This window comes from Manis pentadactyla, chromosome 13 (genome assembly GCF_030020395.1).
Source record: "Manis pentadactyla isolate mManPen7 chromosome 13, mManPen7.hap1, whole genome shotgun sequence".
NCBI lineage: Eukaryota > Metazoa > Chordata > Mammalia > Pholidota > Manidae > Manis > Manis pentadactyla.
In genome coordinates, this window is record NC_080031.1 from 77,881,804 (window position 1) to 77,953,892 (window position 72,089).

A 72,089-nucleotide genomic window follows, 5' to 3' on the forward strand; every position below is an offset into this window, starting at 1 on the left:
TTGCACACCTCTGTCCAAATCAGAGGGAAATCCTTGCCAGAAGCCCTTTAACACCTTGCTTTCAAATTGTCAGGCCATATCTTCTATCACCTGGAAATTATTAAAATGCAATGTCTCAGACACCATCCTGATGACTGATTCATCCTGCATTTTAAAAAGATCCACAGGGGATATGTATACACAGTTAAGTTTGAGAAGCAATGCTCTAATAAAACTTTTCTTATGATTTTTTAGCCAGAACTTGATGACATGGCTATCCCCAGGTAGAAAGGAGGATGGGAAAGTAATCTTCCTATTTTAGCCTTGTTAGTGGGAAATGGGAAAGGGCAAATAAGGCAAGGAATGGCTGTTGGTGGGACAAATCCCAAAATCTGCCATGGTATTTCTCCAGGGACAGAATGGTGCAGAACGCCCTGCTCTCTGCAGTCCAGTGTTACCCACTGTTGCTGTCTGAGTTCATGTAGCCTATGAAACCTGCCCAGAGAATGAAGCACTGGCTTCATCAGTAAATATTTTTAACAGCAGGTTGAGACTTTAACCATGTGATTTTGGAAAGGTTTCTTGTTTTTACAATCTTGAGGTTTAAAAGCACTGCATAACCCAGAGGAATTCAAGGGGAAAACATTAAAGCTAGTGTAGTTGTAGGGAAGGTGAAAATTGTAAAATAACAGGTTTCTTTTCAGTTTCATGCCACTGAAATATTATGAAATATTTTTTCATTCATCTATTTTCATGTACATCTCATTCTGTGCTTTGCATTAGCTTTCTGTTCTTACCAAAAAATTCCTAAGAAGGTTGTTTATTAATATGACATAACTAGCTTAGAGAATTTTGGTCTAATATTTTAAGTGAGAATTTTGCTGTTTTAAGGTTGCACCATTTATAAGCTAAGCCTTCTTTACAATCGTACAACATAATAAAACAAAAGGATAAAAAAGCATATAGAAAAAAATAATAAAGCAATAATGTGGGGAACTTCTCAATCTTGGAGCAAGGACTTTATAAACTCCAATTTAAGCCAATTTTAGTTTGACTTCCTGGTGATTATATGATGATTTACATGTGGCAGTATAAAAACTGCAGACATCTTTTTCATCTGAAAACACCTTTGCCCATTTATGTGAAGCCTCCTAAGTCAGTGATCTTTACCTTTACCACTATTTAAAGGACATTTTGAGAATGGGTTCTCGGCTGCATTCTTGTCCCTTTCCAACCAAATCTATATTTTGTTTAATTTCATGGAACCTTCCAAATGAACCTACATCTTTGTTGCATTACCTATTTGACATGATAGGATAAATTGTGTGTAACTTCAGAGAAACAGAAACCTTTGCAGGGAAAGAGGATAAGAGTTCAATACAATGATTGCCATTCGACTTCAGGAATGCTGCAGACACACTCAATAATTGTGTCCTTAAATCAAAAGTGCAAATGAATCAATGGTCGTGTGCAGGCAAGCAAAGAGTTGGAGAAGAGGTCACTCCTTATAACACTTGGCATCACATAGTTCTCAGTGAATTGGCTAAGAGGTCCCTACAGAGATTGCTGGCAGACTGTGGTGCCTACTAAAACATGGGTTTCAGTAAAAACCCATGCCATGGGCGCCAAAGCAAACTTGTGAAAATTGTCCACTTTCAGGCATCCAGGACAAAAACCTTAGGAAGGCTGAAGTCACTGTTGAAAAGGCTCTCTATAAGAGCCAAGGGAAATGTATCCCTGATTTATTCAAATACAGATTCTTGTAAATGGCAAAGCTGGAGTGAGCCAAATTTGCATTTCATACCTGGAGCCTGGATTTGGCTTAACCTAATCTGGCCAGTGAAAACAGTGAGGCTCCTTGGTCCTTGTTCTCTGAGATGTTAAATGGAGATTCCAAGCATGTGGTAAAACTGGATCTTAAATTTAAAGATTTGGTGATTAACTGGGAGATTGGGTGGAGTCCTGTGTTTATTCTTTCAGATAGACTGTGTTCATAAAATATTATTGAAAATAATATTTTCAATGAAACAACAATCCAAGTCCAACTACAAAACTAGAAGCCTTAAGAAAATAGATCTTTTTTCTTTTGGGGACTTAAATTTCAGATTCTCGTCAGTTGGGAGTTGTATCCAGTCTGCTTAGTGATAAATCAGAATGTCACCACTTGTGGTAATGAGAATGAAATGTGTATGGAACAATTTACATCTATCTGAGTCACCGAGTTTTACTTCAGCAGTACAAATGTGTCATCTGTTTTGTCATGACTCGTCTTGAGCAATGGGAGCTGCAGTGGCCATGAGAGGAATGGGAAGGGCACCAGCCTGCCAGGCAGGAGGAAGTGCTCACACATAGGTATGTGTCTGCAGATGCACAGACTTCCTGGAAGGATGTGTGAGAAACTGGTAACAGAGCTTGCTACTGGGGTAGGTCCTAGAGTGAGAACCTGGGGAGTTGGGGTCAGAAAAGAATTCTTTTTGTGTGTGCACACCATTTTTTTAAATAACATACATATATATATATATATATATATCCCATTCAAGAAAATAAATACAATATCAAAAGAGTGAGAAAGGTCATATTTTTCATGGCTCTACATTAAACTAGATGTTTAATTTTCTCCCTCTGGACCTTAGATGTCTCTCTTCTAGTATGAAGTTTGATTTGAGATTAGACTAGAGAAATAGCTAATATTTGTTAAAGGGGGGTCTCCATAATTATAGAAAATACAAGTTTTCATTCTGAGCCTGATGTTGAAGAGGTAATATATTTTGCATAATAACCATAGGAACCCAAAGCAGTACCTTCCTAGCCAAAAAGTTCAACATTCGATGGCTGTGTATTGAACAGCTGCTCTGGGAAGGAGCCTTAGGGAAAGAGGAGGGGAAGGGAAATGTTGCTTGTGGGGGAAGCCTTGGGGGCCAAGATAATAAGGTAAAGGCCCAGAGGGTATAACAAACAGGGCATATGGAAGGGCAAAACTTGATTAAGACCATGTTCACCTGACTAGTATCATCACTTCACAAGAGCCCCCTGCCAGTCTGCTTTGTCTCAGAGTGAACTTTGGTGTGGCTGCCCCTGACCAGCCCAGCTGACCTCATCTTAGTATTTTCCTGTAACTGGGCTCTGGCCTCATACTTCAGAATATGCACTTGCTCACACTTTACAGTGCTCCTAACTTTATTCCCACCCACTCTAACTCCATTGCATCTTCCATGGGGTAAGACTGTTCAGTTCTCTGTCCTTGCACTTTGTCTAGCTGGCTTTTGCTTTGCAGAAGTCATTTCACACTTAGTCACATACACTAAATGTCTGCCACCTGGCTAGGGCAGGTAATGTGGGAAAGAGTATAGATTTTGAAGGCAACTAGGCAGGGCCTGCGTTCACATTTCAAAGGTGTTCTCACTTGTTGGCTGCAGAAATATGACTGAGCTACTTCGACTCCCTGTGCCTGCTGCTTCACTTGTAATGCAATCTCTTAGTTACGCACCACGAGTCTGGAAAGAGCCTGTTGACACAACCTATTCTGGAAAGAAAGCATTCTCATCTGAACCCAGAGTCCAGAGCACAAGGCTCAGCCTTGGCACTACTGACATTTTGAAGCAGATAATTCTTTGCCGTGGAGGGCTTATGTTTACCTGCATTTCTGTCCTCTACTCACTCGATGCCAGTAGCACTCTCCCCAACCCCATATATGACAACCAAAAATAACTCTAGACATTGCCAAATGTCCCTCGGGATGGAGGAGGGAATCCTCATTGGTTGAGAACTACCAGAATGATTTTCCTATCCAGTTTCATTAGGGTTCATTCAGAGTCACAATAGGGTTGGTATCCGGACCATATAGTCTTTTTCTGGTGTTCCTTACCTTGTGTCCTCAATCTGGCTTCATTAGGCAGCTTACTAGGGAAATAGGGACATGTTCTCTGCACAAGTCAACCTAAGGCTTTCGGAAGTCAGGGAGAGCCTCTACAAGGCAAACCACCTGGTCTTACTGATACTGACCGACTCTTTGGTAAAGCTTCCACAGTTACTATTCTAACCAAGTTTCTATGTCAGCGAAGATCTGCAGGAAATCAGGGAGTGAGGAGAGAGAAAACTTCCACCTACCACAGCAAAGGGAGAACTCAGTAGCCACTGCCTGGCACAAGACATGGCACACAGCAAGAATAACCTCTCTTCTGTCTTCCTAGGTCACAGCCTCCCTCCTTACCAGCTGCCGTCTCTCCCAACCTCTCTTGGGGTGGTGAGCAGCAGCCTGCACACCAGGAGCTGAGGCTGGGACTTAAGGCTTGGACTCTCAACTTTTGGGAAATATTTATATCTATATTCATCAGGTTTTGGAGTCAGTCTGAGAAATTTTTACTTTTTTTTTTTTTAATCAATAGGGTGGTTACAAGAGGAGAGAATTTCTGATTGGGAGAATGGTGGGATCAATGCATCAAAGTCATTGTGGGAAATGGAAACTGGAGAAACTCTTGGATGAGTTGATTTGGTATAATACTGATGATGTTCTAAGAAGATGCTTTAGTGACAGGAGAGGGTAGAAAGCAGAGGACAGTCTAGAGAGAGGGTAAAAATGAAAGAAGACTGAGAAGAACGGAGGCAGTGACTCTGACCAGTCTTCATCAAGAAGAGGCTGGGTGCACAGTGCAAATGCAGATTATGATATTTTAAGACAGAGGATACCTGAGACTGTCTGAAGGTTGAGGGGAAGAATCCAACTGGAACAGAAGAAATTAAAGAAGCTAGAGAGGAAGGACTAACTAGGGAAGCAAATTACCAGAAAAGAAACATCCCTTCTCTGAGATTCTTGGACTAAAATGAGAATAAGAGGGAATTCCCTTATAACTTACTGTTTTGAATTAAAAGTTTGAAATGTCCTCCGTAAAATGCAAGTGAGAAGGTAAAGTATTAGACCTTTGCCAGCCATGAACACTCTAATTTAAACCAGGTTTGAAAATCTGTGGGTAATATACTAGTGATTAAGTATTTATTAAACATTTATTATTCACATGCCATAGGCATTGGACATCTGCCAATTCTCTGAAAAGAGAGGCAAAATTATTTTAAAATGTTTATATTAAGTAGAAAACTTTAAGTACTAATCTGAACTTAACATCTTTTAACTTTTAGTTGTTTTCAACCAAGCTAGTCCCAATTTCTGTTTTAGTAAAGCAGGTGGGTGCCCAGCTTCATGGGTGAAATATACTGAACACCTACTATGTACAAGTACTGCATTTGGTCAGGTTTAGTTAAGGGTGTTGGAAAAGAGGAGGAGGCCAGGGTGGAGTACTATGCTCAGACACTCTGGAAAGCCTGCGCTTGTAATGAGTTGCCCAGACTCCCAGCAGATATTTAAAACTTAGAAACCTCAGGCTCTGGAAACAGGAGGTTTTGCAACACAGTATATACAAAATATTTTATTATCAGTGGAGCACTAGATATAATACTGAAGCAGCATCCCCTATCCATAGGAAGGGAGATCAAAAGAAGATCCTTCAATCTGCCCTGGCAATGTTTTTATTTTGCCAAAGATACAGCAACACAGACCCTCGACAGTTTTTTTATTGGCACCTGAGCTTAAACCTGTGGCACATAAGCCAATAATGTCTTCTGCTTAGATGCCTCATCAATTTTAAAAAGTCAGACCAATAATATATTTTTGCCTGAAGACAGTTGGATGGGCTAGAAGCTATTTTAAAGTCCACTGTGACTACAGAGGTCTATTTCTAGGATGAAACCACTCAAGGGCATAGAAAATATAATACACTTACTGCTCTATTCAGACAAATCCATTGATGTCTTGAACGTGGTTAAGGGGCAATTTGCTGTGCCTTTATTTATTTATTTATTTATTTTGGCAATTTAGGAAGGGTTTCCCCAATCAGAGATACCAGCAAGGAGCAGCATTTCTCCTGGTCACTTTTTTTATCAGCTTAACTATAAGATTATCTGAAGACAACATTTTCAACTCTTTGGATATACGTCCCTTGGGCATGCATTCACATGAAGGCAGTGTAAACTGGCTTTAGGGGTGACATTGTTTTAGATAATATACTGGTTTGGGGCCCACCAAAGGGCCATATTACATAAATAGATATATCTGTGGTATTACAATTTCATGGTTGGGGGATTAGGAAAAAATATATAAAAAAGACATCGAAGGGGAGCAGTAACATAAAAAAGGTTGAGAAACACTACCCTGAGGGCAAGGAGTCCTCAGGGTTTTAAGAAGTATTGGATAGGACTCTGATGCATCAAATATATTCTTCTTTATGTTTTCAAAGTCTGTATGTAAAGAGTATCTTCCCCCTCTTCTTTCCACCACAGGACACCATTTGCGATGTTTTAAATGTAGCCATGTTCAAATTCAACATAGTATATAAAACCCAATGTATGCAAGGCTTTTCTTGTGACAAAAAGTGTATCTTGATAAACTTTTTCTTTTAAGGTCAGTCTGTTTTATGTGGCAATCTGGCAGCAAGGCAGCAGAAGGACAGTGGTTGGCCACCAGAAGGACACACATTTCAATCTCTGATTTGCTTTGGCTTGGCTTTGCAATTAGGGGCAAGTTGCTTAAAGCCCCTCAACCCCCATTTCCTCACTTGTAAAACAAGCATACTATCATTTCACCTTACGGGGTTGTTAAAGGGTTTGAGATAACGGATGTCAGGTGGCCGGCACTCTCTTTTTCTGATTTAGGCAGCAAGGCAAGTAAACGATACCCAGACAGAAGAGAACAAGATGTCCTGTGGACCAGTTTTGCCAAACTTCACAAATATCCCTTTGAGTTCCTGCTGCTGCCCTTGAAAAAAACAAAAAAACTTACATGCTGAATGGAGCCTCCACCCAGTTTAAATAAACCCAAACGGATTATCAGTAGGTTTCAGTGTACAAGCTGGACTTTGAATCAGTGAAGAGACACCCAGACAATCAGAGATACCAGCAAGGAGCAGCATTCTCCTGCTCCATCAAATCACCATGATTTATGCCTTTAATGAAAAAGGAGCTTGGGCGGGCACACAGCTGTGGTTTTATAAGGAGAAAATAAGCCAGAATTCCTTGCAGTGGGGCTGTTGCTACAGGGGTCAGATCTGGATTATGGGTGGAGGCTGGCATCATCCCACAGTGACACACACATGACTGGACATCAAATAACTTGAAATAACTTGCAATTGTTTTAGATGAGAAAAGCTCAAGCAATACCAAACCAGACAAGTTCTGTTCGCATAAGGGCTTTGGCATCTTTGTTCTGAGGTTGAGCTGAGTGTCTAGAGTGTGAACAGAAGTAGGAACACGGTTATCTTGAAGCATGCGTGGTTCCTGGTTGCCCACCCAGCAGAGGGGAACAGTTCAGCGGTTGCCATGAATCAAGGGCTTTTTCCCCAGTGTTATAAATAAGGGTGGGTAAATATTTTGGATTTATCAGCTTCCAAGTATTCTTCACATGTTTTGGGTTCAACCAAACAGAATGCATCATGCTGAGCACATTCATTCTTGATTTTTTTTAAGGACCGTGTGTGATTTGTGGGAAATGGAATCCATATGTTTCTGCTTCATTTACACTTAAATCATCAAAAGGTTGTGTTTTAAGAGTTACAAGATGCCTTTTAGCTTGATTTTATTAAAAATATAAGCCCCTTCGAGTTTTGGTCCCTTTAAAAGACAGAGGAGAGAGGCACGTAGAAGACCTGTTTTGCCAAGTTGAAATACATGTGAACACTAGGAAGTTCAATTTAAGCTGAAACTACAAAGCCATGGATTTCCAACGGGTCCAGAGCTGGGGAGGAAACAGAGGTTCCTCTGCAGCCAGTTTCAGAAGCAGCTCTGATTAGTGCAGAGAAAGAGCTGGCAACTGCCGGCAGGGAGGGGAGGGCTGTGAAGGCACTGGTAGGTGTCCTGCAAACACCGGTGCTGCCTGCTGGAATGGGTGTCGTCCTCAGGCGTTCTGAAAGCCAGCGCTCTGGTCCAGATAAAGAACTCTGCCCTGCTGTAATTCAGCATTGAAGTATCTGCTCCCCTGGTGCCTTCCCTGGATTGTCCTGTCTGTCCTAAGCCGGCATTTCCTATCTGTTATTTGGCCATCTAGCCTGATAGCCTGCCACTGGATTGAATACTGTGTGTGCAACTTGGTATGGTGCGCATTTATTGGGCAATTTCTTCAGAGAAGTAACTCCTTTAGCTCATAACAGGACTGAGAAAGCATGCAGTTTGTGTAAACCCCTGGAATATGTTAACTAGGCACCCACAAGTTAGTAAAAAGTCAAATGTAAGATCAAGTTTTCTTGCCCCTACTCAATATTTAGTCACCTTAGAGCCGCTCTGAAATCATTTTAGGCATGCTTTCTCATTTATATATTGCATCTTAGAAAGGTTTCAGAAAAAAAGCAACCAAATCAGAACTGTTTTATTTGCTAGTATCATGGAGTTACCTTCAAATCTCTGTAGAGGATTTATCTATTCATCTTTAGGGCATTTTATAGACTGTTAGGAGGTGGAACTTCATTATCTAGTAGGATCTTTAGACTGTGTGGTCTTAAGTCACTTGAATGAATTAACAATCCTCTAAATTATCTGTATGCCCCAGTTCTAATATCTGTGAGTGAGGAATAGAGTTTTGGAATTTTAGAAGTTAAGGGTTTTTTCCCCGTAACTCCTAACCCTAAGGGACATTTGTAAAACGTTTCTTAATCTCATCCAGCGATTACTACTATCAACATTAAGGTGTATGTTCTTTGAGTTTAACATATCTGTACACATGTCACAGAGAGTTTAGTGAGACCACACTGTTTATTCTGTTTTGTAGCTTCACTTTTTAAAAATAAATCATGGCCTTTCCCCTGTGGTAAAAAACTGTTTTACCTCATGGGCTTTAATGCTTTCAGAATATTTCATTGTAGGGTTGAACCACAATTAGCTTAATGTTTCAAAGTATTTTTAAGTATGGGGTTTAAAAAATAACTGCAGATACATTTTAAAATGTTGACCTTAGTTTTTTCAAAATGTTTGCCATATCTAGGACGCATTAGAAAGTAAACTAACCAGAGCTTCTATGCCTTGTATTTTCTTGCATTTTAGACTAAAGCCTAGACCATCCTTTAAGAGTCATGGAGAATAACCATGTCCTTCTTTTAGAAGAGCCCAACTCTCCTGTGTAGATAATAAAGACCTAGAAAAGATCAACAAGACAGTAAAGTTTGTTTCTTTTTCTTCCTTAGAAAAAAAAGTGATTCCTACCTCATTCCATTGCTAAAAAGAGCCTCATGACTTAAATTTGTCCACCTTTCCTTATTTGATGCCTAGTCCGTTGGTAAAGTCACTGGAGTCACTTTCAAAGAAAGCCAAGGTCCATACCTATTTTGTTGTTGGTTCCTGAGTTCCTTCACCCCTTGTTTTGGATTTTCCCACTGGTTACTAGAGAACTCAGTCTTGTCCCTTTTGTTGACAGGTTGTCAGGATTCATCCAGACAACAAAGGCTGGGGTTCCTGCTCCAGGAAGCCTCACATCCTCTCCAGACTCCTGAAAGAGGGGATGTGAGTTGTGGAGCTCTCAGCTCTTCAGCTCCTGTTTCCACCAGCCTCCTCCCTGAGGGGATCAGCAGGCTATGACAGAGGCCAAAATAGAAAGATAAAGAACCAGGGTTACCAGGTGAGTAAGGTACGCCCTTTCTCTTTTGTCTGATAGCTTATAGGTCTCAAATCTTACCTTTCGACTAATAATGGCTGCTTATTATAGGTAATCTGGATCTCTTCCACTTCCTTCTCACCAGTATGTAGTAAATATTTCCTTGCTATAGAAACAAAATCCAAAGAAAAAGTCATTAAGAAGAAGAACTCAAGTGCTGCTAAACAAAATAACAAATATCATCTTACTTCATTGGACAATGCTGGTGACAATGTGCACTATGGATTAAACAGTCTAGTAGTCTAATAATCAATTTCCACTTGCAGGGATGATTTTAAAGATAATTTTCTTCAAAGAAAAGTAGATAGATGCGAATTATTTTTAACATTAATCTAGAATTATATGTTTATTATCAAATTATCATTGAAGGTAAAAGGGGTGATAAAGGTTATAGTTACTCAATTGACTTGGGAGTTTTTTTTATTAACTGAGATAAAATTTATGTGGACTGAAATGTTACTGATCTTAAGTTCTTAAACTCCTAAAATCAATGAGTTTGGTAAGTACATATAACCATTTAACCAATCACCTTAAGACATAGGACATTTCTATTGCATAAAAAGTTTTCCCATGTCCCTTCCAGTCAATCATTCTTTGATAGACAGTCACTGTTCTGATTTCTGTCACCAGAGAGAAATTGTCATCATTCTTCATAATGTTCATGAACTTTACAAGAATAGCGTCATATAGTATACATTCTGGTCTGACTTATTTGGCTCAGCAGAATGTTTCTGAAATTCTTCCATGTTGCTGTGTATATTGCTAGTTCAGTTCTACTTACAGCTGAGTATTGCATTATTTCACATTTGTTTAGCTGTTCTCCTATTGATTGGTATTCGATTTGTTTCCAGTTTGGGTATCCTATAACTAAACTTGCTATAAACATTCTTGCCTAAGTGTTTTGGTGGACATATGTTTTCGTTTATCTTGGTTTCAGACCTAAGATTGAAATTGATGCATGATAAGGTAAGATGTATGTTTAACTTTATGATGAATATGAAATGATATGTCACCATGTTTTTAATTTGCAGTTCCCTGATGACCGATGAAATTGAGCATTTTTACATGAACTTTTTGGGAATATGTGTCTCTCTTTTGTTAAGTGTTCACATTTTTGCCCATTTTAGAAGCTTTTTTATTTTTTATATCATCTTTACTGCATCTATACATGCACCCGTTTTCAGTACAATTTGATGTGTTTTGACAAATGATTACATCCATGTAACCACCAACAATATCAATATAAGAACGTATCTATTAACTTTTGTAGTCCATTCTCCACCCATCCATCTACCCAGCAAACAATCACTGATCTTATTACTGTTATCTACAGATTAACTTTGCCTGTTCTAGAGTTCCATATAAGGAATAATCCAGTATATACTCTTCTGTACTGATTTCTTTTATTCAGCATAATATTTTAGAGAGTAGTACATGTTGTATGTATCAGAAGTTTCTTCATCTTTATTGTGCAGCAGCATCCTTGTGTATGAATATGCCATAACTTATTTATCCACTAATCTGTTGATGTGTATTTATCTTGTTTCCAGTTTTTTACTATTAAGAATAAAAGCTGCTATAAGCATTTGTATATGTCTTTCTGTGGACATGTTTTCGCTTCTCCTAGGTAATTACTTAGGGACAGAATGCCCCTGTCATCAGGTAGGTGTAAGTTTAACTTTATCAGAAACTGCTAAATGATAATCCAGAGTAGTTGTAACATTTCACTACCCCCAGGCATGTATGGGAGTTCCAGTTTTTCCATATCTGCACTAACAGTTGGTATTAGCAATCTTTTTAGTTTTAGCTACTCTAATGTGTGTATAGTGGTATCTCTGTGGTTTGAATTTGTGTTTTTCTAATGACCAACAACTGATGATGTTGAATTGTATTTCATGAACTTATCGACTATTTATATTTTCTGCTGTGAATAATCTATTCAAAGTTTTGCCCATTTTGAAAAACAGAATTGCTTGTTATATGACATAATATATGTACTCATATACATATTATAAATTCTTTCCAAATATGTGTCTTGCAAACATTTCCTTCCAATGTATGCTTGCCTTTTAATTTTAATGGTGTTTTTTAAAAAGCTGAGGTATCTCATTTATTTGAAGAAAAATTTTTTTTCTTCAGTCTTAAGTTTCATGCTCTTTGTGCTTTGTCTAAAAACCTTTGTAAATATCTGGGTCATAAAGACATTTTCCTATGCTTTCTTCTAGAAACTTTATAGTTTTTATATTTATATATTTTATATAGTTTTATATTCAGTTCTGTGATCCACCTTGAGTCCATTTTTATGTGTGGTAAACATAGAGTTGATATACATTTTTCCTCTATACATATCCAAGGGAAATGATTATTTCACCATTTTAAAATAATGACTCCACTACTTGTTTAAAAGATTCCTGTCTCCACTTAATTGTCTTAGCATTTTTATCAAAAATGAATTGACCGCATATGTGAATCAACCATATATTTCTGGACTCTGTTCTGCTTCATGAATCTAGTTATCTATCTTTATTGGCACCATTAATTTTTGATAAGCCAGCTCATCTTGGCTTATAAGTAATGAAGCAAATACGCAAGTTGAGTCCTTCCATGACTACTTGCCAGTGGAACCATGCACAAGAGTTTTAATTATGCTGGGCATTCTTCCTTGCATGTTGTCCAAATTTTTCCCTAGGCAGTAATTGGATTTTAAATGATTCTTTAATAAACAAATGCCAAAAGTATACAGTTATAAATGTATTCAAGTGATAATCCCAGTTAAAGAGAGATATTTTTCAAACCCACTTGTACACAGTGTGATTTGAACTTAATTTGTGTTCATTCATTTATTCATTCAATAATTTATGGAGTGTCTGCTATATTCCAGACACTGTTCTAGACAAGGAAAGAGGGAAGGAGAATATTTCTTGTTTCATAATTTCTGCAAGGAAACTAGAATATCTATTCTAGCCTATTTAACAATGTATTTCTCACAATTACAGAGAAAAAAATCAATATGTGGTAAAATAAGCATTAAATTAAATGTCTTCATGCATTCCTGCAAATTGACTGAAAATTATCAGCACTCAAATGTTCACTAAGGAAAAATATTTCCTCAGACTATCCAAGTTTGCTAATTAAATATCCATTTCTTTTGAGACTGAGAATGTCAACTATCATTTCTGTCAGTTGCATTTTTTAGCTTGTGTTAAAATTTGAATCTTATATATTATTTCTAAGAGAAATTTGTTTGCAAACTGGACTTCAAGATAGCTGTTTCTTCTGTGTGTCTATATAATTTAAATGAATAGGTGAAATTATTTCAAATAATTTTTCCAAACTGATGAATGAAACATTTTCAAGACTATATGCAATTCTAAAAAAATCTGTAAATGGTGAACAATGTGAACAATTCCAGAACACCCTTTCTGAGGGAGCCATAGTGATTCCTGAGAGTCTTAGAAACCTAGAAATATTTTCTACAAGTCACAGCATGCACGAATGGCACTAGGTGTGAACTATACTGGGGGCAGCAGGAAAGGAGAGTATAAAGCAGGCAAGTTGTTAATATGTTAAAAGTGATGACAAGCTGTAAATAGAACGTCCAGGGTGCAAGGCAGGCAAGCACCTTTTTCACAGAAGATTGTAAGAGAAGCCTGATGGAGTTCTATGCAAGAAAAACTTGGTAGGATTCTGTTTGCATTCTATTTTATTAATCACATTGATTAATAATTGGATGTTAAAATAAAATTGAGTCTTGATTGTATGCTTTAATTCAGGGGTCATGAAACTTTTCCTATGAATGCCCAAGTAGTAAATAATTTAGGCCTTGCAGGCCATATACTTTGTAGTTGTAGGTCAAGTTATCAAAGACAAATACATGAAATGAATAAGCATGACTGTTCCAATAAAACCTTATTTACAAAAACAGATGGATAGTTGGCCAGACATAGCCAGTGAGCCATAGTTTGTTGACCCTTGTTTTAATCTTCAAGGAATTCTGGTGAGATATCTTCCAAAATCGTAATAGACATTTGAAGACTTGTGGCCTTGAACCAGTTCTTCCTCTGAACACCCAGCACTTTGGGGCTCCCTTCAGATGAAATATGACTTCCAAGGAGAATTAAGCCTTGAAAGTCATCTGTACTCAGTGTGGTCAGGAGAGAGAGAGTACATGAATAAACTCAGCTTAGGAAAGCCAAATTCTCTGATTCTCCTTCAGCTTTCTACGTAATCAGACAGCGGCCAATGAGTCAAATAGGCAGTGCCTATGTAGCTCCATTCTTGTGGGAAGCTCCACGCCATTGATGCTGGTTGCTCACTACTTGATAAGAAGCCTTTACCATGAGATACAGAGCTTGGTTCAGTACCTAGTCATTGGCTGGATTCTCGTTTCTCTTGGATTTGGCTGAGTTACACTTCTAAAGCTAGAATACAAATTCCTTGGGTTAGTATTATAAGAAGGATTGAAGAAGGATTAGATGCACATGTATCTAACAGGCTGTTAGCCCTTCCTTTCCAAAAGTCCTTTCATGTTTTTATTCTTCTGTTCAAATAATGAACTTGATTTCTGTTTAAAATTTTAATATAAAATCAAGCTAATCTCACTCAGTTCATTTAGCATTCAATATATTTTGTTAGTACCTACAGTGTGCCTGGCATTGGGTTAGGTGCTGAGGATATAAGTATGTAGAGAGAAAAACAAGTCCCTAATGTCTTGAAGTCCACATCCAAGGGAGGGAGGCAAATCTTGCTTATGTAAACAAATAAGACAAAAACATATTCAGCAAGTGCTGTGAAGAAAATCAAGAGTGATGTCACTGAACATTACTGTGAGGATGGTGGAGGCAGTTGTACCTTTGTGCATGCATATGTGGTATGTGTGCATGTGTATCCGTGTGCATATATATGTATATGTAGGCACATGTGTTCATGTGTATGCATATGTACACACATGTGTGGATATGTGCATGTATGTGTGTGTCCCTCTATGTGTGTTTGAGAGAAAGAGAGAAATTGCTGGCAAAAGAGTAGTCAAGATGGGTCTCTTTGACTTGATGATGTTTAAATAGAGACCTGAAGGATGAAATGAGAAAGCTATGCAAAGAACTGGGAGAAAATTCTACACAATATTAAGAACATGTGAAAGTCCTTTTCCAGTCTCTCCCCTAACCTACCCTAGAATGAGAATGAATTTGGCTGGTTTGAGGAACTGAAAGGTGAACATGGATAAACAGTGCTGACAGGAGGGAGATGAGAGAGGGAGAGACTTAAAGAAGTGCCTGGTTACAAGGGCCTTCATGGTCAAGGGTGTGTGTTTTGCACTGAGAGTAGTGGAACAACTTTGGAACATTTAGTCTGTGGTGATTTAGGAAATGTTTCGTAATTTAAGCAGTTGAACATGACTGCTCTGAAAAAGATGGATTAGAGGGGCCAAGAGTGGAAGTGTTGTCTACTCACTGTGACTGAAACAACGTATGGATGGTGAGGTACATCTGCTCACCTGCCTGACAGTAAACTCAGCAGGGCAGGCAAAGTGCCCAAAAGGATTAACCAGCCACATTGCTGGTAGATGTGGCCATGTGTCTGGTAAACTAATATAATGTCATAAAAAGTCATCCAAAAGCAAATGGGTAGATCTTGAACAGGAGTAGAAGAGTATGGGAAGGGAGATGCATTAAGATGCAAAAGCAGAAAGAACAGGAGATGAGAAAGTGAGCAGAAAGAAAATGTAAGATGACTAGAGTAATAAAAGATGTTTAATTTTTTGCCAAATCATTAATAGCTGATCATATGGGGAATGAAGAGAGGCTAAATATATTTAAAGAGTCTGTTGGTGCCTTTTATCTTTTCTTTTGCTCTCTACTCCCTGACCCCACATCTGCATGAAAATCCCCAATTATATCAGAACATCATTGGAGAACTGGGGCAAAGGAAAACATCCTCATGACCATCTCAGTCTCACCTCACCCCCAGTGTGACCTCCCACAAGGGAAAAGATATGATCAAAGTTTAATGTATTTTATTTTATTTTTTTTATGTCTCTTTATCTCCTGCACCTGTCTTACCCACCCCCCACCCATGTCCACTATGGCAACTACCAATATTTTCTCTGTTTTTATGAGTCCCTTTTGCTTGTTTTATTTTTTGGAGTCTGCACAGAAGTGAAATCATGTGGTATTTGTCTTTATCTGACTTAGTTCACTGAGTGAAATACTCTCTTGGTTCATCTATGTTGTTGCAAATGGCAAGATTTCATTTTTTTTATGGCTGAGTAATATTTCATCACATATATATATATGTACTACATCTTTATCCATTCCTCTATCAGAGGACACTTATTTAGCTCCCATATCTTAGCTACTATAAATAATGCTGCAGTAAACATAGTAGTCCATTTGTCTTTTCTAATTAGTGATTTTGTTTTCTTCAGGTAAATTCCTGAAAGTGAAATTATTGAGTCATATGATATTTTTATTTTTACTTTTTTGAGAAACATTCATACTGTTCTCCACAGTGACTGCACCAGTTTGCATTCCCACCAACAGTGCACGCGGGTTCCCTTTTCTGTACATCCTTGCCAACACTTGTTATTTCTTGCTTTTTGACATTTAGGTGAACTGATTAGTGTGAGGTAATATCTCCCTGTGGTTTTGATTTGCATTTCCCTGATGATCAGTGATGTTGAGCATCATTTCATCTGTTGGCTATCTGCATGTCTTCTTTGGATAAATGTCTATTCAGATCCTCTACTTTTAATTAGATTGTATTTTTTGGTGTTAAATTGTATGAGCTCTTTATGTATTTTGGATATTAACCCCTTATCAGATATAGTATTTGCAAATATCTTCTCCCATGTAGCAGGTCACCTTTTCATTTTGTTGATCGTTTCATTTGCTGTACAGAAGCTTTTCAGTTTGATATAGTCCCATTTGCTTACTTTTACTTTTGTTTCTCTTGCCTAGGGTGACATAAGCAAAAAAATTACTAAGATCACTGTTCAAGAGTTTACTGCCTATGTTTTCTTCTAGGATATTTATGCTTTCAGGTCTGATATTTGGTTTTGAATCCACTTCAAGTTTATTTTGTACATCGTATGAGGCAGCAGCCCAGTTTCACTCTTTTAGTATAGTTGTCCAGTTTTCCCAATGCTATTTATAAAAGAGATTGTCTTTTTTCCCATCGTATATTCTTGCCTCCTTTGTCATGTTAATTATGATATGAGCATGGGTTTATTTCTGGGCTCTCTATTCTGTTCCATTTGATCTATGTGTCTATTTTTGTGCCAGTACCATACTGTTTAGATTATTCTACCTTTGTAGTGTAGTTTGAAATCAACGAGTGTGATACCACCAGCCTTTTTATTCTTCCTCAAGATACCTTTGTCTATTTGGGATCTTCTTTGGTTCATACAAATTTTAGAATTATTTGCTCTCATTCTGTAAAAAGTGCTATTGGTATTTTGATAAGAATTGCATTGAATCTGTAGAATGCTTTGGGTAGTATGGCCATTTTAACAATATTAACTCTTCCTATCTACAGGCATAAATCATCTTTCAATTTGTTTGTTTCATCTTCAGTTTTTTTCAATGTCTTATGGTTTTCAGAGTACAGATCTTTCAGGTTCCTGGTTAGATTTATTGCCAGGTATTTTATGCTTTTTGATGCAATTGTAAATAGGATTTTTTTCTTATTTTCTCTTTCTGTTAGTTCATTATTTGTATATAGAAACTCAACAGATTTCTGTTGCTGATTTTGTATGCTGCAGCTTTACTGGATTCATTTATTAATTCTAATAGTTTTTTGGTGGAGTCTTTAAGGTTTTCTGTATAAAGTACCATGCCATCTGTCAAAGTTTATTTTGTAAATTTTATTCTAGTAAAATTACTGTGAAATGAATGAAGAACAAAATGAGAAGCAGTGAGTATTGGAGATAGAAATAAGCAATTGGAGAAAGACTCAGAATTCTATTTCAGTCAATAATTGTCCTTATTAGCACCATCCGACCTGGTTACAATCCAGCATATCATTACCAAATAAGTGTTAGATGGATTGACATCCTGGCAGGGATTCATTGCTAAATGAAAATTATGACAATGGTTAGCAATATATTCTTTTGACCCAGAAGAAATATGGAGAGGGGATGTGTAGCAGGAGGTGTGTGTATGTTCTTATATAGGAGGAATTGGAAGCAGGGTGCTCACTGAAGGGATAATAAATATAATAAAATTCCACCTTCTTGCCAAGTAAGTATATGTATTCACTGGGAGGATGGAAATGCATATACTTAACTTGTGAAAAACTAGTTACATTATGGCTCATATTAAAATCAGAAATGTATCATAAGAAATTAGTATTTGTATTAATTGAATCAGTTCATGGCATTTCCTCTGAAAAATACCAAATGATCATGCAACATTAAAATAAGCTAAGTCTTGGATTGTTTTATGTGTTCAATTCCAAGTAAACCATCTAATATATGAAACACATAACATTTTGATCAACAAAAATTAAAACCACCTTTTCCTCTTTGGCTTGTCTATTTCCAGTGTCAAATACCACGTTGAGTGGAGTTTAATTACTTTAACTATTGGGGTATTTATATGTAACAAGAAATTTCCAAATCAAGTTTTCAACAGAGACTCCCAGGAGAAACTTATTGATAAGTAGCACAGTAATACTGTTGTTGCTAAAATTATTTAAATGGACATTATCCATTGCTTATCTAAATAAATGTTTGGTCATGATTCAACAATTTAATAATCTTTAATGTAACATTTATTTCAATGTTACTTTTCTAACTGGAATTTTACAATTAATCAAAAAGGATCAAGATTTGTTACCTAGAATTATCATTGTTCTACGTTATTCAAGACACAGATCCTAAATCTATGCATTTTCAGATATTGATTCCATACATAATATCTTGATATATTTCAGCCTGTTTATGTACTTTTTCCATATAATCCTGGTATGATAAGATCCTGGTCTTTGAAAAATTAGAAAACTAGTAGAACAATGATGTGAACAAATAAATATAAAGGAGCTTACAACACTTGAAATTTTAAAAAACAACTGGGAGGAAAGAACAAGGAGTAAGAAAAGGTGAAGAAGAACTGAGAAATGGGCTCAGCTCACTGAAAGCAAATGGACACTTGACTAAGTACATCTCGCCTGTACTCTCCCACCCTGGTTCCAGGGTAACAAAATAGTTCTCAAGATAAAGAAGAAGGGGAAACTTTTTTAGGCAGCTTAGGAACTGTATGCCAAATTTGCATTTTTGTGTTTTTAGAGTAACCTTTGTAGATGGGACTTCCAGGCATGAAAGGGCAGGAACGTGAAAGGAAGAGGGTGCTCACGATGCCTGTCATTGGTGTTCCATGAATGTAGGCTGGTGGGATTCACTGCCAAGTTTGCCTTAGAGCTGGGCTAACCACACCACCATGGAAAACCCACCTAGAGAAAGCTCTGCTAGGCTCTAGGATTGGGGACCTTAGAGTTGATGCATCTGTTCTATGTGAAGACACTAAAATGACATAATGCAGTAATAGTAGAATTGTAATTGCATCCATGAGGGAAAGGCCAAGACCCTCACTGAAGCATTGGTATTGTTGAGCCTTTGATTACCTCCAGATTTTTTACTTTGATAAAAGATATGACTCTATTTGTTTGACTATAGTAGAATTCTCTTTATTTGTAGTGACACAAAATTGTAACATGTATATAACTGAAGTATACATATTGTAATAATTAACCTATCAATTCATGGGCAGAGGGTTTGGGTTATTTGGAAATGTCTGTATGGGTGGTGGTGATGGTGATGGGAACAATGTCATGAAATATCTGTTCTGGGCTGTACTGCCAGAGGCAGCATTCTGAGCTGAAGAAATTATTAAATAAATCTACTTCCAAGTAGGCCTTCTTACCAGACCTAAGTGTTCTGAGACAGAGGGGCATTTATTATAAGGATACATGTGCCTGGAAACACAAGGCAACCTAACAACCAGGCCTCAGCAAGCACAAGAACGACCTGTTCCAGAAGAAGTCCTAGCCAAGGAGTTGAATAGACTCTGTTCTCTGGTCCAGACACCAAAATAATTAAAAGGTAATTTTTTATAAAATTTTCAGAATTCTAAAGGAGTGTCAAAGGAGCTTCTCAAACCAAGTTCTTTTCATTTCTGCTGAGTAGAGTGTTAATAATCAGTTATTGTGTCCATTGGCTTTTTCTGCCCCATTCTCATCAGTCTCTTTTTGAATTGTTAGAGTACTCTGAGCAGAACTAGAGGCCCACCCTTCTTCCCATGTTAGGGGAGGTAGAGAAAGAGGCCTGTCCACAGTCAGCTCTGCAAACCTGACCTGAACACTGCCTTTCCACCACGAGGCGACCTGTTCCTCTTTAAACCTAACATGATTGACCATCATAAATCCTAAAATAATTTTGTATTCTTATTTATGACCCTGTAACAAAGGCTTCTTCTATTCTCTAAGAGGAATATGACAGCGTTCCATGAGGACAGATGTTCTTAGACTAGAATAAAATACAAAAAATTAAAGAATATCACACATCCACTATACCCGAGTAGCGGTGGAAGCCCTCAGGCATGGTCACCTGGGTGTCCTGACATCAGCCTGTGCCCAAGCTCTATTTTACCTCTAGTCTGTCTTCTTATGCATAATTTATTCGCCATGTTTCATGCTGCTGCTCAACTTTGCGACTCTTTCTCAGTGTCCTCTCTGCTTCAGCAACCACTGCTAACTATTATTCTGTCCGAGAGAGGAATGTGATTGGGCTGGTTCACCTTTCCACACCAGACCATGTCAGAGCCTACTGACGAGCCGGCAGCCTTTGGCCCAGCGCTCAGCACTCCTCCAAACAGCTCAGCCTAGGTGAGGGGAGTTAAGTAATGTGTTTCATAATTTCAGAGAATGTCCCACTATTTCTCATAACTTCCCAGTGTCTTTCCTTTTCAGGACTTCAGGTTGGAATGTCTTTTAATAAAATGTGAATAAAATGTGGTTTGAGTTAGCTGGGGAATGAAAACTTTGGAATTCCTCAGAATATTTTAGCAAAAGGGAGAATAATTTCAAAAATCTATAGTTGGTTTCCTCACTGCATTATCCAGCCTGCTGGATTGTTTATGGAAATATGGGGAAGAAGACACATATTAAAGCCATATAATAACAATTATGATGTCATATTTACCACCTACCACTGTGTGCTAAGTGTTTTTCTTTCTTTTAATCTTTACAATAACCCTATTAACAATATATTGGTGAACTTCCAATATTTGAACTGGAAATACCACATAAGAGAATTATGCTTTCTTGTAGAATTATAGAGTTTGGTGTGCTTTCTCTTTCTGCCAAGCTGACCTGATGTAAATATGCAGAAGCCAAAACAAAGAATAGTCAAAGAGGAACAGGGAGAACATGCTTAAAGTGTGGATGGGAAAGATGTAGAGGTCACACAGAGGAGAATGCAACATCTGAAAGGATGATTTCCTATTGCACTGGCTGAGGGTTCTCACCAGAGCTAGAGAGAGAAATCGGGCCCCCACTGTATAATGTTATGTGAATATTTATGCTTGTTACTATAGAGTGAGTTGTACTGTAACTCTCATTCTAGACGGCGGCCTGGAGCATCTCTGCAAGACCCCTGGGATGGAGTTCCCAGCCCCCCGTGGGGTTTGCAGCAGGAACTAGAGCTGGTGACTGGGTGCTGACTGGTTAGATTCTGGGGCACAGTGTGGACAGAACCAGATGAGCAACAGCTTTGCAGAAGGCTGCGTGGATAACATCTTCCTTTTGGGGTGTTTCAGTTTCCTACTACTGCTGTAGCAAAATGCCATAAAATTAGCAGGTTAAAAAACAAAAATTCATTATCTTATGGTTCGTAAGTCAGAAGTCCAACATGGACCCCGTGAAGCTAAAATCAAACTGTCAAACAATCAAACTGTCAAACTGTAGTCCTCCTTGGAAGCCCTTTATGGAGGCCCTGTGTCTCCTTGCCTCTCCCAGCCTCTAGAGGCCACACACATTCCTCGATACATGGTCTCCTCCTTCAGTTTTAAAGTCAGCAATGGCTAGTTGGGCTCATTCCTTCTTCAGTTGTCCCTTCCATTTTGCCAAATCAGGGACAGTTTCTCTACTTTTGAGGACTCATGTGACTGGGTAGGGCCCATCACTTCTCATCCTGCTTTCTCCAGAACATAATGGAGTTCAAACATAAGAAGCCACTCTTTCGTATTGATGAGCTGGTCAGCTTGCCTTATCCCTCCAGAGCAAATCGGCATGGGGTCTTTGCAGGATGCCATGTCTCTTTGCTCCCTTCCCAATGGCCCCTTGTCTTTATGTGGTGGATTGTCCTTCTGGACTTAAGTAAAGATAGACAGACAATGGAGACAATGAAATAAAGGGAAAAAGAGCCCAGAATGTGGTAAACACAAGAAAGAGGAAAAATCAGCATCCACAGAGTTGATTTTAAATTTCCTTGAATCCCATATGTCAGTCTTTCCGATCGTAGGTATGACTTACAATACACATGAATCTTCTTCTCCTATTTCTTTTAACTAAAGGAAAACAGAATGAGCAGTTGATAATCCCACTGACTTCCTTGTTATTTGATAGCTACTGGGCATGGGATGGAAGGAGGCTTTCCATAAATTTTAAACCACAGTAAAGTTAAGCAATAAACTAAGGACATTTGCAGATAAAGATCTGTCACCACATTCCATGTTTGGCTTAGGCTCTGGGGACAAGGAGAAGGAGCAAGTTCCTCCCAGACACCAGGAGAGTCCTTTCCGTGGTTTTCCCCAGCCCAGAATATCCCATGCAAGATTCCTGAGCAATGAAAGGTTGTCATAAAGAACATTCTGAACCGTCAGCGAGCTCAGACCATCTGGCCTGTGAGAGAGCTCTTTGTTCCCGAGATTCAGGGATGCCAGATGGAATGACATTTTCTACGTTGGATGAGAGATTAGGGGAGACCAGCAAAAAGCCCATGTTCAGGGAAATGCCTTCAGTTTGTCGCTGGACACAAACCCCCAAGTCTCCAGGGTCACCACCAAGGAGGTCACACAGAACATATCAGGAAACGGAGGCACATTCGTTCCACACGCAGCAGAGACCCAGCCTGCCTCATGGGCTCTGCTCTTGTTTTGGCTTTCTGCCCAGGGAATTTTTCTCAGAAAGCTCCAGGTAGAGAGAGCATTATTAACAAAGGGTGTTGATGTCTGTAATGAATGGTAATGACCATCAATTTAAGTATCAGCCAGGCTCTGGGAGGCATGGAGCTCCTGGAAGTGGATAGCAGGAAGGCATGACTTTGAGGCTGTTGGAGGGTAAGTGGGTGATGTGGTTAAAAAAAGACTCTTCCAGGATGCAAGGAGGCCCATCTCTCATGTGCCAGCCTATCCTGGCCCAGCAGCTCCCTTCAAGGGCAGCTGTATTCTTCACTGTGTTTGTTTCCACCTGGACGCTCTAGTCCAGTGGCCATGTGTCTGATCCTGCTGCTCTGTGTCCGGGAAGTGTGTGCCAAAGATAATTCACTGAGTTAGCACCATGAGACCAGGGCCGTGGAGACAGTGGGAACTGTGTAAGCATATCACATGGTGGGGGCTAATAAGGTGTGCATGTATTTGAAATTTCTTACAAATTTAATACTAAAACAGGGGAATCTGTAGTCTTCTCCCACTATTTTTTAGCATAATACATCAATGTTAGACACTTGATGGCTATGAGATATCTCATGCTAGGTTGAAAAGGAATTACTATGCTGTTCTTATACATTTTCAGTTCAAATTAATTTAGAGGTAGTACTTGGCAAAATGGTCAGCTTGGCAGAAAGAGAAAGCACACCAAATTTTATAATCCTAGGAAGCATAATTCTCTTATGAAGTCTTTCCAGTCCAAATCTTGGAAATCCAACATGTTTTTAATAGCTTGTTTATGGTTCTTTTTTATTGACTGATTCTTCCTTTAGACTAATAAGATAACCAACATTCTTCATCTGGGGAATCATTTAATGGTAAATCAAGAACTGTTGGTTTAAGCAGAAGAGTAGTTCTTATTGTATCGATGGATAACTAAATAATTATGGGAATGTCTCCAAAAACTTCAGGTGGTCTACAAAACATTTCTTGCCTGTTTGTGTTTTTCTTTTTTCTCTTTTTTTCCTCTTATACCATCTCTCCTGTGGCTGACCTAAACACTGGCTGCTTGATTTCTTTTCTCTGTGGAATCAGATGCATCATTTCCTATGACCCTCCGATAATGTATGAACATCCCTTCTCAGGTCACTGGCTCTTACCCCTGGATATTTCCCTCACTCCTAGGGCCGAGTATTTCAGTTTGACTCTTTTTTCATTAGGAAGTTTCCTTTCTGAGTTTTTACCAATAAACATGTCATGCTTTTAGTAATTATCTCCCATGGAAAAGAACTCAACCGGATTCCAGTTTCCTGAGGACAAGTGCTCCTTGAAGTGATTTTCATATACTTAATTGAGGAGAAAAATGGGGGAAAAGGGAATTCTAAAGCAAAGATCACAAATGGTCACACACTCAAATGCCTTTGAAGATCAGTTGTGGGCTGTAAATTAGTGAAGCAAGGGCTGATAAGAAACTTTGGAAGAGTGAGGCCTGGCTGCAGACCCGCAGGCCTAGCCCTGACTCACTAACATGTTGGATGTTCCCACACTGCAGTGTGGGCTCTGTGTGGCCAGATCTTCCACTTCTGCAAAAAAAATAAAAGACCCTGACTTTGTGTGACATCTCTCAATTTTAAAATAGTAGCAGCTTCATTATTTAACAGTTTTAAATCTCTGCAGGCCAAAAGCAATGTATCTATGGGCCAGATTTGGACTATGAACTGCTGTTTTAAAGTCTTGAGAAAGCGCTATTTAGCACAAAGCTGTTTTATTGCAACAGAACTATTCCAATGTCAGAAAATATGGTGCGTAGACATGTTTACTATCCAATGACCTGACTCTCCACTTTTTTGGTCTATCCTGAATTTCTGTATATCGTAGGCCTCTAATGTGATTATACTGGTGGTTTCCATAACCAGTTCTCCACCACTTCAAATGTCAATAATACAATTACATGGTCATACCTGTGTGGCGTTCTCCTGAGTACTCTGTGATTTGGATACTCAATATAGTGTGCAAATTACAGACTCGGTCTAACAATAGCTCACATAGGTTGATATTATGAGCCTTAACAGCATAAAATGTCCTTGCAGAAGATTCTACTAGAGTCATAAAGCATGCATTTCTCCTGTTTCCTATTCTCGTAGATTTCCTAACACCACAGATTATTATGTCGATACCTGACAATTAGATTGAAGGAAAGTGAAGGAACTTCTTGGTGTAAAGCTCTTCACAGTGGAAGAGGGATAAGGAATAGTAGACTTTTCATTAGCTGTTCACATTCAACCTGGAAAAGCCTATATGGGTAACCATATTCCCTTGAGGCCACATGCCTCCGGCTGAACTGCTTTTCTGAAAGTGTTTCCTTTTTACCTTTCAGATACTGCTTCTGTCTTCCCAGACCATATCATGTCCAGTTCCCAGGTGCTCTCACCTGGCCTTCTGTCCACTAGCATCCAAATTACTGAGGGTGGCAAACGCCATCGGCCCAAGTGCTACACAGAATGGAGCGCAGAGAACCAGGCAGAGTGGCTGCACCAGCTCCCCTCAGCACTTCCTGGGCATCCGGGATCTATGAGTGGGATCGTCTTACTTTTTGACTCCCTCTGTGGCAGTGGTGGCCTTGTGGCTGGGCAGTCAGCAGAAGCGTGTCATCTAAAATTAAGAAAAATACATGCCTGCCTCAAATGGCATGTTTCCCCTTGTGATTTAATTCAGTCAGTCACAAATGGAAGAGCAGCATTTTCTACTCTTGAAGCATGGGGAGCGTGTAAACATTACCAAAATATGTTTTCAGTGGTCTGAATGCATTGAGAGTTGAATGTTAAGATAGCATTATATTATTTTCTAAGATGCTGTGAAAGAATTCATTTATGGCAATAGTAAAGTAAGGCACAGCTTGAATATCACACATTTTTATTAGTTACATTTTGAGGTTGGTTACATCAGTCAGGAGACAGATACTGTAACATTACCTGAACAGGGAGAATGCAATATAAAGAGACATTAACTAGAGTTGTTATTGTTACCTAAATGTCTAGCAGGGTATAAAGAAAACATGACACTACAAAGGAAGTGCCAGCTACTATTCCTAAGGCTAGAGTATCAAAGGGAAATGGTTTGAGTTATTAAAACTTAGAAATGTAGAAGGAGTGCCTTCTGGAGCTGAACATCAGATCAAGGGAGCAGAGACGGCTGGTGAAGTTGTCTGGCCAGGGAGATGAGGGAGTCGGGTTTTCAAGTGTTGGAAAACTGTAAATTGGCTTCAGCTGCTGCTGCAGGGAAGAACCGTTTCCTCCAGGATGAAGAGGTGTTGCTGGGTGCTGCTTACAGGAGCCACGAGGAGACAGGGACCCTTACAAAAGGAGGCAGTCCTCTCTTCCGCCTCCAATCTTGCATTCCTCCTGTGGTGCCGCAGTCAGCAGCCTAAGGTAGAGCCCGCTGGCAAAGCCAAAGGGCTGTGCAGCGCTGGCATCCCAGAGCGGAGTGTAGGAAAGAGCCTTTGGAGCAACGAGATGGTGAGTTCACAACCGGCAGCCATGATGCCTCCTAACTCTTTCAAAAGCTCCCAGAAAAACATTGCTTTTTATTTTCCTGAAGCAAAATATGTCCTTCAAATTTGCCCAAAAGAAAAAAATAGTAATAAATCTAAGTCAGGAAGGCTTGAGAATCAATTTCTTAAAAACCATTGGTTCAAAATTTACCAGTTCAACTTTTTTAACTCTGGTTTTCAGGAGAAAGTTTATATTTAATAAGTCAGTTTGGTGCCCTCACAATTTTGTCTCTCAAAAAGAATTCCCTTATCAAAAAGGAAGAAGATCCTGAAATTCAAAAATATCACTATTAGAATTCCTTTTGTGCTAAGCCAATGAGAAATCTTAAAATACAATTGTATCTCAATTAGTGTTAGGTTTCCACGTGAGTAAAAGACTCTTATAAAATACAAATAAACATGTATTTCTCTTATGTAAATAAAACCCAAAGGAGGCACTTCAGAGTTTACATGGTGGCTCCTACATTATCAGGGACTCGAGTCCAGCCTTTGTCATGTCAAGGGTTACATGAATGGGTTTAGGCCCAAGAAGGCTGTGAGAGCTCCAGCCACCACATCCACGCTTTAAGCATCATATGAAGGGAGCAGAGGGGCAAGGTGTGCTCCTACTTTAAGAAAAGAGATTTTACAAGTCCCACACAATACTTCACTAGCTACAAAGGAGCCTTTAGGCTTTAACTAGAAATTACATGCCCAGCTAAAAATTGGGGATCTCATAATTTGAAGGAGTTGAGCAGAATAACTATTGGTAGGGAACTAGAGGCCTCTGCCAGACTCTAGGAAATATATTACTTAATCAATGATCAGCCTTGGCGTGACTATGTCCATCAGCTCCTTTTGAAGGACAAGGTTTCAGAGGTAAGAAAGACTGGAGAGTATAAGAGGGCACTAGGTGGGGAGAATGGAGTCTGCTGAGCAGGGTGAATGGAGGATATTAAAGACAAACTTCCTCTATTTTATAGTTTTGCTCAGAGCCAGCATTATCTCCAGTGCCAACTTTCTTATTTATCCCTCTGTCCATTTAAAGAATTTGGATTCTACACTAACAGGAAAGGAGTCATGTATCGCTTATATTTATTTTGTTTCAAAGAACTAAATTTTTCTTTTAAGTTTTAATCACTTTGGTTGTATTTTTTCCCCCTCTTCCTTAGAAAAACACCTTCTCATGTCTATGGGTTTTGGATTTCCATGGTTATTCCTATTCATCTTCATGAGTTTGTCTCTCCCTTCCCATGAACCCCAAAGGGCATGGAAAAATGGCATCTATTGATAAAGTGTGATACCTTCCAAGACATTCTTTAAATATCCTATGTGCCAACATGGTCAGAATGAATAGTTCAGGCCAACTGGAGTGCATATCTCTCCATGATGCTTGAGACGAAAATGGCTGGCTTTGCAAAGTGGTTCTCTGTAAACTAGCAGCATTGCTTTATGATGTGTCTGGGTGACAGGCCAATTTCTTAAGTGATTTAAGTATAAGTAATTAGTATTTTCCAGCACTTTGCTTTTAGAACCAACTTATAAGATAGTACAGCTGAGCATGCTGTACTTTGTCAGGAGTCCTGGTGGAAACATCATAACTTTCTCCTGTAGACACCTCATTTCCAAAAATTCATTCGCTTCCAGCTACCTCTCCTCTCATATTTTGATATTTTTAATTTTAATTAAATAAGACAGAAATTTTATGAGAATGTTGTAGCAGGAAAGAGATGGTAGAAAAAGAAAAGATGAAGATTCACTTGATAATTTTATGTTTATCATGTTTGCAGCAGAGAAAATACTGGCAGTGCACAAACACCTCTGTAAATAGCGATCCACCCCTAATGAAAACGGTGAAGCAGCTGCAAACAGAGCACCTCTTCGAGCAGCCTTCACTTTAACTCTGCACCTGGTACAGCACCCAGATCCTCCTCACCCATCCCCACCCCTCACCAGAAACATCATTTTTTCTTAAGAATGTTGCTGAGATCAGGAAAAAGATCTGTATTGTACATCATGCAGGGGAAAGCTGAATTTAGAAAACCACTTACAGCAAAGTAAAATGATCCCTGTGGCTTAAGGAAAAATGCTGCCTTCAGTAGCCCCAACCTCTCCCCTGGTTTTCCTCTCTGAGGTTTCTCTTCTGTGCCCCGTGCCCATCCTCCCTTTTGACTCTACCTTCTCCTGAAGGGGACTGTAAAGGCTGGTGAGAGTTTAGTTACCTCCCCATGGGGCAAATCAAGGGTACATTAAAATGGATAAAAATGAAAAATAAGCAGCTCAGCTGGGGGAATTTTAGGCAGAATGAATAATGGAAAGAACTGGGGACTGGCGCCAAAGGGAGCTGGTGTGCATTCCCAGTTCTGTCATTTAGAAACTAACTGTCTTGGGCAAGTTACTTGTCTTTTCTGAGTCAAAGTTTCTTTGTTTTTAAAATGGAAATAATAATACCTGCCTTATAATCATTGGAGAATTAACTAAAATTATGTATATAAATGCAATATCTGATGTATAGTTGGCATTTGGTAAATATTAGTTCTCTTACCTTATCATAAGGGAGGTGGAGGAAGTCATGGACTTTCTCTGTGTTCTAATCTTCTGGGAACAGTGTGTGTGTGTGAGAGAGAGAGAGACAGAGAGAGAAAGAGAGAGATTGAGAGGGAAGGAGGAAGAGAAGTTGGGAGATTGCAAGTGAGTTTAAGGAAAGTAAATCTATTTGATTGCATTGATTTTTTTCCAACTATCTTCTTAAGTAATTTTGGTGTGTGCAACTTTGGTGAGAAGGAAAATGGGAAACTAAAGCCAGAGATCCTTGGTGAGCAAGAAATGAGAAACAACCAAGCTGAGTGGTTTGGTGGGGCACAGGGGGCATCATTTTACTCATGCGCTGATAAGAACTGAATGAAATAATTTCACTGCATTCCTTGTGTTCTGTAGATCCACTTTCTCTTTTAGATGGTGTTGATCAAGTGATACATTTTGTTTCTCTAAGCTTCATGTTCTGCACTGGCCATTCTGTTTGGGCCAATGCATTCTTTTGTCATATGCGTTACTATCTCTGTCTTAGGAGCTGTCAAGATGAAGAATAACTTCCATTTCTGTGCCAGATCTGATTTGTTAGACTTAACTGCAAAAATTCAGACTTTTTTGGCCCCAAAATACAGGAACTTGGCACAGATCTCACAGCTCTTCTTGTCCCTTATCAGATGCAGCATCCAAATAGTGTTTTGATATCACCAGCAGGGCTGTCCTCACTTTGCCTGAACTCGTGCCCATCGAGGTCCACAGGGTCCAGCCTCAGATCAGGTGCTGCTCCATCTGTGGTTGGGAGCAGATGCTATGGAGCCTCCAATCCAGATCTGGGTCATCCTTCAGGAAATGAAGAAGGTCCTAAGATACTTAAAAAGCATCTTTCTTGGGGCTAGATTGTAGATCCGGGGTAAAGTTGATTCATGTCTTTCCCTAGGGAAAAACCGCTGTGGCTTCTGCTCACAAAGAGATCTTCCTAGCCCTTTCTAATGGTTTGTTTGGGAAAACCACTGGTCATGATTTTATAAAAAATATTTGGAAGATAAATAGGTTCTATCTATAGACAGACAGATATCTACATAAAACAATGTGAGCACCATAGCTGCACAATGAGCATCAAGCAACGTCTGAGCATCCTCATCTCAGGCAAGACTTGCAGGGATCCCACCAGGAAGAGCACAGGAATTCTTGGCTTGACACTTAGGGCCACAATTTTTTAATACTCCATTCCCTTCGTAAAGAAAACAGATACCTGTATGTTGTAACATTTACCCTCGTCTGAGGGTTTTCCTCATATCCTTGTTCTGTTCACTGTTGAAGCATTTCCTCCACAGGGATTCTTCACTGAGGCCCATGGACATTCAAGGAGTCTGCACATTACTCTATTCCAAATAAAATCTATATCACAACAAAAATACTTGAAAAATTTTTTCAGTAAAATTAGTGTCACTTGTAACAGCAAGAATTTTACTGTATACTTTTAAAATTATTATTCTGATAGAGATCCAAAGGCTTCAAGGAATTCCCAAAGGGATCCATGGCACAAAATGTTAAGAATCCCTAAGGTAGAAGATCTCTTTACAGGATCTGTGTCAGTTTCACCCTTTCATTTTCATAGTTCTCGGTTCTCTCTTCCATGACCTCACCACCATGCCTCTGCTGGTTTGAGTGGCATATGTCTATGATGTACTATGACTGGTCATACTTTTTTGGACAGCACACTCCTTACAATGCAATTCAGTAACAGTGCAATTCATAATGGAAATTTTCTTCAAATTGATTTCACCATTTACTGAGCAAATCCTATGTGCTAGTTACTCTTCTAGCTAAAGAGGATACTAGGTTAAAAAAAAATCACTGCTCTTTATCCACTTAGAATCTAAGAGGGGTGTGTGTGTATATGAGTGCGCACATGTACATGTGTAATAATTTTTTGATTTATGTTCCCCCCCACAGATCTTGGAGGCATCTGAGGTTTAATGGGGACTTCCCAGCATTCCAGACCATTGCTGTGCGATGAAGCTCTGAGTCACAATCTTTGGGTCTGAGGTACTGGCAACAATGTAGAACCCCAGGATGGCCAACCTGACTAACCTTCACTCTAAGCAGAGACCCAAAATGAGCCTGGCCTAAAATCAGAGCAAGCACTAGAGAAAGACTGTTTTTTTCATGGAAACAGGAAAGGAGAAAAGGGTTTCCAACAAATTGCAACAGACTTTCCACCATTCTAAAGAACCCACCTTCCTTATCAACCAAGCCATTCTATCTAGTGATTCCCATTCTAGCCTTTTGCCAGGAACAGAGCTAATCAGTCCTGGTGAAAAAATAAGGACAAACCCTCAGAGAACTCGACCCGGAACGGTGACACTCTCCAAGCGGTCCAGTAGGAGAATTATGTCGGCAAGCCAGCCCCGGCGCCCTGTGATCCCGTCATGGAGGCCTGGATTCCCCGTGTGCTATATCTGTGGCCGGGAATTTGGGTCCCTGTCACTTGTCATTCATGAGCCCCAGTGCCTGGAGAAGTGGCGCATTGAGAACAGCAAGTTGCCGAAGCACCTGAGGAGGCCAGAGCCCCGCAAAGCACAGCCTCTCGGTGGCAGTGGAGCCCACAACCTTCAGGCAGCAAATGAGGCGGCGCTCCAGAGCTCCCAGGCTCAGCTGCTGCCCTGTGAGTTCTGAGGCCGCACATTCCTGCCAGACCGTCTTCTTGTTCACCAGAGAAGCTGCAAGCCGAGGGGTGAGAGGCTCAGAGTTCCAACCCCCAGTGGCTCTGATGCTCTTACTGGGCTCCAGAGAGCTCCTGGTGGCATCCCAGCCCGACCAAGGATGCTCCTCTGCTACATCTGTGGTAGGGAATTTGGCTCCCTGTCCCTTCCTATTCATGAGCCCAGATGCCTGGAAAAGTGGAAGATAGAAAATGACCAGCTTCCCAGGGAGCTGCGCCAGCCACTCCCACAGAAGACTCAGGGCCTTCCAAGTGGCCAGTCCAGCCAGGAGCGTCCAGGCCAAGCTCAGCTCGTGCCCTGCCCAAATTGCAGCCGGACCTTTGCCCCCAACCCCCTTCTGGTGCACCAGAGATGTCGTAAAGCTCAACCTAGTGGGCCAAAAGTTCAGAATTTGACCTTGGGGAGTAAAGGTGGCCTAAAAGAGACCACTCATTCCAAGCAGCAGCAGAACATGGCAACACCCACTGTGGCTGGCAAGGTAATTCATGCCACATGAGCTGCACTGGATGGCCTGGGGGTAAAGTCTGCCTCCCGGGGGAAGAGAGAACACTATCCCGAGTCAGATGCTTCAGCCCCTAAGATGGCTTATTCCTGCCTCAGTGAAGCCTGTCCAACTGACCCCCTCTCAGACTCCAGGGGCTATAAGCAGATATAAGAACATCCTGACTGTTGGGTTCATAGTCCTCTTCCATTCTTCCACCTAAAGAAAGAGACATGGACTTCCTTCTTCCCCAGTCCCTCATACCAATCATCTCTGGGAGAGACCATTATTTGAAAATGAGTCATTAATGCTGTGTCTACATTAGAGAGATTTAATTCCCATTTCAACAGCCAATATTTATTACCAGTTTATTTTAGTAATCTACCTTAGGAATTCATTTTTGGCAACGCTGGGTTATGCTGAGTTTATCTTACTAAAATAGAATCTGTGTCAAAAACCCCAAATGACTTTAGCAGTAATTAAACACTGGAGCACTTACAGAAATAGACATGCTCCATAAATACCCCATGTTTCCTTCTAACACTTCCATGATTGCAGTATGTGGGGAATTCACCCCAGCGTAGACGCTGAAGCAACTGGTTCTGCAAAGTGCCCCATGCTCGCTGCTGCTCTCTGCTCTGTAGCTGGATTGGACAACAGGCCCTAACCCCCTATTTGGACAACTGTAAATAAGCAGGGCCCGGGACTCCCCAACCTATGTGGCGAAGTGCTTTTGAGCCTTTACTTGCCATGTCACCATCAACCGGAGCTGGGGAATGATGCTTACAATGAGGCTGCCTGCAGGACAGTGCATGGCGCTCGTACTTTGTCCTGCCACTAAGCCGGGGAGTGGATATGCTGTACCGTGTCACACCTAACCAAATGTCAAATCAGGAGAAATAGGAAGTGTCCAAAATCTTTTCTCTATGGTTTGCTACTTGAAATGCCCCACCTGCAGGGATTTTTTTTTTTAACTGGACTGTTGTTAGGAAACCAAGTTTATCCAGCTATTATAAAAGATGAAACCAGAGGGATTGGATGGATGGTGTGTGTCTGGGAGGGTGGGGAGCATCCTCTGTTTTTCAGCCAGTTTTTCTTCCTTACTTTTTTATTGCATCATTTTGGCAAATGTCAAGTACTTTTCCTTAATTTTGGCATTTCAAATGAAATGATAATTACAAATGAAATGATTACTTACTGGCTTAGAAGACTCCAAGACAATTATCCTAAAGCTGACAGGTCAGACCAACAGAGTCTGAGCAAGTTTTCCGATGAATACTGAAGAAAGAATGGCTCATTTCTTTGCCGAATTTAAACCTAAGCTCTTAAGTGTGGCATGGGCTGAAGACTGGTCTCAAGCATGATCTGTTTTTCCCATCTTCTGGTTGTTGCTTTTCTTCCAGAATGTGTGGGGTCTGGATTCAGAAAGCAGAAGAATCTGTCTCAGGGCCACAAATCAGAAACTCCGTTAGCATTCTGACTTACAGCCCTGTTTCCTGACTGTATGCGTTTGCTTCACATGGTCTCATTACAGATCTCGAGATGGGGAAGAGTGTGGTCAGGATTTTTGCACTTGTTGTTGTAAGAGTGGAGCCAAGAGGCTGAGCATGGCATGTTCTCACTCAGTCACGACTGCTAAAAGAGGCTGGCCTGGGCTCACAGCTTCACAAGAAGACACCTCCTGACTCACCCAGTCATCTTGGGGGGAGAATGTCAGAAGGAGAGGCTGGCCATAGCCTTTGGTGACTCATGCATTTAGGTCCAAGTAGGGGGCGTCTGTCATAACAAGGGCATGTAGAGGACATGCTGTGTCAGAGCCCAGCCAACCCTGCCCACAAGCTTGAAACAGTGCATGTCAGTGAGAATCTGGCACCCACTGCCATCACATGTGTGCTAGCCCCTTTGGGGACCACACAGGCATTAGCAGAGGGCATAGAAAGGTCATCCAACATAGGATCCCTTTAGCTGCCAAATTTAAAGCAGGTTTGGGTAAAAATGGAGAATACTCCTAGGCTTCAGAGAGGTGTATGATCTCTTGAAGCAACAGACTTTATTCCTTCCCGAGAAAAGGCATTTGCCATTCCATAGAGCTTTCTGCAGAAAGCTTCTTCTGGGTAGTATAGTTTTTGCTTTCCTCTTTCTATGATTTGATCCCTGTCTATTGCTATTTTTCTTTATATCATTTAAAATTTAGATAGTGCAATGCATCAACCATTTTCCCTAAAGACCACTGTCCTATGCATCATCAGATTTCAGAATTTCATCTGCCTGTGATGGCCAACTTTTGGCTGACTGTGATCTGCACACAGTTCAGATGTTTGCTTTGTTTCTCTTCTTGTCAGAGTCACTTCCCTCTAGAATCCTTGATCTGAAGTCAGATTAGATCAGTGATTCTGCCAGATGTTCTCAGGTGGCTCACTCTTGTAGTAAATTCAGGTGAGAAAAATATTTTCAGAACCATGATCACAGTACTTGGAAAACAATTCACTCCAGTTGAGCTACAATGACTGTTTCACTGGCAGTGTGAATTACCCTCCACTCAGAATCTTCCTCTAACACAGATCGGCTCCATTCTGTAAAGACACAGATGCTCGCAGTACCCTTCAATCACATCTAAACACAAGGAAATGCCGCCCAGACAAATTCTGCTCCCAGACCTTGGTGGGCATTTTGCTTTCGCTCTGCTCTGCCCTCTAACCCCTGTATGGGCTTGAATTGTCCTGTTGCTTCTCATCCAGAATATACAGCTAAATTCACTCTTTCTGATCTGGAAGCTGTGAAGGACACTCAACCCTCTGTGGGCAGAATAAGACCCCCAGTGTGGATTTGTGTTTAAAAGGTGGCTTTGCATTAAAAGACATAAAAAAGCCCTGGGTTTTTTTCTCCCCCATTACTTGGTAGGATGAACAGTACCATATGCCCTTTCTTTCCCCTCAAAGAAGGGAAGCCTGAATCAGCAGTATCTAATTTAGCAAGATTTAAAAAGTGTTCATTCCAAAAGAAATTTTGATGCATAATATGGAAAAGCACAGATTATCATTTAAAATTTTAATATTGTGTATATTTAAAGAGATCCTTTGATGCCTATTTTAGTGAGCCGTTTCCTAAAGGCTACTAAGGAGTACAAAAACAGAAGTCATTCTTGCGCCTTGTTTTAACGTGAGTGAATAAATTTTAATATTCACATTTAATATTTGGAAAAAATACTGCCTTTTTCTAGCGGCTGATAGTACTGCATTTAACTTTAGGCCCTTTTGGCTAATTGGAACACAGACTGACAAGTTAATTAAATAAAACTATCAACCAAAATGCAGCCTTTGTCTAATGACCTTTTATTAGTTGATAATGCTTGGGGTTATTTTCTTAGGATTTTGTTTGTAACTTGTGGAACCCTGTTCCTAAAATTCCAGTACTCTTATACAAAATAGACATTACTTTTCTTCAGGGAAACTGTCTTTTTCTATAAACAATTGTCTGAATGTAGTTTTAAGCTACCCTGGCCTCCTGAAACTGAGGTTTGAGCTAAAATCCCATCAGATGCATCTCCAGCATGTGGTGCTGCCATCTGGTGTTTTCTTATAAAGTAATGTCTTCGATAGTATCAAACATATTTTCTTGTTTGTTACCTCCAAATATATTTGAGAAGACAAACTTTTAAGACAAACTTCAGCTTAGGGCTACAGTTATGCACTTGGCTTAACGTTGCAAATTCTGTTCCATGGGTAAGTGTCTCATTCCCTAAGTGCAAAACTCTCAGGGGGGAGTCACAGCTGGAAAGACTTAGAAGGGCAGGATGGATGTTCTCACATTGTCACATGTTTTATGAGTGAATGTGCATCTACTGGGTGAAAGTATATGGAGTTTATTAAGAGGCATGGAAGACAGGAAACTAACTTTTATTGAGTACCTTTTTACAGGACTTTATATACACGATCTTATTTTAATCTTCATAATATTACTATAAAAATATTTTATTTTCCCCACTTTCCAGTTGGGAAATCAGAGATTAAGCAGCTTGCCCCAAGCCACACACACAGTGTTGGGGTCAGAGCCAGATCTCATTCCAAATGCCCAAGTCTTTTTCATCACGAAGAGAGGCACACATGATACAGAGAGGGTATGGCTACCCTGCCAGGCGATGAGTGTTAGGAGGACAAAGAGGACAGAAGTGTGTTCATTCAACAAGTATTTATTGTTAGGCGTTGGACTAAGTACTAAATATAGAGTCATAAAAAATATAGGCGCAGTTCTTGAACTCGTGGAGCTTTTAGTCTGATGGAGGAATGATATGAAATAAATAAAAATATATATGAAATTTCAAATTGGATATGACAGTGTCTAATGGTGGGAGGTGGGCATTCCGGGCCTCAGATCAAGGACTCTAGAGGGAAACTGTTCCAACTGACAAGGGAAGAAATGAAGCAAACGTCTGACTTGTAACAAGAATGCACGTGTTGGCTAGAGTGAACCTCTGGAGGAAGTGACATTTCTGTGGGACGTGTAAGGTGGGACAGCGCCAGTGAAGAGTGAAGATGCGGTGGGGGAGACGTTCTGGCCAAAGGGTGGCATGTGTGAAGGCCTTGTGGTAAGAAAAATCTGTAAACAGAACTAAAAAGTCTATGAAAATGTGACCAGAGCCTAATGAAGAGGGGTGGGCATACAGGAGGCCATAGGGGCCTCACAGCAGGCTGGGGGACAGCAGTTGTCTGGGTCCTGCAGGCAACTGGGTGAGAGCAGGTGGCTGCTTGGTGTGCAGTGCTGCAGCAGAGAAGGACAGGAGGTGCACTGTGCAGAACTGGGTGACAGCTGGGGTGTGAGGGGTATGGAAGGAGGCAAGGATGACTCTCAGATCTCTAGCCAGAGCCACAGCGCTAGTGCCATTTTCTGTGATGGGGAAGACTTAAGAAAGGGCAGGCTCTTGAGGATTAAGGCCAATGGTTCCATTCTGGGTGTATCAAATTCAAAACACTTGCAAAATATCTAAGTGGGTCCGTCAGGCTGAATGTCTGATGTCAAAAGAGAAGACTGAGGTGAGGCATACATTTGTGCATTATTAATACATAGTTAAAGTCATCAGAATGCATGTAAGTTTGCAGAAATAGACACAGGGCTGAACCCTGAGGCATTACAACATTTGGGGGTCAGTGAAAGCTGGAGAATGAGGGCCTGGATACTGGAGAATCGACAAAATAGCATGGCGCTGTGGACACTGTGATTGAGGCAAGTGTCAAGAACAAGGGTACGGAAAACAGTGTGGAATGCTGAGAGGTTGAGTACAATGAGGGCCAAGATATCTATTTGATCTGGCAATGTGGATGCAGTTTGATGACCTTGATAAGAGCACATTCAGGCTGGGGGTGGGGCCTGCAGAACGCATGGACATTAAGATCATACCCGTGTTTCCGCCTTAAGCATCTGGACCACAGGTGTTTTCACTGCATAACTAATTAATTGTAAGGCAATTTTGCCATAAAAGATAAAGTCACTGGTTGAGAGATTGGTTTCATTTCTCCTTTGGTAAATCAAACACCTTAGGAAGAATTAATGTGTTGAAGCCAGTTGTCAGTTTTGTTTCATTTCTCCCACAACAAAGTTCCCATTTGTATATTAACCTCTGCTAGCCGTCATAATGGTCTGTACAGTGACAAGCAGACGTGGTAGCCTTACAATAGTGGATGATAACAGCTATATATATAGACTTGATAGAAAGTATGGTGCTAAAACTTAGTGGAAGTTTAAAGTAAGAGAACTTTTTCTCGAGAACTGTAAATGTGAAATAGTGAGCCAGACTGCATACCATACTATACTAGAAAATGATAACATATCGATTACCATGATAATGCAGCTCAGTTACAAATGCATTACAGCATTAGCATTTCTTCCACATTTTCCATAGAACTTGGGGACCTTTATCAATGGACATGTGACAGTATGCCAAGAAACAAACAACAGCATAGAAGGCTTTCACCGAGCCATACAAAGTTCAGTTACAGATATGCATCCTAGGATTTGGAAAATTGATACCTCTCTAAATGAGGGAGGAAACTGATAATTTTTTCATATTTCATTATGTCTTTTACAATGTCTATCTTCAATGTTTTGTTATCTTTCACAGAAAAATTGCCTTGCAGCCAGTTAGTTATGTTGCAAAAATGCTTGTAGCAAAGACCTTTCCTGTCAAACTACCTAGAACTGATAATCATATGCTTTGAGAAGTTTGACTTGGAAGACTAGGAGAGAAATATGGGTAAGCTAGAAAGAGAGATAAGGGGTAAGAAAAGTTGCTTTAAAAGATGGGAGCTTCTAGGCTATATTTGAATGTTTTGGATCATGATCCAGTGGAGAGAGGGAGGGTGGAGAAGCCGGAAGGGATTATGAGGGCAAGTGTAAAACCTGGGGGAGAAAGACGCCCTGAGGGTGCCATCCCCGCATGTCCAAGGAAGAGGTTTCCTAGGAGGCGGCCCTTCTCCATTGCAGGAGGAGGCTGAATGCAGATGAGTCTGCAGGTGGGAAGAGGAGGAGCTACAGTCTATTGGTTTATATGTTGTATTTTCTCAATGAAAGCCTGGCCAAGCCTAACAAGCCTATCAGATGAAAGAGAGAGTCATAAAGAGAGAAAAAGGTTATTTAAAAAGTCCACTTAGTCCTTTGTTTCTTTATATGTCTTCACTTAAGCTGAGTTCCTGAAATCAGAACTAGGGCTCCTTAGAAAGCTGTACCTCTGTGATTCCTGAACACAATTTTCACTCAGAACTCCTTGGAGGTGGTAGGTAAAACGTTGGGTGGGATCCTGCTAGGGATTCTTAACCTTACAGTCATCTCCTGTGGCCCTAGTCCACCTCCTCAGTGGTGCTGATGTCATGGAAAGTAGCCTCTATCTCACAAATGGTCCCCTTATGATGCTGACACCTGGACCAGCCCCACGCACCGTGCCCTCTGTTCACCTTCCCTTGGTGCCAGCCATGCCCACACATCAGGACAGTGTTCGGGATCCCACGGACTTCAGGTGTACAAAGTGCAACTTTAAGGTAACAAGACCAGTTCTTTTCTGTGCTGCTGGTTCTAGAGGAATCTCTGTGTGGAAAGTGCGCTTGTGTGGAGTGCAGTGTATTCAGGGTCGGGGAAGTGACAATTTTGGAGCAGCATCACCAGTGAAATTGATGTGTAGCTTTCTACTATAAAAATCTGAATGATCATGCTCATCAGCTACAAATTACAGCCTAATATAATTATTTTTTAAAAATCAGTCTCAAATTTTATGTCCCAGACTCAGGGTGGGAGAGACCCTGACACAGCTACCTCTCCCATTTCCCAAAGACTGAAGCAACCATAGGTGGCCACAGCCTTGTTGCTACAGCATGTGGCTTTCTGCTTCTCTAGAAAGAAGAATTTGGACTGCAACCTCTGTGAGAGGATCACATATTGTACATTCAAATATTATTCAGACCTCAAATGAACAACACTATGTCATACTCTCCAAGAATTAACCTAGCTGAAATTATTTCTTGTGTCTTCATAAACCTGCTTCTTCCTGTCACCCCTTCTCCCAGCTTGCAGCCCCAAACACACAGATATTCATATTTTCTAGTGACAGGTATTTAATAAAGCTTTACATCATGACTAAATGGATATTCATCATTCTTAGAAATCTAAACTCCAAGATCAGCAGCTAAAATCTCTCCCAGAATACTTAGAACTTCAGCAAAGACGGTGCAACACAACGCTGAAGTTCATATAGAAACAGAGCCGAGGGTCATGAGAACAAAAGTCTCTACTAAATGCGAGGCACAAGCCCAGTTTTATGAGCAGGTAGAGCATTAAGACCACTGCTCTGAGAATTCCATCTCTTGCCTTCCCTTCTGTTATGCAATTCACCTGCTTCTTACATATATTTCTCCTTCAGATACTTACCTCTCTGAGATTGTCTTACATGTAAAAGAGATCAAATTGAAGAAGAGCCTAGTAAATCTAGGAACTCTAGATTTCCAATATTCCTAATCCAAACAAGAGCCCTGATGCCAGAACCCTCGCATTTAGTATCCCCAACTATCTGTCACATCCCAGGCTACCATTGTTTTTAAAATAGAAGGGGAAAACCTAAAGTTATCACTGGTCCATATTAAAGCTTTGGGAAATCAAGGCAGAGAGAGAGAGCAGGGATAAGGAGGGACTGGGGTCAACAACTCCAAGAAGAAAAGGAAAGAAAAAAGAAACACTCCTAACATTCAATTCTTTTCTAGCCTATTCAAGGTGATACCTACTTCTTTTTATCAGAAAACTTCTTTCCTTTGCCTCCCCCACTGATCTGGGGGGCTCGTTAGCATGTAAGTTGTAGACGAATCAGGTATTGGAAATAACTCAGCTTCCAAGTTCCCGGTCAGAGAGTGACTATGCTTTCCTTTTTTTCTCTCTAACTCTGGAAGCTGGAAAAACTTAGTGGCTGTCTCAGTTGGTAGGTTTTTCCCCATTGCTCCCTGTTGCTTCATTTTGCTCTGTCACCTGGAAGGCATCTGACCATGAGGGCCAGGTCTTGTGCCAAGCTGAGCACAGGAACCAAACACCAGGGACATCTTCCATCTGTTTTCTTCAAGGAAAGTCATTCTTGACAAGAATTTGGCAAGAGATTGAATCAAACACCTCACCTTCCAACCAATACCCTTCTAAAGGATCAGGAAAAGAAGCAGTTTTATCTCAATATGAAAGTAAAAGAAAAAACTTCAGCTAAGAAAATGTATTCCTTTCAGGAGCAGAAACTCTAATTTGAAATTTACTCATTGACATATTTTTCAGACCTGTATCTTAAGATGAGCAATTATGTAACTAAAATGCCAAACACATGTTCAAAATACCAATAGTTTGTTTTTAAAAGTCAGGTACATGAAGATACTTGAATATTAGCTCATTTCCAGATGAACGGCCAACTCTTATTGTTAAAAGAAGCAAAACAAAACTCCAAATCACGAGAAACAGACTAATAGTTGGCCAATAGGCAGACTGGATTGGAAAATTCCTTTACGTGACATCTAGTGATTTCCAAAACCAATTTCATTTCAAACAACGATCCTTCCAGATGTGACATTTGAGTAAAATTGTTTGAAAACACCAGAAGTAAATATAAAATGCCAGTGGTTTCTAGACAATCAAACTCTGCAGTTGTTGAGGTTTGAGATTAAATGATGCAGTTACTCCTACATATTAAAGTGCTATTTATACTTTGTCTGCATGTGTAGGACATGCCTGGGGGAATGGAAACTTAATTATACACATCCAGTCTCAGTGAAGTTTGTTGCGATTGTGCTTTAAATGGCTGCAGACAAATTCTGACTTTGGGAAATGAGTCTCTGGGGACCCGATCCCCTTTTCCTTTCAGCACCTTCTGCCCCCTCCCTGTCCCTACCGCCCCCGACCACTGCATATTTTTGGAAGGGGGTTGGGAGAATCTGACAAAATCCTTCATAGGAAAATCTCTCTTGTAGGACTATTTGCATTTTGAAAGAGAATCTAGGGAGAAGGCAGTGTTTAACTCAAAGAAGTGCACTTTTGAAGTAGTCGAGAGAGCAAAAGGTGGAATCATGCTTTCTCTCAAATCCCACGCGGTGGCTGACTCTGTGGACACACAGAGCACGATGCTCTGTGACCCCTGGTGATCTATGTTTCTAGAAGCAGCTGGAACCAGACAGACCTGGGATCAGACAATAGATGCACAAGGACACCACATGTCTTTGAGCAAATTACTCCTGGCAGCCTCAGCTCCTGCACTTGGAGAGAATGAGATGAGAGCGTCCTGCAAAGGAACCGGGTGGTGCTTGACAAACTGGCCCTCCCCAGCTCCATCCTGCCACTCCACAGATGTGTGCCCCAAGGGGCCCCCGCCAGAGTGAAGGCCACCCTCACCACGGACTAGCCACTCTGGGCCTCAGTTTCCTGGTTTGTAGAAGGAGTGTTTCAATTCTCTCCCAGAGGGCGATGATTACAGTCACTGAGATAAAGCATATGAAGTGCTCAGTACACTTAAGGCCTGGCACTTTGAAAGTGCCAGGTAAATGTTAGCTGCTCCTTCAGCAGACATTTTCAGTACTGCAGTAGTCACAAGAATTTCTATAAGTGTGGGGGAGGAAAACCTTCCCTCTTATTTCCCCATCCAAAGTTTCTGTATTCCATGATCTGCCCTGTGCACTTTACCACAAACATTTCAATCATTTGGCCTAATGGAAGGGATCAGGAGTGTGGAAAATCTAAAACAGCAGCCCAAATTCTTGATGTTTAATGCTGTCATGTGGAAAGAGGAATGTTATTGATGGAATGACACCCATCCAAACAGCTGCACGGTCACATAACAATTCTCCCCGACTCTGGCATCACGGGCCCTGTTCTTGACAGCCTGGGACCCGGAGGGGAGGGAGCACCAAAGCCTCCCGCAGGGAAGTGACTTGAGGATTACCCACGGTTACTGTGCACATGTGGTCTTGGAAACCAGTCTCATCCCTTAAAGCAGGAGCAGCTTTTGCCTAAGGGAAGCCTTCAAGTCTCCTGTCGAGGTCTGTTGTAATTGCCTACATGCTTAAATTCAAAGAGAGCAGGGAATTTTCAGTGTAACAATCTCTAATATTATCACTGCATGCTTTTCTTCCACAACCTGGCAAGCTTTAGAAATTCCACAGTTAGAGATTCAGTCCTTTGACTCAAAGCACGGACTCCCTAAGAGATCCAAGCTAAAATGCAGATTCCCTAGATGGGTAACATGCATGCAAATTAACCATAAATTTAGCTCATATCCTAGAAATGAGGTATTAAGCAAATACCTTTTCCTGGTGAGAGGAGTGGGGAGAGGGAGTAGGAAAATAGGCTACTCAGAGTCACAAGTTCAAGTGCTTTCAGGGATTGGGCAGACTGCCTATGGGGCAATAGGGAGTGGTACAGCCTGTGGTATCCTGGAGAGTAAGTCCCATCTAAAGATACATTCAAGACGTTTAAGAACTGTGTGCTAGTCAAGTAAAACACACCTGTCTGTTGGCTGAGATGGCTATTGGTCTATCCATTTACAATCTGAGATCCAGAGTGAGTAGCAGAGGGGATGCTTTTCTCAGGGGTAGCCTGGGTGTGATGCTGTAGAAGACAGCCTAGGTCGTGAGGAACCCAGAAAGGTCTTGTGTGATGGTTGTGTGCAGGGACTGCTGGCATGGACATGTCATGCCTGAGCATAGGGTAACTCTACCCATCGCCAACCACCACATGAGTCACCTGTGGAAGTCTCCAGAACAGTGCTGCCATTCTTGTGGGTCAAACATCTGGGAGCCAAACCTTCTAAGAATTTTACAGGCCACAAAAAAGCCCAGGATCCTCCACATCTGGAGAGTAGTTTTCAGAACTAATCAGTCTCAGTTCAAACACATCAGTGGGCAGAGAGGTCAAGAAAATGCTGCCACTCAACGGGTTCCTTTCTCACCCTGCCCCTGTTTCTGGACTAAAGTCAGATGGAATAGGCTTTGTGCATGCCAAATGGGGATCTGTCAACCTGACTTATTGCCCCAGAGAAGGGCCTGGGAAAAAGCCAGAAAACATTTCCCAAATAAAGGTAGCGAGTTAAGTACGCTCATTCCCATGGTTAGGGCCAGTTCCCGGTTCTGTGCCTAGCACAGTGCCCCGCACATTGCCTGTAATCAGGCACTTCTTCCCGAGGAACAGCGTCTGGCCTACAACTGCATCACCACCTGAGAGAGCCTTTCATCCAGATCCATTTCCATTTAGTGCTGGTCTCATCTCCAGCAGTCTCGGCTCTGTTTTCAGCAGATCCCTCGGCTTCTTTCTGTTCACGATGCAACTTTAGTTGGGATTTAGAATCCCATTGCTTTATTGGATTTTTTGTGAAGTTGAAAGATGTCTGATTAAACCCAGATATTCACGGACTGGCCATATACTGTGCTCATTCCCAGTGACGTGCTGCCAGATCCCATCTGAGAAACCAGGAGTACAGCCGCACACAGGCTGGGTCCAGGGGTCCTGAGACATGGAAGGATTGTCCTGTGGACCTTTCTTGTGGCCACCATTTTTTACTCTTGCACTTTGTGACTTGTTACAGAGTGATGATCGTAACAGATTTTTTAAAGTGCTTTAAGGTGGGTATCTTCTTCTAATTTACTCAAGCCTGTGGTTCAGGCCAACGGGAACTATTTCCCTCCCTGGCTGCTCTCTTACCTCCAGGTTCCTTGATTTCTCTTGGATTCAGGTTCATGAGTGTCCCCAAATGAACAGAGGGCTTATGGCTATTTTGATACAGGCATGTCATGATGTAACCTAAAAAAGTTTTAAAAATATTAAACTTTCTGCATTTCTTCTGTTGTTTCCAAGAAACAGGAAAAGCATGTTTCTTGAGGGAAAGAGCCAGGTATTTCATTTGCATACATATTTGGTAATCAAAAGGCATTTTTACATTTTGATAGGGCTACTTTGGCATGCCCTACTAGAATGGCCACTTTAAGAAACAGGCCAACTGCTTCAATGACAGGAAAGAAACCCATCAGACTCCTGCCATCCAGTGTACAAGTACACACTTCCTCTGGCCCCTGGCAGCAGAGAGGTGATTGTACTTGTGACCTTCTAGAGCCAAAGCTCTCAGCTCTCTCTTTCTCCCAGGAGAGAATGAGCCTGATGACCTTTGTAGTCCGGAGGGAGGTCAAAGATAAAGCCGAGGGAAATGTAAAGGAAGGAATAGTTGGAGGCACAGGGAGTCTGTCGGTATCCCTGAACTCAACTGGGGAAAGTGACTGACCTGGTATGTCTTTTGTGCACACGCTCACACACACACTCCTATACTAAGGACCTTGAAGTTCCTCGTACAGGAAGATGAGGAACGGGTGTCAATTATGTTTCAAACGGACCAGATGCCCTGCTGGTAAGCTGTGCATCTTTAGTGCAGTGCTCAGGCCCCGACCATCCAGGATCAGGCTTTTCTGGATGAAACTGTATGTGAATGGAGTTGCTGCCCTAGTGTAGTTGCTCTGGCAAAATAGTGAATGACTTGGGGAAAAAAAAACCGAAAACAAAAAACAATAAATCATTTTCTGATTTTTCTCTAGTTCTTTTTCTTTCTTCCATTTTCTTCTATTTTCTTTTTTCACTGAAGACTTTCTTGGGAGACAAATCCAATGGTTTAGAATCTAGATCACAAATATTCTCTAGTTCCAGGCAAAAGTCACTCCTAAATACAGTATTTGGTTTTGGAATTTCACCTGATGATGTGCACCACTGACTGAACTGACTGCATCGCATCAGCACGACACTGCAAAAGCCTCCACTGAACAAGTTCTGTGTGAGGGTATTTAATCAGCTTTATTGAGGAATGATAAATAAACCATGAACTGCACCCATTAAACATGTGGGGTGAGTTTTGATGGTTTTATGCACCTGTTGTGGCCCCACCATAATCAAGGCACAGAACATTTCATCACCCCAAAGATTCCTGATACCGTCTGTTCCTCCTCCCATCTCTAGCCTCTGGGTAACCCCTGATTTGAACTTTAACCACAACAGCTTAGTTTGGATTTTTTATCAATGTAATGTACTCCTTGGTGTCTACCTTCTTTCAGCATGATTCTGTTTCCTCCATGTTGGTGCAAGGAGCAGTAGTTGTTTTTATTGCTGAGTAATAGTCCATTGAATGGCAGTATGGTACTTGTTTATCTACCCACAGATGTTTTTATTTTCACCGAAGAGTGTGGTTCACTGCACACAGGCAGAGCCAGTTTGTCTCTCTCCAGTGTGGAAGGACCAAGTGGTTGTAGTATATGAACAGTAACAGTTGCATCATCCGGACCAGTCCTAGAATCATTCTGTCTCAGAGGCGTTAAGTCCTCATCCTTGCCCTTGGGTTTGCACACAGCTAAGACACTGCTCAGTACTTGCTTTGTTGCCCTCTGTCTGCCTGACTCCCACAACTGCACACTGCCTAACGGGACTGAGGCAGTGCTTTTAGCACAGAAAGTACTTGCTTCTAGTACCGTGTGTCAGCCCCTACCTAGCCCCAAAGCAGGGCTGGCTTCTAATGGCAGCTTGGGGCCAAGCCAAGGTGGGAAGGTAAAGGACATCTAGAAAAGATGCCAACCATCACCAGGCTTCTCTGGGTCTGACCACTCACCTTTCATTCCTATACTACAGGCTGCTCCTGGCTTTTACACTGCTTCTACTCCGTCTTCTCACTCTGGACTTCACAGCTTTTGTGTTAACATACACCATGATGTGAAACAGTCGTTGAACAGGTCATGCTGTTTGGAAGTTTGCTTGAGTGAGTTCTTCCCTCATCAGCACCTTGTTACCCATTCAATAAACTCACTGGCCTCTGGTCAAAGCACTTCCCTTTCTTCCTATCTCCAGCTCCTGTGGTACTGTTTCCTTAGCATGGTTCTTGGAGGTCTCGCTAATTTAATGAGTACTTTACATGCTCAGCTCCATGACTAAGGAAAGCTAAGGGCTGGGGTTCCCCACACTACCAGCACGTACTCAGTTGAAACGCTTACTGCTGGAAGAGAATAAAGTCATGGAGGTGGCAAAGTGGAGGACTGTGGCTCCTAGCCTGGGGAATGTTGTTGAGTTCAGTGGGGCTGGCAGGCTGCTTCATGGGGCTAGGGGCGGAGATAAATGAGGTCAGTATGAGGCCTTTATTCTGTAGCCACGGGGACCACAGAAATTCCTGATATCACATCAAACAGGCCAAATTTGGACAAAACATGGGGGCAAGTGCAGAGAGGAGCAGTTGGGAGACTGAAGATTGTATGCTTTGTTCGTCCAGCCCCGATGGGCAACACAGGACCCAAGGGATGGTTCCTTCCACGCTTCCCTCAAATTATCTGTCTGGCTGCCACTTTCCAACATAGGGTGTCTAATACTATTCACTACCATTTATTGTGAATTCATTTCTTAGCTAATGCAACCAAGCCAGGGAAGCAAGCCTGAACAATATTAAGATATCTGAAAGAGCTACATTTAGATTATTTTATGGTGGAAACAGACTCATGCAAAATCCTGTCCTCATATTATTTTTCCAGGCCTTTATTACTGCTTTTTAACATAGTGGAGCAGAATTCTAGGACTTCAATGAAGTTGTATCCCATAAACATTTAACAGAGATATACTCAGCTTTAAACAGTTGGCAAAATAAAATAGTAATTGGAATAATGTAATTTAAGGTACTGTAAATAGTTCACTTTTCAATGTACTTCTATGCTATGCAAAGCTATATTCATTCCCCAAATTAATTCTAATTCTAATTACTATGTATTACAATGTTGAACTGTATTATATACAAAGCCTTGAATGTCATCTTTTATCAGTTATTGAAGGAATATTCAGAAAGTAATTTGGGATCCACTTAAATTTTCCTTTTAGAGCTGATTTTATTACCTAATTCCTGCTTAAGTTTTGACTCTGGAGTTGATATTCTTTATTATTATCTTATTATTATAAAAATGACACAGCTCTACCACAAATATTCAAACCTTTAGGAAAGTATAAATATCAGCATAAAAATTACCTAAAGTTTCCCTTGGTTTGACCTCAGGATATATCATTCCAGAAATCTCTCTATCTATAGAAATATGTCAATAAATAGACATGCTGAAGTTTTTATAGGTTATCATCTTAGAATTACTAACAGAGGTATCATAAAGAAAAAATAAAGATATTTAATTTTACTTGAATTTGACAAAAATAAACCAAAGTAAAACCAGTGATATTGCTGAATTTCAGAAAAATCTTTCTTCACTAGAAGAATATTCATTTTTAAAGCACCCACTAAGTTAGAAAACAAAGATAAATTATTAAAGTCTAAATTATTAAAGATAAAAAGAAAAAAAATGAACTCCATGCTTTAAATTTTTTACTGCTTTAACTGACTGCCAAAAAAAAAGTGGAGAACAAATTACCATTGACATCTTTGCACCTCTCCTTCCCTGGTCATTTTTTTGTGTATTTTTATTTGTCAAGGCATGTTCTTTTTATAATCTTTTCTCTGACCAGAGTTTCTGTAGTCATTTTGCCTTAGTTCCATGTTGAAAGGTATTCACTGTTCAGTCTTACAGTCACAATTCCAATACTTCAGAGCTTTTTGGTTATTTTATCTTGATTGCTTATGTTTTATTAACTGATGTTTTTCCAAAGGGATCAGAAGTAGAGTGACTATATAATTTATCAGCTAAGCAGGGACACTTTAAAGAGTAAAAGAAGGTGGTGTTAAAATTACCAAGACAATTGGTATAATAGGGACTGTTTTAGGCAAAGCGGGACTAAAGATCACCCTAAAGCCAGAAGTGATGTATTTCATAAGGTCCTGTGTGCTTCAATTCAGTAATTTTTGAGGTATTTAAACGATGCCAGGTGGCTTCTTACACAAAGAAGCATCTATTTAAGAAGAAAGTCTAGTTCTGACCAAAGACTCAACAGCTCACTTCCTGGAATTAATGGGTAGGTTTTAAGGAGTTCACGAATCATATCCATATACATGTGCATTGTTTTGGGGAGATGACCATAGCAGACATTAGATTTTCAAAGGGGCTTATTGCCCCATAAATATTACTAATTTTTATTTCATCACAAATCTCCAAAAAGCTACCTCCCCGGATAATGTCCTAAATTCCCTGAAAATAATACCACACAACTATAACTTCACACTATTATTACTTGCATTTATTGTCAGATTAACAAGAAATGACTGTAGAGTGTAGACCTGTAAAATGCTAGCAATGAATTCTATTCTAGTTTCTATCTCCCTTGTTAAGATTCATGCGATAATATTTAATGGTAGGAATAGTTTTTCCTTCTGACCCCTTGGTATACTTATTTATGAGTTCTATTAGCTATTGAGTTGTGTGGGGTCCCTTCAGCCTGAGCTTTTTGGGAGGTCACTGAGAGCTATTTGAAACTATTAGAAATAAGTATCCTGGTCAAGGTTTTCTGGAAACTGTGTCCATGGCTCTTCTATCAATACCTCTCTTAAGGTTCTCCACCAAACCACCCTCTTTTCTATGCTTATCTGTCCCGGTTGCTTTAATGGCAGTAATACAGCTATTTATTTTAAATGGCAAAAATGAGGGCCTGGAAAATCAATCATTTGCACTGATTAGGAGAAAACTTGTTAAATGCCTAGTTCCCTTTGCATTACATTGTCCTGACCTAAGAAATTAAACATGAGGTGTTCCTAAAAGAGAAATGCCACTAACAAAAAGAACAAAAAATACTGCATGGAAAATAAAAAGATAATTCCAAGCGTGGCCAGCCAAATGATTGAAAACATATGAAAATTAGCAATTCAAGTTAAAAGAAATGCACACACATGAAACTTTCCCCAACGTATTCAAGTGCCTGTTTATATCCAGCCTAAATAGACTTTCCTGGAAGCTACAAGAACAAAAGCGAATTTGCGGTGAGCGCTGTGTGGTGCGTGCAGGTGCCGGGAGGTGTGCTCTTACAGGGAGGGCACACCTGTAAGAGCAGTCAGGTAGACTCCGAGATCAGCTTTTATAAAATCTTTCACCCCGATGTTAAAGAAGTAACGCCTCACTCTCAAAATATCTGGTATGTTGACAGGAAAGCTGTTAATCTAATCATTTACTCTGCAGAAACATTAGACTTATCGACTTCCTCTGAGCCTTCCTTTGACTCCACTTTCCTGGAACTGGTGGCCCCTGGCGAGGCCCATGCAGACGGCCCCACCCGCACCCCACGCCCGCCCTGGGCAAACCCTTTGCCATCCCCACCTCGCTCGACTGTGCCCGGCTGTGCCACGTCACATTTGCACAGTAGCCGAGAGGGGCCTCTGCCCTCCCGCAGGGCTGTGGTCTCTTCTTCCCGGCCTTCCTCTCGGACGTCCACTTCAAAGCACTAGAGAAACGGCCGAGGAGTCAAACCCTGGGAGCTAGGGGCACGGCGGGAACCACAGGAGCACCGGCGGGGGGCGTTTGGTTTGCTCTGCGCGTTCCAGCCTTACGTTTGTGAAGCTAGTGAAAATTAAAAGACGTTCTCCCTTATCTCCAGGGGACACGTTTCTTTCTTCAGGCGTGTGGGGGCTGCGTGCACGGCCCCGAGAGCATGGCTCAGGAGTTAGGCTGTTCAAAACCGAAGAACATGGACTATGTTTCAAGTTCAGCGGCAGTTCAGCCACAGATATGGAGTGTGGGGCAAGCTTAGGAAAATATAATATAGAACATGTTAGCCTCTTTATGGTATTAATTTTCTCCCACAGCTCTTTAAGTTATTTTTTGGCTGTCTTCTGGCCTCTGTCTCAGCCTGTTTTCTTCTAATGTTTCCTTCCAAACCTTCTGACAGTGTGACATGAATGTCTTCATTAATGACCCATGCCATTTAGTTTGCTTCTATGCTTGGTTACATACTGGATTTGGCTCATACTTTCCATATGGAATTTTAATAAATTCATTATTCCCAAAGTAAAAAGAATAACTTCTCATTTTTAATCTAAAAAATGTGCATTTAATTAATCTTTCAAGTAAATATATGTAAAAAGTAGTAAGGAACTTTGGGATATTTTGGAAATTATTGCTTCTGCTTTATCCTCTGAGGTCTTGAGCTCTCCAATATTTTTAAAGTCACATTTTAGGTGTTAGATCTGCTCTATGGCTAAAACAAGAAACGATGAACTATTTATTGTTTTGATGAATGTGGTCTGTTGACATGTTGCAGTATAGAATAAAAGAATAAAGATATTGTATCTCAACATGTTTTCTTAAAAAGCTTGGAGTATCCAGGGAGCAACTCCATTTTCCGCTTTGCTTGGTCTGTATGAACTGTGGGTTTACTCATCTAGAATTCATCCTTTTTGCCTGAGTATGCAGAAATCATAAATCTTTCCTTCTGAGTTTGATTTGGTTCTGTGCTCTTTCCAGTGCAGAAGTAACCCCCAATAGTCGTAGGTACAAGCAGGCTGATTCTAAAACATGCACACGTTTTACCCTGTTTTATTTCCTCAGAGGAAACCACACCACCAACTTATTCTCTCATGCCACTCAGTGCTGCTTAAGAACATTAAAAAGGTCATTTAATTCTGCCCTTCTTGCAGCTCATTTTAACTGGGTCTTTTCCATTATTTGGTGAGTGTTCTTCCCCAATTGAATCACTGTTGTGTTCCCCAAAAGGCCTAATCCCTGTTTTTTCACTATTCTGTTTTCCAGAATTCGAATCTCTACATTCTCTGAAGATCTGCCTCACACTTAAAAAAAATTCACCCTATATGAACGCTGCTTGTTCCTCACTTTATACACCCTTTCTCTAATTTCCTCTATCTCGTATTTCATCCCGTTCCTCAGAGGCAAACATCTCCAGTTACACCCATGATCACATCGCCTCCTGCCTCCTCTGAACATTTTATATGGCTTATTCCTTTCTTCTGAGACCTGCAGTTTCTCTCTCTGCTTAAGACACTCCTATCCTAAAAGCAAAACAAAAAATCTTTCTTCAGCCTTGCTTATCTCTCACATTTCTCTTCTGCAAACTTTTAGAAAGAGTCTTCCTCTTCTCCTTGACCTCATCTCTCACTCCTAACAATTTGGTCTCTAGCTGTATCACTCCCTTGGGCTATACTCTCAAAGTCACTATTACATAATTAATGGTAACCCAGTCTAATGGCCTTCTGGCACCCCCATTATCCTGTAGCATTTGACAAAGTTGATCACATCATTCTGGAAACCAGAAGTGTTTCATTCGGGATGGACCCTCCTCTCTCTGTGCCCTTTCTTTAACTCAAACTTGAACCTTTGCCCTTCAGGCTGCATTTTCCTATTCCTAGTGTCCATATTGTAGACATTCTCTCAGGAATTTTTCACTATACATTTCTATATCCTCCTTTTCTGGAGTTTTTGTAAGACCTAACGGCCTTATTCCGGTCTGCGCTTCCCCCCAGTGAGGAGACGAAGGCCACGGCAGATCGATGCAACAAGCAAGAGGTTTATTGTTATTCCAGCTAGCTGGGGTCCAAGTGTCTGCCCGACACAGGGGGTTTCAACAAGGACCCTGAGCACTTAGAACTAAGGGTTTATATAGCATTTTCAAAGCATTTAACTCATAGTAATTTCCCACAGCTATACATTATTCATACATCCTGGGTTAGGCAGGATAAGACCATTCTTTAATTGTCAGGGCGGATATACATCCTGGGGTTAGGCAGGATAAGACCATTCTTCAATTGTCAGGACAGATATACATCCTGGGATTCTTTAATTGTCAGGGCGGTTCTGCCTTATTCCGGTGTTTATGATTGATTAACTTGTTTTTCTAGGCCTTACCCAGCTCCAGTTTTTCTTTTGAAGTCACAACCTCAGAAAACGGTTTCTAGGCCCTTAAAATGGCTACTCTTATGCTAACATTTCTATTCTTACATTTTCATGGTTTTAAACATCTTTTCTGTGTAAATAGCTCTGAAACCCATTAATTGTGAATGATAGGTCTCTGTTTCCTAGTTCAGCTGAACTTACTCACATTTAAGTTCTACTACTATGTCAAATGTCACCCAGAACAGAATCTGAATTTTTGTCTCCTTCCCTAACCTGTTCTTCCTAATTTTCCTATTTCTGTAAGTGACATCACTTCCCTGTTACTTAGAGCAAAACCCTAGGTCTCTGTTGGACCTGTTAAGTTCCCTACCCAAGAGCCATGAATACTCAAACTCATAGATATGCTGCCCTGCTAGCTCTGTTTTGATACATTACTGCCAGATTAACTTTCTCGAAATGCACTTACAGGTTATTCCCCTACTTAACAGTGTCTTACCATTTACAGAACAAAATCCAGATGTTAGTGTTGGTTCACAGCATGGCTGCAGCCTATCTATATGATCTAGTTCTCAATGCCACACTGAACACCAAGCAGTTATTTGCTATTTTTAATATAATAATATTTTATATTACTTGCTGTTCTCTTCAGATTACTATCACTGATGCTTCACTCATGTGGTTTCCCCAGTCTCTAAAATCTTTCCCCTCCCCTCCCATTCTTGGGGTCTAAATTCTACCCATTCTTTAAATGTAACATCTTTAAAGTTTTCCTGATCTTCACTACTGGAAAAAATATTTCCAACCTCTGAGTTTCAATTACATTTTACTAATATAGCCACAAACTTACTTTCTTTTGCTTAGTGTTATATGAATAATTTTCCCCATCCTTTTACTTGTATTTTTATGTTCAAAAAAATGTGCTTCTTATAAACAAATGATAGTTGGGTCTTGCTTTTCTATCTAGTCTGTCAATCCATGCCTTTTAATTATGTTAGTCTACTTACATTTACTGCAATTATGGATATGTTTGAATTGAAGTCTATTACCTTGGTGTTTTAATTCTATTGTTCCACCCACTTTTTTTTTTCTTTTGGTTATCTGTTTTTCTTTTCCTATTTTTTTTGGGTAGTTATAGTAGTTAACTCATCAATTTTAAAAAAACATTCTACCTGTTGAATTTTTAGTTAGTCTCTTTGAATGTTTTTGTGTTTACTGATCACTACAGAGATTGACTTCATATTTAGCACATAATAATCTACATTTTAAATTTTAGGAAAATTCTAAGAGTTCTATGACAATCTATTTTCAATTCTTAGTCTTTATTTGTGCTCTTATTTACTATAACTTTACATATATATATATATATATATATATATATATATATATATACACTATAAACTCCATATTCCTTTATTTTTTAAAGAACCATAGTCTAAAGAGATTTTGTTATGTCTATGTACAAAAATTATAAATATTTTTTAAAAGATTATTTCAATTTATTGACCTGTTTACATTTTATACTGTTTCCATTCCTTCTTATAGAACCAGATTTCTGGCTGATATTTTCCTTAAGCATTTAGAACTTTTAGCATCTCTTGTGGAGCAACTCTGCTAGGAAGAATTCTTCCACCTTTTGTTTGGCCAAAGGTGTTTTTATCTTACCATCATTTTGGAAATATATCTTTTACTGGATATGGAATTTGGAATTGACATGGTAGTGGTTTTTTTCTTTATGCATTAAAAAAAATTCATTCCATTGCTTCCTGTCCTCCATTTTCTTTTTCTGATGAGAAGTGACCCCAAATTCTTATCATTGTTTCATTGTTCCTTGTATGTGTTGTTTCTGTTTTCTCTGATACTTTCAATTAGCAATTTTTAGCAGTTTCACTATTATGTGTCTAGTTTTGTTTCTTATTTAACCTGCTTGGACTTCTTTGAACTTTTCAGATATGTCTTTTGTTGTGTCATTTTTTTAAGCAAATTCTCAGCCATCATCTCCTCATCTATTTCTTCTGTTCCATTCTTTCTCTTTCTTCTGGGATCCAACTACATATATTTTAGACCATTTGGTCTATTTGATTTCTTCACTCTTTTTTCTCTGTATTACAGTTTGGATAATCTCTTTTGACATGGTTTTATACTTACTGATTATTTCTTCTGCCATGTAGACTTCTGCTTTAAAGTCTATCAAATGAATATTTCATCTTTGATATCATGTTTTTCATTTTAGCACTTGCCATTAGTTTTCTTTAATAATTTATATCTTTCAGACTTTTATCTCTCTGCTTTAATTTCCCATATATTCATACATTGTCCATCTTTTCCTCTAGATCTTTTAACATATTTATTGCAATTATTTTAATTATTTTTATGCAATTATTTTAAAGCCTTGATAATCCCATTACCTAGGCCATCTCTTGGTCTGGTTATATTTAGTGTTGTTTCTGATGATGATAGGCCTCATTTTCCATGTGTGTGTGTGTGTGTGTTTTGTAATTTCAATTGAGTGCTTAATATTGTGCATAAGAGAACCGTGGAATCTGAGGTAAATTATGCTCAGAAATGGTTATGCCTCTTCTTCTGTCAGGCTGTACGAGTGGTTGTGTTCAAGTACTTTATAGTTCAGTGAGGTCTGGACCTGTCTTTACTTTATGTCCAATGTTGTACAGGCTTTGAATTCCCCCACTGGGGAAGTGCCCTGCTTTGTACTTAATGTAAGGCCTGGGGCCAAAGGGCTCCTCCTGGTTCTCTTGTGGTATCCTTAGACTCCTGTGGACCCTACAAACCTCCAGCAGAGGGATTTCACCTTAGTGCTACCACCCATCCTTCAGTAAAGGACTACTCTTGTCTGGTACTAAGTACAAGACCTAATTCTTTGGATGTACCTTCAGATTTAGGCAGGCCCTGTGTTCTCAAATTGGTGAGACTTTCTTTCTGTCCTGCCTCTCTCTAGTGTTAGATGGTCACCCCTGTAATGGGTGTTAAGACCTGGTGGGTGGAAGGGTTTATAAGAAAGTCCCTGCATGCCTGCAGTTCAGGGTTCACCTTCAAGCTGTCTTTCCCTTTTCTCTGTGGCAGATAGCTACTGTCACATACTCATGTAAAGTTGTAATGTGGGAGATTTTCCCACTAAAAGGACTGCCTCAAACTTAGGCAGTCCTATTAGTTCATTAATTTACCTTGCAACTTTTGAGTCTCCAGCAGGTCAAAAATTATAATTCTGCAGATGTCTAACTTTTTCTGATTATGTAGGTGGAACAATGTTTCTTGTAACTTTACATATCTTAGACAGAAGCAGAAACTCCCTATTACATTTTATCCTCAACCTTTCCGTAGATGTCATTCTCTCGGAAACAAATGCTAAGAAAAGGATCTGAGTTTCCGTAGTTTATTTGGGAGATAATCTTAGGAAACTCCAGTAAAGTAGTAGAAGGAGAGAGAGGAGAAGAAGGAACTCTGTATCATGGGTTAATGAGCAACTGTGGCATAATCTCACTGGGAACTTCTGAAAGATGTAGAGAATCAGCCTTAGCGAGGAAGCTTGGTATTTATCCAACTCCCATTTGTGATTGGTCAGCTGCTCTGCCTGTGGGTGGAGCCTATTCCAGGTCAAAAAGGCATAGAGTCACAGGTGCTTGCAGTAGGAAGTTGTTGACATGAGGGCACAGCAGTGTCTGTTATAAATTCTCCAATGACACTTCCTATTTTATTTCTCAGGCATATTGGTGTACTAGAGCCTGATGGTAATGAGAGGATGATTCACACCTGATTTATCTTTGCATTCTCCTAGGATGAAGAATAGTCAGAAGACAATCAACATTAATTAAATGAGAAAATACACTTTATAAAGTACTAACCACTATGTCAAATTCTGGTTAACTCCTCTTTATTTCCTATCTTCCTCCCAAACCCACAACCTTACTCAAACCCCAATCACTCAAGATAACAGAGTTCTCTTAATTGCCAGAAAGCTTAAATTCACCAGATTGGCTGGAATTTTTTTTTTAAATATTGATTTCCTAGCTCATTTGAATGTATTATTGTCTAGAATACAATTTTTGAAACCTGAACTGTATCTAACAGCTACTTAATTTTACTGGCATCCAACGATGATCAGGCGTCCACTAACAATTGCTTGCTACATTTGCAGTCGTGAATATGGGGCAAAATCTATTGCCATCCATGAGCCACAATGTCTGAAAAAATGGCGTAATGAAAACAAGTTGTTGCCTAAAGAGTTGAGGAGACCAGAACCTAAGAAACCGGAAGTCAGGACCATTACTGGTAAGTTATTGGAAGAAAAAGACCTGAGGGCTATAGGAGGGGAGACTTTTCTCTCTAAATATGTAAAAGTAGAGGTACTCTTTTCTTGTTCAAACAACTGAAATCAGCAACATTTACTGTCTTGGTTACAGCCAAATAGGAAAATTATTTCTGGAATGCTTGCCCAGAATTTTATCTTCAGAGGCTGAGATGTAGAGCCTCTATAGCATGGCAAAGCTCCACAGGTTGAGGGACCCACTAGAATAACTGCATTTCCCAAAAGTTACTTTTGTATATTGCCAAGCATAATACTTGAAAAATAGGAAGCTTAAAAACCTTTGGGGACATCTGGAGATATATTTTCAAATATGAACGTGTCTTAGTGTTTATAGAGCAGGGGGGCCAAACAAATGCTTACAGGGTCCACCAGTCAAATTATGAAATTGAATAAATGGTCCATGTGTGGAAAAAGGGAAGGTGGGGACTATGGGGAGCTGGAGGGCACCAGCTCTCTCTAACGGGGACAGCTGCTACCCAGTGCCAGCTGGTGTTATCATTAAGAAAGTTAGCCCAGTGTAGGCATATCTCTCAATAATACAAAAGAAACTGGGAATCTAGACATCTTTATGAAATGTCCAGATTTTTAAAATTTTGTATTTAATACTTTGTAAAGCACAGCACAATCCCAATGAAACTGGAACTCCATCAACTGTCATGTGTGACCTCCTCACAAAACCTTGTGCGTACTTATTAGGGTGAGAAGGAAGTAGTTCAGAGAATGTTTTCCATGCAAGCTCAGATTTGTTCATCTTATTTCAACCACTGTCCTTTGCTCAGTTGATTCTCTGACTCCCCTGAAAGGAAACCATTCTGGGTTTTAAAAGTAGTAGTATTCAATTCACTGATTCCCTTTATGTAACATAAGGCATAGCCAGAAGGTAGTTTGAAGGTCATTTGGTATCAATTAGTTCAAAGCACTCTTGTTAGAGATGTGACTCAAAGAGAAGTATGTAGCAATCCACAGAATGGTATCTAGATCGACATGATAAAGTTCTAGAGGCTGCCACACCAACTATTCACAGTTCTTGCCAAGAGGAGAATTCTATGCACAGGTGGAAAAAGAACTCAAGATGAAAACATCGATCTATTGAAACTAGAGCATTTGTTCTCAAAGAGATTGTTTGCTTCATTGAAACTCTCTTCCCAGCAATTCTCATTTGGTGTCAAAAATGTCTGTTTCCTTCACATCTAATTTTTATCACTTTCCCTGTTGAGTATAATTATCACATGTTGGAAGAGGGAGGTGAGAGAAGCCCTGGGGGGGGTTCATTACTCTGTTATTGCCTATATATGGACATGGTAGGTCTGATGGCTACACTTCCCTACCACTGTCCTCTTGGCCCTCATTTTATTTCTGAAGGTGCCTTTCCTCTCTAGGCAAAAAAAATTCCCATTAGCATTTCTATCCCACAGACTTACTGTAGTCATAGAGTTCGAATGACCTTTCATCCAGATCCAAAGTCAGAGAAACTCCTATGCAAAAACCTTTAGCAATGTGATGAGTCACCATGGAGTGACAATCAGTGGCCACTCTGGAACCCTTGAGTCTCTGTGACAGCTCATGAGAGGAAGGAGAAAGTCAGTGCCATTCTTTTTTCAACAATTTTCAAAGCCCTCAAAAGACATATTCATAACCTGCATTGAATGTGATGCTTGCTTTTTCCAGAGGAGAAATACAAACTTGTGCAGGTTTCATTTCCCATGGAGCAAGAAAAAATATGAAGAGTAGGCATGCTAAGGAATCTAAGGTTTGTTATGTTGTGTGAACCCTTAGATAGAAGTCATCTGACAATTGCCTGGGTTTCAGTGAAGAAATATATGCTGTGGAAATGATTTTTTAAAACAACTGTAATATATTTCTGAGTGCCTGGCTACATTTGGTGGGGGGGTATGATGCCTATTTTGGGTGCTTCTAAGACAGTCAATTTAATGTACTAAAGTCATTCTATATAAATAAGGTTTATTAAAGCTAAATACCACAGTTTTTCTAAAATAGCCATATGCCTTTTTTCCTATGCTCTGCCAATGAAGATTATACATCTCTCAGCTGTCTTTGTTGTTTTCTTGAAGACATGTCTTTTCGTCAGATTAACTATTGAATTGTTTACATTCTTCACTTTAATTAGTTAAAGAATCTTTGAATTTATGTCCATAACGATGATAAACTTTTAGGATATAATTCATCTTAAAGTCACTCTCAACTGTCAGTGTTGGCCTGTAAAAACATTCCTCTGAAAGATTACAGAAGAGGAAAATACACTCTTTTCCCTTTGTAAGCTTATATTTAGAATTAACTGAAAGGCGGCCAGAAGTTATATTTGCAAGATAATAATATGTAAGCAAAGATGTTAATAATTAGTGAAGAATGCATCTCATAATACATAAAACAACGTCTTCCCCTTTTTAAAACACAAGGAGTAAAAACCTCAGGTTCATAGCTAACTTTACTCAACCCTTGAAAGAGTGAACAGTCCTTTTTTTTTTTTTTGGCGGAAGTAGTGTATTTTGTTTAAAAGCCTCAGTCAACAGGTATTTCCTGAAAATACTTTCCACAAAAAGTAGAGCCTGGTTCTCCAGAATAAAAACTGATCCATTTTATAATTTTTCTTTCCTTTTCTTTCTTTCTTTTTTGTTCTTTTTTCTTTTTCTCTTTAACTTTCCAGCCAAAGGTTTCTATGATCTCGATGCCTTAAATGAAGCTGCCTGGACCAGTTCCCAGAGCCAGTTGGTTCCCTGTGATATCTGTGGGCGTACCTTCCTGCCAGACAGACTGATGGTTCACCAATGGTCCTGTGAACCCAAAGTCGCCGAGTAAAGCCCTTTCTCTCCACTAAAGTGTCACAGGGATTCAGTCCTTTGGAAAGAGGTGGGGTTATGTCAGGAAGGAGAAAAAGGAGGTGAGGAGAGGAAAGAAGGAGAATTGGAATTCACCAAGAGCTGTCTTGTAGGAAAGCCCGGCTTGAGGCTTTGGTGGCGTGAGCATGAGCACAATGTGGTGGGTAAATGCTCTGCGTGCATGTGCAAAGACACACTGTGGGTGTGTCACATGTTGTCAGGCAGAATTACATGTGGGCTGCACCTCGTCAGAGCTGGCATTTTTGTCTCAAGGAAATTTCAGAGCCAATTTTTCTTCCCTTCTGTTTTCCTGAACAAGATTTTGAACCTCAAAATTAAGACTATTATTCAGTGACCAGAGGTTGTGGGTGGTGACTTGGGCAACAACTTAGTCCCCAGAAAAACTGGCTTCCTTCCCATCTCGTGCTTTGTGAGACAATGTGCCACTCCCTGTTTCCTCTCATCCGGGGAGATGTTTTTAATTCACTTATTCATCGAGAATCTTCTTTAGTCTATAAAATCACTCAGTAGAAGACAGATTCAAGAAAGAGCTAAGGACTTAAAGTGCTAGAGCCCTATGTAACTCATTCTCCCTCACTAATAGCGAGAAATGCTACAGAGACATTTCAGAATCAGTGCCAGCCTCGTGTGTCAGGAGATGGCTGGAGGCTAGCTCCTTCCTTCTGCAGAGGAAGACCAGTGAAGAGTTCTCTGTGCCTTCAGAGGGGCTTCTAGGTGTTTTATTGTTGAGGCCTTAAAGCCTGCCAGGAAGTTCTGGGCCTGCCCACCCAAGGCCCATGCAAGCTGAGTAATGAAACTGCTGTGTATTTGGGAGTCCTCAAGTTTGCACTCACAGAGGCGGGGCTCTCCTGGGAGGACGCCAGGGTCAGGGAGGGGCTCTGCCAGGAGAATTCGGCTCCCCCAGGCAGTGCCGCTCTGCCTGGACTCCCAGCCGCTTTGCTTGAGATCTTTCTTTGCGTTATGGCTGAAGTTCAGGGCCATTCTGGATCCACTGGGTTCCTGTAAGCCTTTACAAGCACATTTATTCAGCCTAGTTTTTCGGTCACGCATCCCCATATTAGAAAAGGTTAGGTTAGGGCAATTGCATTAATCATTCGGTTCTTTCTGCCTGTTCCGAAGGAAGTCAGAGGTGAGCTTTAAAAAATGTCTGTAGGTACCTCAGGTTAGACGATCATCTTGTGAAAGATGGAGCATTTAGTGACTCCTAGTTGATGGTTTAACAAAAATGATAATGATGTACTGTGGATCAGGCATTGTGATCCGTGCTTTCTGTACATCAGTTTATATAAATCTCACATCAGCCCTGCAAGTGGATGTCATTATCCACTATAAACTGAGATCACACTGGGCCTGAGTGAGGGGACAGAGCAGGGAGACAAACCCAGATGGCTGGAATCCCAAACACGTTATCCGGCCACTGCGATCTGTATGCTGCCCATCATCATTAATAAGGTGAACTTAGTAACAAATGGTCTGACAAGTGTGACATTTCTTACCCAATGCTTAGTAACTAAAGCAAATGGGTATTTAGTACTTCTGTAGTTCACTTGCTGGTCTCGGTTTATCTTTAACTGAGGGGAAAACAAAAGTTTGTCCTGCATTGTGTTTCAGAAGATGCTTTTTCATTCTGCTAATGCCGAGCAGTCAGATAAACACTAATTTGGGCCTTAACTTTGAAATGAATTGCCACTTGGGGTTATAAAGAGGATTCATGGGCACTTCTCTTTCAAAGTATGGCAGACAAGAGAACAAAACTGCTTTCTTGGTAAGAGTTAGCATGTCTGGGAATTCTTGACGTGGTTGAAAAGAGGAGCTCTTGGAGAAGTGGTCACTTTCCCAGGGGACTGTGAGCCCCCCTGAGGTACATCAGGCCGCCCACTGTGGGGGCTCCCTTCCAGCCCCACCCCAGCCGGCCAGCAGACATCCCGGGGAATTAAACCTCGAGCAAGCTCGGTTGCCATGTCATCAATCCAACAGTTCCTGTCCATCATCAAGGTAGTCATTGATTGCGCCATTCACAGGTAAGAACTGGACTCCCTCCGTCTGCCAGCTGCCTTCCCCCTCATTAGCTCACTTCTGTGCAAATCTTTACACTTGCAAAAGAAAAGGATTTCTCAAACAATGGTTGGTACCTCCATGAGCTATGAATTTGAGCCTGCAAATGGTTCCCATAGATACTTCCCTAGATGACGAAGGTACTTGGGGCTCTTACACTTGTCCAGGCAGTTACTGGTCTGGGAGGCAACAATGTCATTCCCTCACGGCTCTGCTAACTTGTGCTGTACACACTTTAATTAAATTCCCCTCCAGTTGAGCTGTTGGAGGAATTCCAGGATTTCTTGGTGCTCACTGCACATTGAATTCACTTCTAAGTGGCAGGCCTGTCCTGTCAGAGGGAACCCTGGGGATTGGACAAGCATGTCCGAGGAGGTGTGGGGAGGGAAAATCCCCTCTGGGAGTAAGCATAGAAATCTGTTAGAGCTCCTTTAAAGGGGTTTTTCAGGTAGCCTTAGCATAATGTTTTCTGACAGACACGTATTTCCAAGTAGGGTCTCAAGGATGACTCAGTGTCGCTTGGAAAAAGAAGCTGCTGTTGACAAACAGACCAGTCTGTGAGCAGGGAGGAGATGGAAGGCAGATATCCAAAGAACCCTGCCCTCTGGAAACTGGAAAACAGCCCTCAGTTTGTGTGTGCTTGTCTGCTTCTGGCGTACTTTACACGCCTTTCTAAACCAACTTGTGTGGCTGGAAGCCCATATCAGGTCCAGGCAGGAAGTTCAGCCCTTTCCTTCCCCAATCCTCAAGGACCTTTTCCCTCCTCTGGAAATGGTTCACCTTCTTTTATCATTTATGACTTTCCTAGTGACTCACGGTCTGGCCCACATGCACCTCTGTGCCTGCTGCTGCCGCCCGGCCCATGCTCTGTGAGCACTGTGATCAGAGAAGAAAAATGAAGTTTTCCTGCACTTGGAAGAAACAACACAAACAAGAAGCAGTTATTTGGCCTTCTGGAGGGGCTGAATTGGGTGATGTAGAAAGAATGTACACCGGGAAAACACTGCTAAGTTATCATAGAATGGTGTGCCTTTATGTTTAATTCTTTTTAAATTTTGTTATAAAAATACTCAAATAGATACAGTCCTAGGGAAAAGTATAATAAAGTCTCATGTTGTCTCCTCCCAGATGAACTTTGTTCTTGACATCCCACTGAGGTTGAATCTGAATGGCTTAAATTTCAAAAGTACTCTTTTGGGTATAAGAGGAAGATGGGCATGGCAGACAGAGGTGCTGGGAGCACAGGATTCTGGGGTGTCTCTGACAGTGCCTTTCCATCCTGTGTGTGGAACCGTGGTTAAACCAGCATGGATATCAGTCAACTGCAGGTGTGAGAAAAGGTGAAACAATGATGGGGCAACACTGATTCACACTGATCACCCTACAAGCCAAGGTTCTCAGGTATTTTAGTGGAGAGTATGTCAGGCAAAATAATGGCCTCCAAAGATGTTGATATCCTCGTCCCTCAAACTTCTGAGTAGGTTACCTTATATGGTAGGAGATTTCACAGGTGTGATTAAGGTGATAGACCTTGAGTTAGGGAGATTATCTCAGGTTTCTGGGTGAGCCCAACTGAATCCCATGAGTCCTAAAAAGTGGAAAAAGAAAGAACAAGGGGGTGGGAGAAATGGCAGCACAAGAATGATTCTTCACCCCATTACTGGTTCTGAGATGGAGGGAACTATGTACAAGGACCAGAGAGAACCCTCCTGGAGCTAAGGGTGGCCCTGGATGAGAGCCAGCAGGGAAACTGGAACCACAGTCCTATAACCACAAGTAACTGCATTCTGCCAACAGCTTGAATGAGCAAGGAAATAGATTCTCCCATGGAGCCTCTAGAAAGGAATGCAGCCTTACCAACAACTTGTTTATTTTTTTCTGACAAATTCATGGTTCAAATTCTAACCTACAGAACTGTAAGAAAAGTGAGTGTTTAAGCCACATAGTTCGTAGTAATTTGTTTTGGCAGCAACAGGCAGCTAATAGAAAAAGCATCTATATGGCATAGGGTGGGACCAGTAAAACTTGCCATTGATCAGAGGTAGAACCCTCAAATCCATAAGGGATGCTCGCTGGCCGCCTCCACTGCTTATATATTGAAAAGACAACATAACCAACTTTCAGTCGGGGTAGATGGCCCAAGGAAAACTGGCTCCAAACTTTGCAAGTCCTGAATACACAGCTATTTTGCAAAATATACAAATTCTGGATGCAAATTTTTTATGTTCTATTTCATTAATGTTCATTTTAATGCTCTATTAATTTTTTAACCATAAAACTGATTGTCATGTTACACACTTGCTTCAAAAATAATAATAAATGGGCAAATGCAGTTGAATTATTTGGTAATGAACTTTTGGTGTCAATGACCCCACAGGCTTGCCCTGCCCTTCTATCTGTCTTTTCTGTGAGCTGCAGAAAGAAAACAGCTGCATAATCTGAATAACATGCAATGGGAGATAGTTATGACAAGAATCTCTGAGTAAGATATTGAGTGAAAAATAGTCAAAATGTCCAAATGGTGGAAGTGCAGATATGATGAGGAATTCCCAGATTCTCTTATCTTCACCAGGGTTGACTTGAGGGACCATATGCAGGTCTAAAAAGTAGGCTGGACCATCAAAGTAACTTGGAAAGCGTAAACCAAAGCATTTGATTTGAGGACCAGCATCCAGCCAAATTTTCAAGCAAGAAACTCATCTTCAGTATCCTCATCTGCAGCCTTAGAACCTTCTGCCCGCCACCCCCACATCCAATTTCTCCAGGATCCTTGTGTCCCACATTCCACCCACCACTATTCAGATTTCTGTTTCTGTTGGAAGAAAAACTCAAGTGTTCCACCCTCCTGATATATAGCCCTCCACCTCTCCCACCACAACGTGCCCTGCAACAGTAGGTATTTCATTAGAAAGAAATGTGAGAAAGCCACCTATGCTCAGTGTTCCATGGAGGGTAATAGTTTCATGTGCTATCTCTTTCAGGTGATGTAATTATTTTAAAAGAAGTTTCCTAGAAATATTGTCTTTATCCAAAGTAATGAAATCCGTGCGGCGGAATTTTAGACAAAATGTTAGAATGGACATCAGGAAGGGACAAGGAGCCTTCTTGACCCCACTTAACCACAAGTGTCCCTTTATCACACCACACAGACCTCGGCTAACTCCACATTTGAATAGGGGCATCTCTGAAAGGGGATCAGTTTACAGCTTGTATTGAGGTAGGTGAGTTGCTGTAACAGAGAGGCCCAAAAACGTCATAATGGCTTAAATTAAGACAGAAGTTAATTCTTGGTTTGAAAAGAGCCCTGGGCAAGTGAACAGTTTTCTGAGGCTTCCCTCCTCCATGAAATCATTAAAGGCCCCAGGCTGATGAAATGTCTGCCATTTTTTAACATATGTCACTGCAGAGTTACACGGGACGGCCTCTCCTTCCAGCCCAGCTGCAAGGAGAGAAGAGCCTGGACACAGTTACCCACTTGGTAGATTTGTACGACCAGACCTGCAAGAAATATGCATCATTCCACTCGCAGTCATTGGCTGGATCTCAGCATGGCTGTACCCAACAAGGAAGCAGCAGGAAGAAGAGGTAGACAGAGGCTTGGGGGGACAATTAATAATCTGTGCCATGCACTTCAAACATAAATCTATTCCTGGCTGTGTGTTATGGGACCACGTTCCCTCCTGGGGAACACTGACAGCATTTGGGCACCAGCCCAAGAGGACAACACACATGCCTGCCTTCAGGGCAGACAGGTTTGGTAAATGAGGGCCAAGAAAGGTGAAACTTAAAAATTGCAGTCACTTTCACATATCAGGAAGAGCAGCATCATTCTGTATTTGAAGGATTCTTTCTCTTTGTTTATTGTTTGAGAAAACACTTGAAGGTGACTTTTGACCTGCCAGACTTAGGCCTGGTTAGAAACCTAGTTGTGGGAAGGAGGCGAGAAACTATTTCACAAGAGAATGTGATCAGCACCTTTATTTCGGACAGGGCTCCAACTTTGGGGAATTATTACTAAGTAAACTGTTTTTTTTTTTTTAACCTCTGCTGGAGCTTGAAAAAAAGGAAATTGGAGTTTGGGACTCAGAAATAGTTCAAGGGGAACACCTTCCCAAATGAGGAAGGGAAGCCATCCCAACGTGGCGGCAAGACAGATGGACATAAAAGAGCTGGATGGGTGCTCGCTGCACTGGGATATGGCTGGTTGACTTAGGGGCAGCCATCACTGTCTCTGAGTTTTAAACGTTCCTGTCCTGCAGTCTAATTCTAACTCCGTATCTTCTCTTCGGGATTTGAGTCTGCCTTTTGGTCAGCTGAGTGGGGCTGTGGGGTGGAGCTGTGAACTCAGAGGCAGCCCGTGTCTCCACACAGACAAACAGACCATGAAAGCACTTGAACCTGCACACACAGCACGCCGAGCAGCATTAGGGCAGGAGAGGGCAAACAACAGCCAAGGCAAGTGCATGCTCCCTGGTCAACCCCATCTGCGAAGAGCACTGGGATTCCTGACATCTGATGGGGATGTAGATCTTGGTCATGTGGCTAGCAGAGGGGTATGCAACCCTGGAAGGCTAGGGAACGTGGGTAGATGGTTGAATACGCTCCAGCGAAACATCAGTGAACAACACAAGACGGTGCACCAAATTGTGATGTACAGGCTCTGACTCCTGCAGCGGAGGCAGATGGGAGAATTGACACCATTGGGAAGACCCACAGCAGGCAGAGGCTGGAGCCGGTCCCAAGGAGATGGACAGACAGAGGCAGTGGGGCACTATAGGGCACCCCAAGGCTGGAGCCCACTGAAACTGCAGTCTGCGCCCAGAATTGCTGTTGCATATGTTTTGTTTGCACTCTAATTGGCTTGTTTTCTTTGTTACTTTCTGAGGTTTGTCCACAGGATTTCCTGGTAACTTTATAAGACGTGTTACTTTGCCTTAATCTGGTGGGTTTTCTAGACCACAGCTTCCTAACCAGTGTAGGTTAGGAAGCTGTGGTAGCCATGGTAGCCACCTCTGGCTGCAAGCGGCCTCAGGGCTGACACTAGTGTGCACTCCCAGTAACAGAGTTCCTGGATGTGTGTAAAAGGAAACACAGAGGGAAGCTCTATAGCCTGTATGTCGGTAAGTGACGTTGACCTTGCTGGAGATGAATATAGAGCCATTAAACTGTGGGACCATACTATAAAAGAACTTTTCAAAATTCACAGTTTGGTTGCTTGCTCTGGCTAAAGTAGCTACTTCTCTTGCTGTGTGTGTGTGTGTGTGTGTGTGTGTGTGTGTGTGTGTGTGTGTGTGTGTGTTTCCACACGCTTCCTCCTCAGCTTCTATCACCAATGTGGAATTTTCTGGAGAACTGAAGAACCCAGATCTACAAGTGGGGAAGCAGTTCCATACACTTTTTAGTAATGAGGGTTAGAAGGAAACCCTCTGGGACAGTCAGGGAAGGCTCCCGGGGGTTCAAGGGCAAGCCTGGGATGTGTGGAGGCTCCTGGGAGAGCAGCCTGGACAGGAAGCCAGAGGGACAGCTGGAGCAAACATGAAGGGCGCGCACAGGGTTTGTGCTCAAGGAAGGTGAGGGGCAGTGAAAATGGAGAGAGCAGGGCGGCGGTGGCTTCTTTCTTGCAAGCCCTCAGCTTGCCACAGGTGCTAACACAAGTCAGATGACTTGGGTGGCTTGACTGCTTTCTCCGGGGGGGCACTAGACAAGATGGTGTCTAAAGGCAAAATGGGGGTGAGCGAACGCGAAGTTTAGGAGAGCTGTAAATCCACTTTTTTCATTTTGTTCCCGCATTTGTCTTTTCCTACTTTTCATCCTCTCACAATACCATTGCTTCCATCCTGAATTGCATTTCTTTTTGTAAGCGTGCTCACTTCACACAGCGCAAGCAATAAGCCCTCTAGCCAGAAGAGGGCAGTATTTGGAAGCGATGCACAGAGAAATCCTCACCCTGCCTGCCCAGGCACCGCCCACAGCTGGGTTCTCATTTGTGTTTATTCCAGCAGCGGCTATAAAAGAGGCATAAATTTATTTCTGAAGTCATCCAGTGATTCCTTCGTCTCCCGCCCTTCCCAATGTTTTAAAGAAATAACCGTAAATATTTAGGGTACAGATACTCAATTTGGCTTCCTAACAGGCCATATGTTGGCCAGTTTCCTGACAAAACTTACGCAGAATATAGAATGCAAATATCTAGACATTGTGAGTGAGTCAGGCAAGAGGAGCACTTTGCTTAACATTTGCCTGCTCTTATGATGCAATTGGCACATCAAATTCGGACTCTACCCAGTTTTTTTACCAAAATGATTGTGCAAAGTCATTTATTAACTGTCTCAGCACCTATCTGTCCAGCACCTATTAAATGTCCCATCCAGGCTGTACAATGGGGAGGTATGGGTGACTGCAATAAGGCGAGATACCAGGTTTGCTGTAGATGGATGGCATGGGCTTGAAAGAAAGTAGGTTTTTGAAAAAGAGAAAGTTCTAAAAAGGGAAATTAATGGGGAATAGAGAGGACACCTCCCGCATCCCCGGGGCCATGGTGTGCAGGTTATGGGAATCTGACAGTGTCCTCAGGAGACCGCTAAGATTTAGTTAGAGTAAGAAAAATCCTTTTGAACACTTAGAGGAGAAATCAGGGATGTAAGGCATTTTGCTGGTAACAGATTATGAGGCAATAAGGGCTTGGGGTGGCAACACGGGGAGCCTTATGAATGTCCAGCCTGGGTAGTCACACGGAGGGCACTAAGAGGGCACACTTACAGGGTCCCATGCCTGGTTTAAGGCCTTTCTGGTACCATCATGAAATTCTTACTGAGCTTTGAATAAGGAGTCCTACATTTTCATCTTGCATGAGGCTCTGCAAATCATGTAGCAGGAAGGTCAGGGATATGAGGAAGTCCAGGTGAAGTGAAGACTAGGGAACGCACCGATCTGTGGTTGACTCTCTGTGATGCTCTGGGTAGCTCGAATCTCCGGTGGTGTTTAAATGGGCTTAATTCCCAATGAGATTAGTATTGGGGGTCTTCTGGGGAACAGTGGCTCCCAGTTCTAATCAAGGAGCTCTGCCCAGAGAGAGCATAACCATTTTGTGGGTCAGGAAAGGTGTGTGGGGACTCAGCTCAGGTCAGAGGTACTTGGTGTTCAGTCCTTTCCTTCCTAGACCACAGTGTGAAGTGCAGTGGGGATTGAAGGGAGCTTTGTGGGCCTCCCTTAAATCCACTGTAAGCAATGCTGTATCCAGAAGAGAAGCATCTTATCAGCAAGCGGTTAAGCTTTGAAATGTGGTAAAATATGTTAGACTTCATGCTTTCTGAGTATAAGGTCTAGCTTAAAAACCCTTCTCTATACCCCCACAAGACTATAGAATCTCTTAAATGTCTTCTAATAATTTTGTTTTTATATTTATCCCTTAATTCATCTGAAATTTTATTGTTAATTTGGTATAGAATAGGAATTGAACTTACTCTTTTCAGTGAAGTTTCCCAGTGTCCTTTATTAGTTTATCCTGCATATACACAGGAACAGGACCATTTTTAATGCTCCATTATGTTCTATTCTTCTATATTCCTACCTCTGACAATCTGTTTACCAGCTATATCTTTACAGTTTATTTTGATATAGTATGGCAAAGTCATGCTTCTTTTTCAAAAAAATTTTTGTGATTCTTATTTCTTCTATATGAATTCTAGAATCACATGTGTCAACTAATGTAAATAATTCTGCTAGGATATTGACTCGTATTGTATCAAGTCGATACATTCTTCTAGGATAAATCAGCTTTTTTAACAATGTGGACTCTTCCCATTCAGAAACATAGCATGCAACTTATGTTTAACATCATAACTCTTCAACCCTGAGTTCCATTCATCCACCCATGCTAATGTGTTTGTCAATAGCCATCTTTTTGCACATATTCTACCTGTTGTGGGAGCCTTGGCATCTCCCTTTTTGAAGCCAAGTATTTCCAGATAACTCCAAAGGGGAGTGAATACATAGGGAATTGAAAGTTTGAGGACAGTAAAAACTTCACAGTCACAGATGTCCTAACTACTGGGAGCTTTCTGTTCATTTCCTAAATCTATGTTACTAAGTTAAATTGTTTATTCTCTCAAGTGCTCTAGGAGAGATTTGTTTAGTTTTGCCTTAGACCCTGAAGATGCCCATGTCAGCATTTCCCTTTACAGTCAGATAGTTAAAATATAAAGCCATGTGAATTAAATACCAAACATCATTGCAAATCAACATACAGGGGAAAGCCACTCTGCATAGTTTACTATTATTTTTGGGGGGATACCAAAACCTTCAGCAATACTCATGTTGTAAAATGAGGATATTCAGAAAAGAAGGAAATCATTTTTATTCAGCCAAGTTGCTTATTCCACTTGGCTTAGTCCAAGGCTAATCGAGGCATGTGATTAATAATATTCCCTGAAAATTGCATCCTGGGAAGTGTTTTTACTTAGGTTAAATGAAAAACACTTGGAAGCAATTGAGTGCTGAGGAGAAGTGGTTCCTTATTGTCCTCGTTTATGAATCAGCATGGATTTAAAGAGTAGTTGATGGCGAAGTTTTTATTTCTTTTTCATCACAATGTTTTCTCCAAACTGAAACAGAAAAACTGACGAATATAAGAGGGTATTTCGCCTGCAGAAGAAGTCAGAAGCCGGACGTTTGGAATCTGAGAGCGTGGACTGGAGAATCCGACGAAAACGTGGAGTCCAGCAGGTGGCAATAGAGGCTCTTCTCTCCCCTCCATGCGCTGGCATTTCAGTTACCCAGCTTCTTAACCCGTCATTCGGGCAAACCTAATTTCAATTATCTATGGTGTCCTCGTTGTCAAGGAAACAAGAATAGGAGGAGTTAGGGTAAACTAGGAGAATGAAAGCTTATACATAAAAATCTGAGCCCTTGAGAATGACTCTGCTCTCCCAAATCACTGAAGACCCCTGTTCATAAAGAACACGTGTAGCCTCTGTACATGTTACCATTGTAAAGATTTTTTGTTGTTGTTGTTGGGAAGGGACAGTAAAATTGTAATCAATCAATCATTTCAACTTAATAGTAAGACTCATGGCAGTCTGTTTGGTATGGCTTATGAGGTGAAAGGGAGCTCACTGAAATGCTTGAACTACTAATGACTGTTAAAAAAAAGCAAAAGTTTAAAAATCCCAAGTGTTTTCATGCAGACCACTGAGCAAACTGGAATGTTATTCACAAGTTTGGAAGAAACACTTCCATACTAGGTTGGATTAGTATTTCCAGATCACACCAAAGTAAAAGAAGAGATTAATATACAGAATGTTTCTAAAAAATTTGTCCTGAGAGGAGACAGACCTTTCTTTTAGGGTCTTTATTTTGTTTGTCATGTATAGTTGGTGGAAACAGCATAGACTTTGGGCTTATAGCTTGAATTCAAATCCCACGTCCACGTATTACTACCCATGGGATCTTGAGTAAATTACTCATCCTTTTTGTGCCTCAGTATCTTTATCTTTAAAATGGAATGATAGTATTTACTTTATAGGGTTGTGAGTAACTGATGTACAGCACTATGATATTGTGACTTATCATAAGAAATGTTTATTTGGTCTTAGTCCTGTTTCTGGCACAGAGCTCCTAAAACCCTTGGAACTTCCTAGGTGATGAGAGCCCATGACGGTACCTTTGGTTATGTTAAGGAGGTGACTTTTGGAAGCAGTTATGGGTGAGGGCTGGTTGCCAGGAGAATCAACTGTGGATAAAGTGAAGGTTCCTGTGGCCTGGATTCTCACCTGGCCCTTGTTGGCTAGCTCACTACACACGTGCGGGCAATGTGTTGTTATTGACTCTATATAAAGAGCTCCGCCCAGTGCCCTGGGCTGCACGGTGGAACGGCTGCAAGGCTGCAGGAGAGCAGAGCAGAGGCTGGAGTGGTGGCAGCACTGAGGACAGAGGCCCAGAGGATGGCTTGCTGCATGCAGACTTGCTCTGAGTGGACCGGATTTTAGTGATTGACCTGCCACCGTGGGAATAAAGTTGGGTATAACCTTTTCACCCCTAGAACGTTCTACTGTTATTTCTTGGTCACACTAAATCCATAATGAACTTGCTTGGGGCTGAAACCCATTGGCAAGACAATTGGCAACAGTGGGCAGGGTTCATTGATGACCAAGAAAAAAGAACAGGTTGCTCTCATGGAAGGAGTGCTTCAGCAGGCTGCTCCTATGGATGGGGAGACACTCGAGTGTCCCCTGTGGACATGTGGTGCTGTGAAGGGGTGGAGGACTGGGGTCCACCGCAAGAGAAAGCAAATTTGTTGCTGACTGAAATGGCATCACTACGAAGTGCTGTGGAAATTGTAAAGGCTTGAGGGGAAGGAGCAGTGGCCTGAGAAGGAGCAGCATGCAGGCTGCCAGGTGCCGTGGGGCAGGAGGAAGGTGTATTGGGGCCATCAGCCCCAGAAGCGGAGGAGTGGAGGCTTGATGAACAGGTGGGGGTGGAGACCCTGCCTGTGCTGGAGGCATCAGCCCCTC

At 40.9% G+C, this 72,089-nt stretch overlaps 1 protein-coding gene across 1 annotated transcript; it reads left to right on the plus strand.

Annotated features, from left to right (window-relative positions):
- The first annotated feature begins 30,754 nt into the window (after positions 1–30,754).
- Positions 30,755–59,673, plus strand: LOC130680316 (zinc finger protein 474-like). Its single transcript, XM_057490633.1, is given in 3 exon segments — positions 30,755–32,068; positions 56,448–56,628; positions 59,331–59,673. Coding segments are annotated over 3 exon segments (1,368 nt in total). The 5' UTR covers positions 30,755–31,033; the 3' UTR covers positions 59,483–59,673.
- The last annotated feature ends 12,416 nt before the right edge of the window (positions 59,674–72,089 follow it).